This window comes from Microcaecilia unicolor, chromosome 5 (assembly GCF_901765095.1).
Source record: "Microcaecilia unicolor chromosome 5, aMicUni1.1, whole genome shotgun sequence".
Taxonomy (NCBI): Eukaryota; Metazoa; Chordata; class Amphibia; order Gymnophiona; family Siphonopidae; genus Microcaecilia; species Microcaecilia unicolor.
In genome coordinates this window covers 135,566,545-135,638,633 of record NC_044035.1, presented here as the reverse complement: position 1 = coordinate 135,638,633, position 72,089 = coordinate 135,566,545, and the positions used below count along the sequence as shown (strand labels likewise).

The following is a 72,089-nucleotide window of genomic DNA, read 5'->3' as shown; positions in this document are numbered from 1 at the left end:
ACTGACCCCCTCCCATTCCCAATATGAATAAAAATAGTACTCACCCGTCTCTTTGACAGTCTCAGATGTTATAGCCAGATCCATTAGAGCAGCATGCAGATCCATGGAGTAGTCTAGTGGTCGGTGTAGTGAACTGTAGACAGGTGGAGCCAGGCCTATACTTCCCCATACCTGTTACACTTGTGCTTAAAACTGTCAGCCCTCTAAAACTCACTAAAAACCCACTGTACCCATGTATATGTGCCCTCTTCACCCACAAGAGCTAATGTAGTAGTGTACAGTTTTTGGTAGTGGGATTTGGGTGGAAGACTCAGCAAATGAGTTAAGAAAGCAACATTGAGATTTGTACCTGGGAGCATTTATATAAAGTCTACCGCATTGCCCCTAGGGTGTTCCATTGCTCTCCTGGGATGTCTTGCGGACCAATCTGCTAAAACTGTTGTCCCCTCTTACATCCCAATGGCTTGATTTTGTGCATTTCTAACTTGTGCAGGTTTTTTTTTTTCAAAGATGGCCTAAAAAGAAAAAAAAATGCACAAATATGATAAGATTTGACTGTGTTCAGCTCATTTGCAATTTAATAGAAATTTTGCAAATCCTTTGAAAATGCTAAATTTTGTGTAGGACGTGCAATAGAGCACTACTGTTTAAAATGACCATTTTTAGTAAATATGTCTCTTGAACTAATGGGACCTGTGGTAAATAATATGTATTAAATCATTTTAGCTATGGTAATGCAGTAGCACCTTTTAGTATAACGTTAATACTGCACATTAACCCCCCCCCCCCCCCCCCCCGGTTACTAAGCCGTGCTAGTGGTTGCTGTGCGCTAATATTGAAACAGCTCATTCACATTGAATGAGCTGTGTCTGCATTGCTGTGCAGCATCTGCTAGCATGGCTTATTAAACAGGGGGATAAATTTGACAAAACACAACTGAACATGATAGTTGATACTTAAATGTATGTAAATGCATTTGAAAAGCCAACTTAGGGGCACTTTTACTAAACTGAACCAAAAGGTGGCCTGCAGTGTGACTAGTGCGTGGGTTTCCCCTCACACTGAAGCCACCTTTAGTGCAGCTTTTCATTTCCTTATATAATGATCAAGTGGTAATTTCTGAATTAGCGCATAGACATTAGCTCATTACTCCTTACCAACATCTATTAGCCAGTGGAAAGGTCTCACCCGCTAACCATGTGCAAATCAGTAGGCATACGGCAATGTACTTGCACAACCTGATTAGCGCTTGGCATGCCTACTCTCCGCCCCCAAATATGACTCTGTACTAAAAAATACAAGCATTTTTTGACATGTGGGAAGCGTGCACAGATGCCAGCACTAACGTGGAACACCTGAGCTTGCATTTTTCTGCATGGTAAGAACGTGTTCATGCTTAGTGCGGCTTAGTAAAAGGACCCCTCAATGTTTTCAAAGATTTAAAAGTGACAAAGGAGAGGAAGGAATATTAGATGGCATGAATGGGCAAACTGGATGTCATAGGGAGGGGTATTTTTGATATGATGTTTAAGTCCAACTTTGGACATTTTGCACAAAACATCCAAAATCTGAAAATGAAAAAGTAATTTTCGAAAATGAAAAACAGCTACCTTTTTTTCCTGAGAATACTATTTCAAACAAGGGTTTGTGCTTTGGATGTTTTGTTTTCTTGGTATAATTTTGAAAAAAAACCCCTAATAAATGGAAAATGTAGAAAATCAAGCCATAAGATGTAGGAGGAGCCAGCATTTTTAGAAATGTGGTCCCCCAGTAATCATAGGAGAGCAGTGGGGCACCCTAGGTGGCACTTCTCTGCACTTCATATAAATGTTCTCCCTGTTACAGATCTCACCTTTGCTCTCTTATCTTGTCCCCTGAGCCCTCTAAAAACCACCTAAAACACACTGTCCCCCACTGTACATCACTACAGTAGCTCCTATGGTTGAAGAGGGCACCGCTATGTGGATACAGTAGGGTTTTGGTGACTTTGGGAGGGGCCACAGTTTCCACTACAAGTGTGAGAGGTAAAGGGAGATAGGGACCCGAGTCCCTTGCTCCATAGTTCACTGCACTGACCACTACACTACTCCAGAGACCCTCATGCTTCTCTAATAGACCTGGTTGTAACATCTGAGGCTGTCATAGAGGTCGGTAAGTCATATTTTTATTCATATTTTCTGGGGGTGGGAGAGGGTAAGTGACCACTGGGGCAGCATTGGAGTCATCCTTGATTCCCTCCAGTGGTCATCTGGTCATTTAGTGCACCATTTTTTGCTTTATTCATTATAAGAACAGGTCTAGCTCAAAATGTTTTAGTTTAGTTTTGTTCCATTATGGCTGAAAATCGAGTTAAGAACAAATCAAATCATCAAGTCAAATCAATTCTTGTATACCGCTGATATCCTCTTTCCAAATCCCACCCTTAACCCGCCCCCGACTTGCCTCCTTGAGATTTGGACACACTGCAGACAAACAGCAAAGAAAAATGTCTGAAAAATAGGTTTCAGAAATATTGATTTGGATGAGGTTTTTTGTGAGAGAAATGTCAACATGCTGCTTTATGCCACTTTTTATATATTTTTCTCTTTCAAAAATGAACCCCATGGTCTATACCTGCCATTATTTTCTAAGTTTTTATGTTCCTATGTATGTCTTAAATATGCCACTTAAGTCATATTAATCAAAATAAGAAGACTACACTGAGAAATATGCACCTTACATTTGGGCCAAAAATTAAGATGTCATTGTTAAATGAGTAATTCAGAATTCCTATTTGCTCATCAAGTACTCCACCAAAGCATTCATGATGCTGATGTGGCACTGGGAGGAGCAATACTTGTGTATATAAATAGCACATTCACAAAGACAAGACCAAAGACTCACAGATTCATTCTTCTTATTCTGCTTTACTCTAGAAGAGACAGAGAATCATGTCTGCCAAGGGTGGTAGTGGTGCAGGACAGTGCAATCAGCAGACAACATGCCAACAGAATCAAGGCAACAACTCATGCCAAAATAAAGGACAAAGCTATGATCGTAAGTTCTATTTCATTATAACATAATGATTGTTGGCTCTGTGCTTGATACAGTTTGCAATTATCTTCCTAAGAAAAAGGAGTCATATTTCATTTTTAAGCATATCCCTAATGTCACGGTCCTGAATCAATGGTCCTGTAACAGGATGACACACTGCAAGGCACGCAACTTTTATACAGTTGGAAAGCTTGGATTCAGCTCCACAGGGTATCCACTATGGTCTCTGAGAGGAAGGATGATATAACTGTCTATGAAAGAGTAATACCTATTATCCAGATTCAAAGGTTGATAAACGACACTAGTTCCAGAAGGAGTTATAGCCTACATTTTATGTCCAAAGATAGAAGCAAGGATAGGTAGTCGGGATAGAAAAAGTAAAGTAAAGGATGGGTGATGGTAGGGGTAGGAGAGGTTGGGAAGGGGAGGGGGACTCCAGATAATTGTGAATGAAAGACCATTGTATGCATCTGCATCTCCATTCTGCCATTTCAGTCTTAGACAGTACAAAATGGATTACAATAAAATAAACCAGAAAACATAAATATAAGTAGCCAATGCTAAGGCTTTACAGACTCACAGTCTTTATTCTGTTTTATTCTATGTTATCAGAAGCATCTACAACTGGCCAGGGCAGTGCTTGTGGAGGACAGTGGAGTCAGAGCTCACAGAACAGTCAGATAGGAGTTAATTCCTGTCAACAGAAAAGCCAAGGCTCTGGACGTAAGTTTTTGCAATAATTTTTCCTTAGAACTAATTTTGAACTATTCAAAATTATTGTCGGATTTTTAAAGATGTTTGCATTCATAGAATTATAGCTCTTTTTTCTGATCTTTATCTGCAGAAATATCTACATCTAGCCAGGGCAGTGGCTGTGGAGGACAGAGTCAGAGCTCACAGAGCTCTCATGTTGGAGTTAATTCCTGCCAACAGAAAGGTCAAGTCTCTGGGCGTAAGTTTTAATTCATTGCAAAACTTTTTTTTCTTAGAAATAATTGTAAAAATATTGATTGATCTTTAGAGATGTTTGCATTCTTAGAATCATACTTCTTTTTCTTTTCTATATCTTCAGAAACATCTACATCTGGCCAGGGCAGTAGCTGTGGAGGACAGTGGAGCCAGAGCTCACAAAGCTCTCAGGTTGTAGATGGCTCCTGCCAACAAAAGAGTCAAGTGTCTGAACGTACGTTTTAATACATTAAAACAAATGTTCCATAGAAAATGTTAGCTATGCTATCTTTGTGGATGTCTGCATTCATAAACTCTGAAAACATTTTATGACAATTTAATTTAATTTTATTTCACTCAAGATTAATTGTTTCCAGTCTATTCTTAATGTCATACATGACAGAAGGTTGGCTAAAAATCAACTAACATGGCAAAGACATTGCTATATAAGAACATTAGGATTTAATTCTAGTTTCAGCTTCTCAGGTCAGCCTACAATTTGAATGTTGTTTTGTTAGAACTTATAATTCCTGGCATGAAGGGACACTGAATGATCACTTAACATTGGAACATAATGTTTAGTTTCAAGGTACATGTAAATTGAGTGGCATCCATAACTGTAATGTGTGGATTTTGGGCAAGAATTATAGTTATGAATACTTGACTATCCAATAGAAAGCTACAAATGAGGATCAAACTGCAGGAAATCTTGAAAACAAAAAAGGTTTGTCCATAGCTAGACTCTACAGCATCAAACATTTTCTGTTTTATTCTATTGTAACAGAAACATCCACAACTGGCCAGGGAAGTGGCTGTGGAGGACAATTGAGCCAGAGCTCACAGAGCTCTCAGGTTGGAGTTAATTCCTGCCAACAGAAAGGTCAAGTCTCTGGGCGTAAGTTTTAATTCATTGCAAAACTTTTTTTGTGTAGAAATTATTTTTACAATATTGATTGATCTGTAGAGATGCTTGCATTCATAGAATCATATGTCTTTTTTTTCTATATCTTTAGAAATATCTACATCTGGCCAGGGCAGTAGCTGTGGAGGACAGTGGAGCCAGAGCTCACAGAATTCTCAAGTTAAAGTAAATGACTCCAGCCAACAGAATAATCAAGTCTCTGGACGTAAGTTTCAATTTATTAGAATCATTATTTCCATAGACACTGTTTATAAACTGCTATGCTATATATAAGGCTGTCAGCATTCTTAAACATTAAAAATATTATAACATATGATAGATTTAATTTCATTCAAGGTTAAATGTTCATATTTTAAAATATAATATAACCTTAATATTTCTAATATGAAGTGTACCGCACCTGTTATATACACTTTATGTGAGATATAAAATATTAATTAATTTCATTCAAGGATTAAAGGTTCATAGTTTAAATGCATCCTTTACAATTCAGTTTTGGCCCAAAGTTAGTTTCAGTTCCTCTACAGAGAATGAATTTGGAATATGGCTTTGATAGTTTTTATAATTACTGGAAGAAAGAGAAATCCAGCAATCACAAAATAATGAAATCTATTACTCATGTTCATGAAGCGTGCAAATTGATAGGCCTAAAAAAAATGAGATTGGTGACTATTGGCCAAGGTTTGTAGTTAGGAGTACTTGGCTATCCTATAAAAAGTTACAAATGAGGAGTGAACTTCAGAAATTTATGAAAATAAGGTTCTGCCTTAGCAGGACTGTACAGAATCACACTTCTTATTCTGTTCCATTCTGTTCATAGAAACATCTACATCTGGCCAGGGCAGTAACTGTGGAGGACAATGGAGTCAGAGCTCACAAAGCTCTCAGGTTGTAGATGGCTCCTGCCAACAAAAGAGTCAAGTGTCTGGACGTACGTTTTAATGCATTAAAATAAATGTTCCATAGAAAATGTTTGCGGTGCTATCTTTGGGGATGTCTGCATTCATAAACTGAAAATGTTTCTTGACAATGTAATTATAATTAATTTCACTCAAGATTAATGGTTTATAGTCTATCCTTGATGTCATACTTTCAGGACAGAGGGCTGACCAAAAATCAACTAACATAGCAAGACATTGCTATATAGGAAATTGGGATTTAATTCTTAATTCTAGTTTCAGCCTAAAATTTGAATATTGCACTGTTAGAACTTATAATTTCTGGCATGAAGGGAAACCGAATTATCACTCAACAGTGGAACCTACTGTTTAGTTTCAGGGTACATGTAAATTGAGTGACATCCATAACTGTAATGTATGGCTTTGGTCAATAATTATAGTTATGAGTACTTGGCTATTCAATACAAAAGTTATAAATGAGGCCCAAACTTCAGGAAACATTGAAAAAACTGATTTGTTCATAGCATCAAACATTTTCTGTTTTATTCTATTGTAACAGAAACATCCACAACTGGCCAGGGCAGTGGCTGTGGAGGACAGATGAATCAGAGCCCCCAGAGCTCTCAGGTTGGAGTTGGCTCCTGTCAACAGAATAGTCAAATCTCTGGAAGTAAGTTTTGATTCATTATAACAATTTTTTTATTAAAAAATGTTTCCATAACTGACAATGTCATTTTATGTAATTTCACTCAAGATTAAAGTTAATACTTTATTCTTAATGAGATGCCCTCACGACACAAGGTTTGTCAATGATGAAATAAAATGGTAATACCGCTGTAATATTGGAAACTGGAGTTTGGCTCTTAATTCTTTTTTCAGCTTTTCTGTACAGGCTGCAATATTCTGGCCAGATGCATAGATAATCATTAAGGGGGCCTTTTACTAAAGTTTTGCACGTGCTGAATACTAAGAAACCCATAGGTATAAAATGGACTTCTTAGGGGGTATTTTATTAAAGCTTAGCTCGAGTTATGTGTAGCAGGGCCATAGCAACAAAATGGGCCTAGCTGCAGATAACTCAAGCTAAGCTTTAGTAAAAGACCACCTTTGCATTTAGCATGTGCTAATTGTTTAGTGTATGCCAAGCTTTAGAAAAAAAGCTCCTAATTTTCATCAGGTTACAGAATTTCTACTTTATTTACAACAATAGTTTATAGTTCAGCTTTGACCTCATGATTTAATGGTAGTGTAAAAACCTCTATGTGAAATACATTGGTTCAATTCCCTATGACAGTCAGAGGCAGAATATTGTGGAAACAGCATTTACTGCCCTGAAGAGAGAGAGTCCCAACAACTACTGAAACAGTGATACCTTCTGGAGGCATTTATTTTGCTTCAATTGCAGATTGTGAAGAGAATCATAGCGTCTGATATTCAAAAGGGTTTAACTGGTTAATAAAGACTTCTGTGCTTTTAAACCATGCTGAATGGGATGGGATGGGATGGGAGAGGATATTCAGAGGTACGTAAAATATAAAAAGTAAAAAACTGAGGGGCTCTTTTACTAAGCAACACATGCTAATCGTGCGCTAAAAAAATCTACATTTTTTTTTTTTTTAGTGTGAGGGTGTATTTGGGGCAGAAATTAGGCATGCCCTGTGCTAATAGGAAAATTGCCATATGCTGCTGATTAGCACGGGTTTAGCACAGGAGCCCTAACCACCTAGTAACTAGGTGGCGGTAAGGGCACCCACTCTACTGGCCATATGCTAATTGGGAAATTAGCATTTGGTCATTAATTGAAAAAAATAAAGTTGTGACCATTTTAACACCCTACTAAAAGTGTCCTCAGCAACTGGGAAATCCACATGCTAAAAATAAAAAAGGCCACTTTTTAATGTGACTTAATAAAAGGGATCCTCTCTAACTAACTAACTAAATAACCAGAATGTATTTGTAATTATTTCTTATATATTGAATGAAGTATTAGCAAGTATGCAGGGAGCCTGAGAAAGAGATTGATAGGGTATAGTTCCACTGATTTTCTGGTTCTTGTTCCAGGTGGATGTCAAAACACAGACCAGCAGAAACAATGCACAGGAGGAGCAAAGAAGTGAAAATGCAACACTGAAACTCCACTTTCCATAAATCAGCCTCAAGCATGTTACCCTCTTGATTTGATTTGGTGATCATTCTGATTTCAAAAGATATAATAAAGCAATCCTAATGACTGAAGCATATCATATTTGTCTGCACATCTCTTTATACAAACCTATTAATTTTTAAATCCCAAGCCTGGGCTCTGAGGGGGGGGGGGGGGGGGTTAACAGTTGTGATGAAACAGATGTTGCAATAAGCTTTTGAGGGTGTATCACCAACTGTGCAATGACTATCTTCAAAAACATATTTGGCATATACTTATCCAAACACACAGTATCTTGTTATTGTTTACAAGTTACATTCTAAGCATGAACGGGCAATATGTAGACCATAACAATTGTTTCATTCACAGCAGAGGAAAATTTAAAAGATTTAATTCATGGAAAATCTTATAGCAAATGGTTGTCCCATCAAACAATTTACGTAGTAGCAGAGGCAGTATACCCCTAATCATTTAGCAAGATATAGCTCTAGGTAAAGCACTGGTAGGTGGGAGACTTGGAATGGGGGTTTATACAAGTGCATTTGGGGGGGGGGGGGGATAGGGGTTCACACTGAATGCTCATAATAGTTCAGGTCCTTTAAGATGGTTCCCAGGTAGCAGAATAGAATAACGTAGTTTGTGAGGTTGTTTGCAATGTGCTTTATTCCTTCACTGCAGTACTATGGCACTCGCTTTTCTAAGATTAGTAACTGCTGTGTTAACTTCTATATTTTATCCCAGCTTAGTAACTAGTTTCCTTTAACCTCTTTTAACTGAATGGAGTAGTCCCTAGGGACAGGCTGTCTGAACAGAGATTTTCCCCAGTAGGTAAATGAAACCTAGAGAGTGCACCTTATCCAGTGGTGTGCTGGTAAATGTTTAACAACAGGCTCTTTCTTCCCTCCACCCCCCAAAAAGTGATATATATGTACATAATTTTATTGTACATTTTATTGGTACAAAGGTACAGTGTAGCAACCAATTTACAAATAATATAAAAATATACTACAAACTTTACTGTAAATTCCTTATGACCATGCATCCCTAAAAACCTTTGCCCTCCCGCACTGCCCTCCCTTCCTATAAGCCCACTCGACAGTTTCCACTCAACAAAATAACACAACAGATGTACAGATCAGTAGGATCAAAAGGAGTACAAAACAAGTAAAGTCATAAACAACACAGTTTATACTAAATTGCTTAACCACCCTTAGGTTTTGCCTTTGGGCTTAACAAGCAATACCACCGGCATATAAGTTCTAGATATATTAATTTAAACAATCTATGTTTTAAGGCATATGCCCTAATTATTTAATACTTGGTATCAATAATAAGAGTGATGGAATATTCACATAGCAGGTAGCCAACATATTTAATTTCCACTGAAAATAATTAACTTTGTAGGAACATAAATGTCAATCAGCTCCAACTGTTCTATTGCTGCTTTCCCTTAGCTATCATTATTCACAGGACTCATCTATATACAAACACACATCCAGGAGACAAAGAGTAAGCCCCCACCCCTCAAACAAACATGGCTTTTACAACCAAACAGACTTGAATAACAAATAAATATATACCACAGAACTGGAAAATTTTGGCACACTTAGACTGACTCTGGACTTCTGCATGAAGTTAGCTGTGCCCTAATTATTCAATCTCTCACTTTTCAATAGTAGTAATAAACAATATTACGTGCTTTTCTATAATAATATATCACTGCATTCAAAAAAACCCAAAGAAGCAAGCTCTCACAAACCATCTAGGCATAGGAAAAAAAGATTTTAAAATGCTCCCAGGTTTCAACCTAATTCATATTTTATGTGGGATATAAATGTCATAAATAAGTAACTAAATAAATAGATAGAAACTCTGAATGTTGAGCACCTTATTCTTATAATATTACATCTGTTTTAATGGCCCTTTACCAGGAGAAAAAAGATCTCTGCACAAATATAATATATGCTAGGATGTCCCTATAACCATCCCCTCTAAATGACACACAGATTATAATTTATAACAAATTATTACTCATCTATGAAAAGTTATTCCATTACTATACTTCCTCTGACATTTTTGTACATCTGTATGCTGCAAAAGCTGGAATGTTTGAGAATATAAGTGAGATTGAATTAAAATGCTACCAACAGTAAAGAACGACAATGTGGATGCAGCACCTGATTCTTATAACATGATATCTGTTTTAGTGGCCCTTTACCAAGAGAAAAAAATCTCTGCACAAATATAACACATGCAAGAGGGTGTCCCTATAATCAACCCCTCCAAATGATACTCTGAGTATGATTTATAACAAATTACTACTACCTCTATGTACATCTGTATGCTGCACAAGCTGGCATGTTTGAAAATATGTGAGATTAAATTAAAATGCTACCAACAATAAAGAATGACAACGTGGATGCAGTAGCTCATAAGTTTGCTTGATTTTGTTTTGGGTTTAACGGCAAAGACAGCTGCACAGGAAGGGGAAACAGACTAATCTAATTAGTTCAACATTTTTTTTTTACTTCATGCTGTCTCCTCTTCTCATCCAAACATAGCATCATCTCCATCCCGCTCCTCTGCGAGTCCTACCTCTGTCAGCTTCCATTCCCTCTCTGGCCATCCTTCAAACCTTACTCTTCCAGCAGCTCTAGCAGAACACGCTGCCTGGTTGACCCGGAGCCTTGTCTCTGCTGTGTACTGCCCCGCTGATGCAACTTCCTGCTTACGCATGGGTGGGATCTGGCAGAAAAGAAGGCTCTGGGTTGGTCAGGCAGTGTGTTACCACTAGCACTGCTGTAACAGTAATGTTTGACAGACGGTGGTGATGGGGGGATGATGAACCTGAGGGAGGATATGATGAGGTAGGAAGCTGAGGCATGCTGGTGTCTCACTGGCAGGTGGGGGCCAGGGGAGGAGGGAGAGAGAAGGAGAACCCCCCCCCCCCCAGATGTTTGTGTGCTCGCTGCCTGGCTCCATCAACAACTGGCTCGCATAATTCAGTAAAATTTAACAACCGGCTCGTGCGAGCCAGTGCGAGCCAGCTCCAGCACACCATTGACCTTATCTATATTCCTGGGTTCTGGTATAGAGACCTGTCTTCCAGGTGCATCCCGTGTACCCAGCCAGGAGGTTTCATTTTGGAATTTTTCCTAAAATGTATTATATTTGTTCTTTGTTGTGGTGAACATATATTTCCCTACATTTTTGTGTTCACTTCTTTGGGACATTTTGTTTGCAGTTGGATTGAGAAGGATTTCTTCTAACAATTCAGGGCATATGGACGTTGGCAGTCACTTGATCATGTGACACTTGAGCTTATGTCTGATGAGCAACTACGATACTTGAGTGTACTTCTGATGAGCAACTGTGACAGTTTTACATGTGCAATTCAGTGAGCGGTAGTTTTATATTTAACATGGATATGCAAGTTTTTCAGCCAACTGTGGCTGGGACCTCGCATCAGGCACTGAGCTAGAGCCTGTGCTTAAGGCCCAGTTCCATGCTAAATTTGGTTTTGCTGCTCTTTCAGGCTTGGGAAAAGGTAGAGTGCTGATGGCAGCAGGCCCAGCAAAGGGAAAGGAAGAACACTGCGAGACTAGACATGGGGTAGAATAGATTAAAGTAAGCTTTAAGGGTGCTGCCATTTGGACACCACTGTTTGGGTGCAGATCCTTGAGTACTTATTCAAACTGGTGCCCAACTTTTGGGCACTCAAATTGCAGTGTCCAAAAGTTCCTCTTGGACTTCTTGCCTCACTACTCTGCTTTCATCTCCATGAACACTGTCTTACATCTTGTGCTGCCGATGCACATGGCCCACCGTTGACACCTGTCCTGCATCCAGCTCTGCGGGCACACAGGGACCACAATGGAAAACTGCCTTACAACTGACTGCCAGTATACACCACCTTTGGCCATGGTGGAGACCTGTCCCGCACAAGGCCTATCATGGAGACTTGCCATGCAGCTCTGCCATTGCGAAAGACTGCTTCAAATCCTGTCCTGAGCGAGTCCTTTACATAGAAGAGAGAGCAGTCCCAGGTGGTGCCTGACAGACAGAACACCTAAATAACAGCCTTGAGGCATCCTCCCTGACAGGCACCACATTGGCAGCTCTTTTTATTCGTACGGGTGATGAAATGGCATCACTTTTTAACTGTCTCAGTTGCTAATTTGTCACTCACTAAACTGTCACACGTTACACTGTCGCAGTTGCTCATTTGACACATGCTAAACTGTCACACGCTTAACTAACACTGCTTAACTGTCATACAATCCACATGGAAATTGAAGCACTTGGTTAGAGGGCATATTGCACATATTTTGCAGATACAAGGTAAAAGAGAGAGAGGAATCCAAACTGGGAGCCAGTGCATTAAGGAGTGGAGGAGTAGACTAATGGCTTGTGCAGTGCCCTGAGACCAAGGGGAACTAGGTACAATTCCCACTTGTACTCTTGTAACTGTGGGTAAGTACCTTGACCCTCAATTGCCCCAGATACAAAATAAGTACCTGTATGAAATATATAAATAACTTTGATTGTAATCACAGAATGGGGGTATATCAAATTATATCCACCTAAAGAAGAGAAAAGAAAGAGACACAATGGCAGGTCTCAGGGCTCTGAGCAAATTAAGTTCCCAATGCTCAAAACTCCGGTGCTGTACAGAACAGCACTGGAAAATACCACTAGAACAGTTCTGAAAAAGAAATTCCCAATGCTCATCGCTAATGGCATGTAAATTTTATGTGCGCTGCTAGTGCTGAACATTGGGAAGATAAGGAGGTGGAACGGGCCTGGCACATATGCCCAAGAGCTGTGTGGTTAGCACATCTCTTGTGCGCATGCGTAGTCAAACTGCGGAGCAGGGATCATTGAAGAAAGACCATGATCAAGTATATAATATCACGTTCATTGTTGATTTAATCTAGAATTGATAATGATTGTGACTATTGGGCAGACTGGATGGATCATTCAGGTCTTTATCTGCCATCACTTACTATGTTTCTATGTTACTATGGTTAATATCAACTTATGAAATATTGAATTCATACTTTATTGAAATATTACGTATCTCACCTGAATCTCTTCTACCTATTTCTTATGTGCATTATATATAAATACCATTAAATAAGAGAGCTGGCAGATGTATTGAATATGTGTTTTTTAAAGATGCATTTTGACTATATTACAAAGTCATAAGATTAGAATATTTCCCGTTCTTTCTGCTGTTGCCCAGTTTATTCCTTTGCCCAGGGATGTCCCTTGCTCCTAACATTTTCAAGAAAGTGCACCACCAAGTTTAAAGGCAAATCATACATATTGGGCCCAATATTCATAAGCTGTATGCTCTTTACTTTGAAAGTTATGCTCAGAAATTGGCCTCTCTGAAAACTTAATAGGGCTCAGTGCATAAATGTTTACTCAAAACTTTGCTAAATTATAAAATTCAGGAACATACAAAGTGGGTTGGTAACAGTGACAGATTTAGGGAATGGAAAACAAGATAGGAACTTAGTACTGATTTTGAGCAGGAAGTTCATAAATTAGTCTCATAAATCTAGGCCAACAAAAGGCAGGTTTAAATTTAGGAGCATAACTTTTATTCCCCTAGTCTTAAAATGAGTTTTCAGCTGAAAATTTAGGGGCCCTTTTACTAAGCTGCGGTAAACATCAATGCATGCTAATTATAAGATAAAAGGCTCTACCGTGCTAAAAAATAGAAAATATTTTTAGCACTGGGGACGGGTAAAAGGCTGTCTCTTTTTTTGAAAAGAAATGACTGTTTGATAAGTGAACCAATTACTATACAGCCATTTCAGGTGGGAGCACTTACCGCCAATCATTGAGGTTGTGGTAAGGAACCCTGTGATAACCCAGCGGTAATCGGGTAGCATGTAGCACTGCCTGATTACCGCCAGGTAAACAACAATGCTATAAAAATAGAAAATATTTTTGTGGCACCGGAAATGGTACAAGCTGTATGTTGGAAGTACCGCAGTGCTGCTGTGTAGTCCGATGGTACACCCTGGTTGGCACGAATAAGCCTGCTGTGGGCTTACCACTGCTTAGTAAAAGGGCCCCATTGTATATTATTCATAATCTACTTATTCAGTTCACAACATTATTGTCAGGTGAGTAACATTGGACTGTATAGTTACTCACCTGGAAAGAGAGAAAATGACAACTACATAAAGAAATTAATATGCTCTTAAGAATGGGGGAGTAACATGATAATTGATGTAATTAGGGCTATTCAGCTTTTCCAACTCATCTGAATCCTTTTCAAATGTAAGCTACAAGTCTTTTTACTGACCTGACTGGATTTAATTATGCCTGCAGGAAATTTTAAAATTAGTTCAGAGTCCTTTGCTTGAAAACGGCAACAGTTTGTGAACTGGAAAAGTACTAGTACAGTTTACAGGAAGTTGTGATCAGGCCTCACTTTCAAACAATAAATTCCTCAATAGGAGAGATACAGGGGTCCTTTTACTAAGCTGTGTAAGCGTCTATGCGCACCCAACATGTGCCAAAATGGAGTTAAAGCACTGCTACCACGTGGCTCTTGTGGTAATTTCATTTTTAGCACTGGTCCGATATGAGCATCTGAAAAATAATAATTATTTTTGGTCGCATGTATCGGACGCGTGTCAAGTGGCATTTGGTGTGTAGGTCATTACTGTTGGAATGTAATTGTATTTTACATGCATTGCCTGTCACCTATTATTTCTCTGTGATTACTCTGTGACCTCTGATGTGAATTACTTAGAGAGGTCACACAGCTATGCAACTTCCTGTGGGGGTTAGACACAGCACATGCAGCACATGGAGCTCATGATCTCTCCTAACCTGAGAGGATCTATGGTGGTGTGAGCATCCATTACCATCTAAGCACATGGAAGGAGCTGATAATACAAATGTATAATAATATGTATATATAAGCCTGTCTGATTATAATCTAACTACAAACTGTGAGTAAACAGATGTTTTGTTACTTCAACTTTAAAGTGACTCAGCAGTGAATTATTCAGGGGTGAATGAGAGAGAGATGAAGAAAGAAATTAACATTTCTAAAGCTGAAGCTGTGTGTACTAAAATCTGCTAATTATTTACTACAAATAATCCAACAAAAGGGTTATGGGCCCAGGGCTCAGGAATTGAAAAAGAAGAGAAATATTACCAGGCAGAAAAAAAGGCCACATTTTTCTCTTAAGTTTTAAAGGAAAGATTCAGTCTGTCTCTCTCTCCCCCCACACAGCAGACAGAAGGCTAAGAAAATGGCTGAGGGAAGAAATTCACCATTTTTCTATTCTCTCAAGGTGCCTAAATTAACTGAGTTTAATTATCAGCAGTGGGAACTAAGATTCATATGTCTCCTTCGAGCAAAAAGATTAGATATATGCTTAGACCAAGACAGAACAGCTGAAAATATGGCTGAATGGGACAATGCAAACTATTATGTGAAGTGCATGCTTTTGGAAGCTCTCTCAGAGAAACAAGCCATATTAGTGGAGGGAAAAGATACACCAAAGGACATTTTATATAAACTGAGAACTATGTATGCAACTACATATGCAAAGCAGCAACCAATTTGGTTGGCAGAGTTGAATGAAACCAAATTAAGGGATAAAAGTAAATGTAATGATCACATTATGTATCTTATGTCTTCATTTCAAAAGCTAGAACTTTCTGGAATTCCCATGTGTGATGCATTGAAAAGAGCATTTCTTTTTACCTCACTATCAAAGAAGTTTGATGTTTTTAGGTCTGTAAATGAGGCCATTGAAGGGCAATCTTTTGAACAGGCAACATCAAAACTAAGGCAGGAATGCATAATAAATGATTCTGAGGAGATGTGTTCTCAAAGTCAGTCAGAGAGAAATGAAACAAATTTCTTGGCAAAGAACAGAGGAAGGCGGAGCTATGGGAAAACTCCACCCAAGGGCAAGCTGATTTGCTACTCATGTGGAAAGGAGGGACATGTATCTAAATGGTGTAAGGAAACACAAAACACTCCCTCTAGCTCACCTAAGCCAATGGAACTAAAGAATTTTCAAACCAGGAAATGTATGAAGGACAAAGATAAACACAAGGGCTTTCTAATGGCAGAAAAATCTTTGACTATGGTAAATAATAATTCAAATGAAAGTACTTGGATTTTGGATTCGGGGAGCACATGCCATTTAACCAATTGTAAGAATTTCTTTCAGGAAATGTGTCCAGAGGAAGGTATTCTTAAAACTGCAAACGCAGGGACTGCTAAGATCCAAGCAAAAGGTATTGGATTCTTAAAATGCAAAGTGTCTAATGAAGTTAAAGAAATTCCTGTAAGTGATGTCTTGTATATTCCCCAAGCAGTTTGCAATATGCTTAGTGTATCTACATTAGATAAGAAGGGATTTGTGATTCATTTTGAAAATAGTAAGTGCACAATCTCTAAAAATGATGAAGTGTATGCTGAAGCTTTTATGCATAATGATGTTTATAAGCTGAACATTTCAGGTGAAGCCTCACATATGGCGCAAGTAAGGAAGAATGATGGTAAATGTAGTCTGGAAATCTGGCATCGCCGCCTGGGACATCGTGATTCTAAGGTGATCCAGGATCTTTACAGTAAGCAACTGGCCACCGGCATTCAGATAAGTGCAGATGCTGGTAAAATGGAGAAATGCATAGACTGTGTTACTCAAAAAGGTGTGAGACCCTCATTTCCTGCATACACAGGAAATAGGAGTAATAAAGTACTGGACTTAATACACAGTGACTTATGTGGACCGTTTAATATCCCATCATTGGGAAATAACAGATTTGTGCTAATATTCTTGGATGATTTCTCTAGATATTGTGTGGCCTATTTGCTGAAAGAGAAAAGTCAAGTCACAGACATGCTGAAGAAATACGTAGCCATGGTGAGCAATAAATTTGAAAGAAAACCAAAGGTTCTTCAGACCGACAATGGTGGTGAGTTCACTTCACAAAGCATGCGCACATTTCTAGAACAAGAAGGCATTCAACATATCACAACAGTAGCTTACACACCAGAGCAAAATTCTGTTGCAGAGAGAAAATTTAGGTCACTTGTGGAAATGACCAGATGTATGCTGTCAGATAGCAATCTCCCTAAAAGACTATGGGGGGAAGCCATTCTCACAGCAGTGTACCTACAAAACAGAATGCCAACTAAAGGCGCTGAGCGCACACCACATGAGACATGGCATGGTAGGAAGCCAAACCTGTCACACATAAGAACATTTGGAAGTACAGCATATGCTCATGTACCAAAGCAAAGAAGGCATAAGCTGGATTCCACAACAGAAAGGGGCATTTTAGTTGGCTATGCTCCAGGACACAAAGGATATAGAATTTTGAATCTGAAAACTGGCATTGTTGGCATAAGACATGTTACATATTTTGATGAAAACAAAAGGGTTGATAAAGGCTGGATTATCCCAGATGAGCCTTATCATCCAGAATATGAAACTAGAACCATAATAGACATGCCAGTGTATATAAATGCCATACCAAGGCAGATGTCTGAAAGCAACTCATCTGTATCTAACGAGGAACAGGCAGAGGAAGCAGACACAGAAAGGATCATTGAAGAAGACAGTACAGTTGGAGAAGGGGAATCAATTGGAGAAGAACTCTCAGATTTAGAGGATGCGGAAAGGTCAGACCAACCTGTTGTCAGACGCTCATCCAGGGAAAACAAAGGTGTTCCACCCCCAAGACTGTCTTACCTAACAAAGTCAGCAGAAGCTCAAGAGCCCTTAACATGGGATGAGATTGAGAAAATGCCAGCAGAAGAAGCTGCTGAATGGCATAAAGCTGCACAAGAAGAAATTGATGCATTGGATAAAAATAATACTTGGATTCTTACAAAATTACCTCCTGGCAAGAAAGCTATAGGATGCAAATGGGTATTCAAGTTAAAAAGGAATGCACAAGGAAAAGTGGAAAGGTATAAAGCCAGATTAGTCGCAAAGGGATATCTTCAAAAATATGGAGAAGATTTTGATGAAGTGTTTGCACCTGTAGTGAAACACACGACAATCAGAACACTTCTGAGCATTGCAGTCTCAAAAGGCATGCAAGTCAACCACATTGATGTGAAAACAGCGTTTCTTCACGGAGATATAACTGAAGACTTGTACATGGAACAACCAACAGGTTTCATAAATACAAAACAAAGACAGCTAGTGTGTAAATTAAACAAAGGTCTTTATGGATTAAAGCAAAGTGCAAAATGTTGGAATGATAAATTGCATGAAATATGACAAATTTAGGATTTAAGCAAGGTGAAGCAGATAAATGCTTGTACACTAGGTGCAGAAATGGACAATATGCATACATTTTAGCTTTTGTTGATGATCTGCTCATTGCAAGCAAAAGTGAGCAAGAGTACAAGGACATTGTAAAGTGTTTAAACCAGAATGTTGAGATAAAAGAACTTGGAAATGTGTCATACTATCTTGGTATAGAAATTGAGAAACAAAATGATGGTTCTTATCTTCTAAGCCAGAAGCAGAAAATAAATGAGCTTATTGAAAGTTTAGGTATGCAAGATGCCCAAGTTGTAAGCACTCCCATGATCACTGATTTTCTGAAGGATGAAACAGTAAGAGAACCTTTACCAGATAACATCCAATATAGATCAGCCATAGGTAAGCTTTTATATCTAGCTACCACATACAGGGCTGATATAGCAAATGCAGTAGGAATTTTGAGCAGAAGGGTCAGCTCACCTACCAAATCAGATTGGACTGCAATTAAAAGGATGGTAAGGTATTTAAAGGGTACCATTGATTGTAAATTAAAGATTTCAGCCAATAGTAATCCAAAACTAATATGTTACTGTGATTCAGATTGGGCAGGGGATCATTCTGATTATAAATCCACAAGTGGATATGTGTTTATGTATGGAAATGTACACATTTCATGGGCCAGTCATAAACAAAGTATTGTGAGTTTGTCTTCTACAGAAGCTGAATATGTGGCAGTATCGGAAGCGTGCAGAGAACTGATGTGGATTGAAAAACTTTTGCTGGATTTCGGAATAGCTGAAAAGAGACCAATCCAGATAATGGAAGATAATCAGAGCTGCATCCGACTGTCACAGAATGACAAGGTTCAGTCACGCACCAAGCACATCGCAACGAAATACCACAACGTGCGAGAGTTGGTGAAAGAAGGGGTCATCAGTCTACACTATTGTCACACCAGTGAGATGACAGCTGACATCATGACCAAACCGTTACCCAGAGAACATTTTGTGAATCTGCGTATAAAGCTTGGACTTTGTATGAATAAATAATTGCATGACAGTTATGCATGAGAAGGGGTTTGTTGGAATGTAATTGTATTTTACATGCATTGCCTGTCACCTATTATTTCTCTGTGATTACTCTGTGACCTCTGATGTGAATTACTTAGAGAGGTCACACAGCTATGCAACTTCCTGTGGGGGTTAGACACAGCACATGCAGCACATGGAGCTCATGATCTCTCCTAACCTGAGAGGATCTATGGTGGTGTGAGCATCCATTACCATCTAAGCACATGGAAGGAGCTGATAATACAAATGTATAATAATATGTATATATAAGCCTGTCTGATTATAATCTAACTACAAACTGTGAGTAAACAGATGTTTTGTTACTTCAACTTTAAAGTGACTCAGCAGTGAATTATTCAGGGGTGAATGAGAGAGAGATGAAGAAAGAAATTAACATTTCTAAAGCTGAAGCTGTGTGTACTAAAATCTGCTAATTATTTACTACAAATAATCCAACAATTACCGCCCAGTTACTGGGCCAGTCTTTACCAATAGGTCAATGGCTGGTGACAAGATCTCAGACCCAAAATGAATGCACTGCAATTTTGATTTTTCCGCACATCCATTTTCGTCAAAAATAAAAGAAAGGCATTTTTTTGTAGGTGCGCTAAAAATAATTCTGCATGTGCCCAAAACAAGCGTCTACACTACTGCAGGCCATTTTTCAGCATACCTTAGTAATAGGACCCCACAATTAGCTTACTCTAATTCCGGGCAAAATAAATGCAGAAAATTTAGAAAGCATCATGAAGATAAGCCTTAAAATAGAGAATACCATTGACGATAACCCTATTACAATATAAACTTAACATCACTTTATATTACATGGGACTTATAGACTGCCAACTATCTGATTAGGATTTGAAGCAGGATATAAAAGAATAAAAACTGATACAATTATCAGGAATTACAATTTTAAAATATTGACACAGTGACTCCAAGTCTGATCGTGCTTCCGTCTCACAGGAAGAGGAATTGTCCCTCGCGGGATCTGCAGCCCCAGTGCTGGAGCGTCCCTGATGACATTAGACACAGAAGATGGGATTTAAACCAGCCTGCTCTCTGTCCTGATGCTCTCGTGTTGAAGCTGCCCTAGCTGCTACTGCCACCTGAGGGTTCCAAGACTTTGTTCCAGCTTTATTCTGGGGCATGCGTTACAACTTTGGTACCTTGTCTGTATTGTGTGTGTCAGTTCCAGTAGCCTTTTGCCTCTTGCCTGTATGGGTTCCAACCGCCTTGTGTGTCCTGTATGTGTGGGTTGCTGTGCAGCTGTCCACTGCTTGCATGACTGGGTTCGAGCCTTGATTTGCCTTGCTTGTATGTGTGGGTTCCTGTACAGCCCTCCACTGCTTGCATGAGTGGGTTCCAGCCTTGTTTTGCCTTGCTTGTATGTGTGGGTTCCTGTGCAGCATCTTGCTGCTTGTGTGTTTGTGTTCCTGTATTACACTTCACCTCATGTGTGTGAAGGTTCCAGTTCGTCCTTGCGACCTGTTCAGTGGGCTCCTATTCTGTTTGACTTTCTTAAGTCTTCGTATTCCAGTTCCAGCATTGCAACTTGTGGGATTGGATCCTATTGCCCTCTGTGTTTTGTCTTTACCTGGCTGTCTGCAGTCGCTTCCCTTGTTTGCTTAAGGGGATTCAGTCTCTCGTAGTTTCCTACTACAAACCAAGGTCTCACAAAATTGTCTAGGACAGTTTTCAACACAACTGTTGTACTAGGTTATGTGTTGTGGGGCTTTTTGTGAAGCAATAGTCCCATTTTGTTCTTTTTCTTTCATTTATAGTGGGGGCTGTTGTAATTGCCACTACTTGGAGAGACGTTTTCATTAATTTTTTTGAATTTTTCATTTTTCAAAATTTATTTTGATGTAGCAGACATTAGAGTAGACTCTTCTGAAATACTGCAGTTTGGTTTGGGTTTATTCGAAGATTTTGATACTGTATAGTGGACTCCCTAACTGTCCCATGTTTTGATTGAGAAAGAGGTTTTTTTTTAACTACCCGGTTTTCTCCTTAAGGTGGATTCTTTTTTCCTTTTTCCATGATCAACAAGAACCAATGATATTACCCTATTTCCTTTGAAAACTAGTGGATTTGCTAGTACTTGTGGTACTTTCCCTACTGGGAAGTTTGAGGCTCTGTTTGCTAAGTATTAATTCACTATTTCCATTGTAAAATTAGTGGGATGGCGATGGAACCTATTATACAGCATTATAGGCTTGTTTTTTTTTAGTGTTCTGTAAATAGCAGTTTGAAGTTCCCCTTTTTTCGATATTGAGATTAGAATTTAAAACGTACAGTATCATTACACTCAACATGCATCACAAAATTTGGACTGCTACAATGTAGTACCTAATCATAAATAGATACATAATTTTCTTCATACCACTGAAATTACAACTCAAGATATACCACTTCTGAGAAGGAAAGGCCTGAACAAAAAAAATTGTACTTTCAATGCTTTTTCTAAAATGCTGCAAAGTTGTACTGAAATGTAGATAACCAGGTCAGTGGTTCTCAATCCTGGTCCTGGAGGCATTCCAGTCAATCAGGTTTTCAGGATATCCACAATGAATATTCATTAGATAGATTTGCATGCAGTAGAGGCAGTGCATGCAAATCTCTCTTATGAATATTGATTCTGGGTATCTTGAAAACCTGAGAAGCTGGGGTGCCTCTAGAATCAGATTTGGGACCCACTGAACCGGGTAGTGTATTCTACAACACTGGCAACTTAATTGAAAATGAGGCATTTCTGGTCTCTGATAGTGAATGTTTACCAGTAATGACAGAACAAGTTGACATAATCCATCATTATACTAATGCCCTTGTTGGTCTATACAACTATATGGCCTGTGGTACAGCTGAGAAAATAGCTTTGTACACAAGTGTCAAAACTTTATAATCAATCTTATAGTCCACTGGCAACCAATGTAGTTATCTCAACCCAGGTGTAATATGCTCAAATTTTCCTCTACACAAGCTTAACTTTACTGCAGTGTTCTGTATAGCTTGCAAGGCCTTAGAGATTCCTAAGTGCAGTGCATTACAATAATCTAGTTTTGTCAAAAAACAACATTTGCACCACCATTCAAATTTCATATTTTGTCAACATAAGTTTCAACCTACTAAGTAATCTCATTTGAAAAAAAGATCCAAAATCCCATCTAAATATGTCACTTGTTGTTGAATGCTCAGCAGTTCCCCATATTTTCTAACACTGGAAAAAATTGTTCATCAATTATTGAATAGGCTTCAATTGCTATCGGTACAAGGAAGGTGTTGTGCTTTAAAATTTGAAGGTTGCCAATTTACAGAATGCAGGTTGGATGGTCTGAGTTATAAATGGAAAGGGGTTGAGGTGAGGAGAGAAGGATTTTAGGGTTAGTAGTAACAACAGATAGGGGCGTCAGCCTTCTCCACCCCCTTTTATATTTTGTGTGTACTTTATATTGAATTAGGGGTTGTAATAGTGTAACATGATAGAGAGTTTGAAGCTGTTGTAGTGGGAAAGCACCAGAATCTGATGATAAATATGTTTGACTATGTGTGGGCATGGGTCTTACTGCCGTTACTGCATAATGATGAAGGGATATCCAGGTGGTTCTCTCATCTTGAGGGGTTATGTGGCATAGTCATCAGAATGTTAGCCCATAGTTTCTCAGTCAATGATAGGGAGGTGCCAGGAAAAGTGCAGCATGGGTCTAATAGGGGGTTGAATGTTTGTAGTAGGTGTGAGGGTTCTGCTTAAATTTTATTTATTTATTTGTTACATTTGTACCCCACACTTTCCCACTCATGGCAGGCTCAATGCAGCAGGCAATGGAGGGTTAAGTGACTTGCCCAGAGTCACAAGGAGCTGCCTGTGCCAGGAATCGAACTCAGTTCCTCAGGACCAAAGTCCACCAACCTAACCACTAGGCCACTCCTCCACTTAAATGGCAGTATGGTGAGTAATTGTCTTCAGGCCACAGATTGCAGCTGATAATCATTTGTGAAAAAGGTATTGAGGCCCAGGTGAAGTTTTTTTTTAATTTATTTACTCTTTTATATTATTTATTTATCAAACTTTCAATAAAAACACCCAAGTATGTATATCTGTAAAGCAATAAAGAAGAAAGGTATGAAATATAATCTTTAAATCAGATTCAGATTAAAGGAAATTGAAACTAAGAATATTGCTCTACACCTAAAGTTCACAAATGGAGCAGAACAAGATTATTAAAGAGAATTAAAGAAAAATAAACATTCAGAATTAAGAAGTTAACACTACCCAGGCTATAATAGAATATTAGACAACAGTTTTAGATCCTGGAAGAGATGTCCTAATCCCTACTTCAGAAGAGGAAGAAATTGAACTTTTATCAAACAAAAAGAAAGTTAGCTGTGATGGTTCATAAGCAATATACTTCATATTGTTTTCCCATGATACACTTTCGCAAGGAAATTTTTAATAGTACCGATCCCTTATTTCAAGGGCTACATGTACAGGAGCAAAAATTGATGACATCATGATTGAACGAATCTAGCCACATCCAAAACTTTTTGTACCACAAAAACATATATCCAGACACACGCACACACACTTTGTGGAATAACAATGTATTAGTATTAATACATAAAATAACTTTATATAAACATGGATTGGACCCTACTAAATATTGCCCTGTATATTTACATGTTTCCACTGATTCTAAATACAAACCGAGCTAGCGATTCCTGACTCGGCAATGCTGACAAAGCCCACTAGCGTGGTTTGATAAAAGAGGACATAAATGCCTTGATTGAATGCTGAGTATTTATGTTTATATAATCACACTAGCAAGGTGTGAATAATAAAAGTATTATAGTACACAACAAACCTTTTCAAAAATCAGATTTAATCACTCATAATAATCCACTACAACAAATGAGTAAAGGTGTAAGCTATTATTCTCTGTCTTTAAATTCTTTGTTTCTGTCTCACTACCTGGTTCTTGACTTTATCATAGATGTAGTTTGTCAGATTCAGTTGGTTGGAGAAGGGGGGTAGGAAGACGGCAAAATAGAGATTTGTTTCATGGAAGAAGAGGTGTATTTTCTTTCCCCTTTCCCCAATTCAGATTCAAAGTTAATTACCAGGGGTGGGCACACTCCCCCCCTCCTACCCAGGCCTGATTATCACTCTTTGTTTCATTCTGTTCCCTCAGCTTTTTCACCCTTTCTGCTTCTCCAAAGTCCTTCTCTCTCTCCACAGAACTCCCTTCTTTCCCCAGTACTCCAGCAAAATGCCTGACCACATGTCATAGGTAGTTCCTGGACAATGTCTCCAAATAGGTTGTATATTTCATGACAGGAATGAAGCTCAGACTCTCAGATGTACTGTTAAGGTTATCTCAGCACTTGCACTGTGTCCAAGAGATCCTCCTTCTAAAGTTTATAAGGTCTAGTATCTACAAGTAAGTTATCATGTTGTGCTTGGAAATTTCTTGGTGGTAAGAGGTATTGGAAATACCTCTGTATCTTCCTGCTACATTTTCTTGGTTTCTGATTCCATTTTTTTCATTTTAGAAAAACACAACACAATGTTTGACTTTCCTGCATCAAGCTTATTATTGGTGGAAATGGGAATATCTCAGGTGATCAAAACATGTTTATTCTCAACAATTCTGTCATGGTAATAATCCTATTATTTTTCATTTCACACACTTATTTCATTTTATGCATTTTCCAGTTGATGAGATGTGGTACCTTAATTTCCCTTTATGTTTGGAACCTGCTTGTCTATAGACCACTATCCCTTGCTGCAATTACCAGTCTTTCTTCAATAGGTTTATGTACACCTCTCCTTAACCATCAGATTTTGATGTATTTATGGTTTCTGAAGACACTCACTATATTCTCCATAACATTGGCACTCACTCTTCCCCATTTTTCACAGCAATTATATTCCCCGTCAGTAAGAAATCATCACACAGATACAAATATTTACAAATTACTGTGAAAACGCATTGGCCACGACATTATTAAAGAAAAAACCAAAGGAACTCATGCAACATATAATTAGCATATCTGTATAGACATGTAACAAAAGATAAACTGCCCAAAGTGGTCTATTACACCCTCCCCCTCTCCCGATGGCTAGTTAAAAAGGAACTAGTTCCCAACTTAATCATAACAACAAAACAGTGATATTAGTTATAACATGACCCGTGGTGTCACCGAGTTACACCACATAATAGGATGACCTGCGGTGCTGCTAAGACACACTAACCCTCATGATGGGGTCACCCCTGAGAATTTGAACCCCAAGTACAATATGCATTTTTTTACATTTGTTTTATTTTCATGACCGCTTCTAGTGATTCAACCTACAACCCCACACCAAAGTTCAACTTCCCCTTTGCAGCAGTGTCCTCCCCCTTTTCCAGTGCCAAGTAAGTGCAACAGACAAAAAAGTCCCCTTCACAAGCTATTCCCCAATCCCTGCACCACATCACCCCCTACTGAAATTTCTCCCCCACACAAACACACAAGGAGGAGGGTGGGAGGGATTAAAATGTATAGCCAACACTTCCTACTAGACCCACCAACCAACCCCTTTCACATAACCCTAAATGTTCTCGTTGCCCACTAAAATTGCTTTCATTGTGCCTGTCTCACACTCCTTAACCCCTCCCTCATTAGACCAGCAATGCAGCATCTTAGCTAACGATTAACCACCGACTCTCTATTTCTGTTGCTACCCTCTTTGCCTGCCCTTATTTCTCAAATCTCGCTTTTTCACTCTGTACTTTGTTAATACACCTCCCCCTTCCTCCACAATACCCCCAGCTCCCCCATTCTTTTTACCCTCCTCAGAAGGTGTCTAGGCCTTGCATGATATTATCAGCCCTGCAACTTTAATTCTGAGGGCTCTCTTTTCATTGCATTTAGCCAATTCTTTCTCCTTTTTTGCTAGCCTGGTTCTGTGAAGGGTCTTTATTGTTGGTGCTCTAATAAAGTGATTTTATCTGCAACTCCCAGCCTGAGAGCTATGTGGCATCCTCTACTTCTTTGGTGTCTCCCTGCTTCTATACATTTTGAGTATTTAGGACAGTTGTAGCATTTAGTCTGCCTGTATGCCTACAATTGAAGCTCTATATATGTAATATTTTTCTATAGGGCCAATACTAGTGGGAGGAAAACCTGTTCCTGAGTACCTAGAGTAGAATGATTTTGATGGATGGCTTACTATCTGGTTGTACCTCTGTAACATCATTTTAATTAATGGAAGATCACTTTATAAGACTAGGTAAGCTGTAGTGTATGACTGTGTCAACAGCCCATCAATAAGACTATGTTAGTAGCCTCTTTTCTGGTCATCTCTGATTTGGATAAGGTATTGATATTTTTCATTAGGGAATAATTGATATCTTTCTTGGCCATAATGATTTATGTTTATCTGGAAGTTTCCGTATGACACAGGAAGTCAGGAAGGATGTTTTGCAAATGTGTCACAGAGTTTTAGCTCTGAGTACAACCTTTCAAAAATATATATCATAGGAATTGTTCTGTTCAGTTTTGAGGATGAGATTATGGGGCTCATTTTCGAAAGAGAAAAATGTCTAAAAGGTGTCATAAAGCAGCATTTTGATGAATTGCTTCTCAAAACATCTAAATCGGTATTTTCAAAACTTGTTTTGAAGTGTATTCAAATCATAAGGGCGTGTGTTGAGGGAGTTTTGAAGGTGCAATTAGGACATGCCTAGCACTTGCACATAATGGAACAAAACCAAAATGTGTAGGGCAAAAACTTCAACATTTTGGTCTATACCTGTTTTCCTAACGAATACAAAAAGATGCCCTAAATGGACAGATAATCAATGGAGGGATTCAGGGATGACCTCCCTCACTCCCCCAATGGTCACTGACCCCCCCCCCCCACCCACAATATGAATAAAAATAATACTCACCAGCCTTTATGACAGCCTCAGATGTTATAGCCAGATCCATTAGAGAAGCATGCAGCTCAGCTCCATGTAGTAGTCTTGTGATCGGTGTAGTGCACCGTAGACAGGTGAAGCCAAGCCTGTACTTCCCCATACCTGTTACACTTGAGGTGGAAGCTGTGAGCCCTCTAAAACTCACTAAAAACCCACTATATCCAGGTATGGGTGCCATCTTCACCCATAAGAGTTAATGTAGTAGTGTACAGTTGGGGGTAGTTTGATTTGAGTGGGTTTTGGAAGACTCCGCATACAAGATAGGGGAGCAACATTGAGATGTGTACCTGGGATCATTTATATAAAGTCTACAAAAACTGATGTCCTCTCCTACATCCGACTGGCTTGATTTTGTGCATTTCTTACTTGCGCAGTTTTTTTATTTTCAAAGATGGCCTAAAAAGATAAATGCACAAATAATAAATGCATTTTCATCGAACATGGTTACATTTGCTATTTGGATTTGGGATGTTCAGAACAAACCGTCCAAAGTCTAACTTAGACATAATATCAAAATTACCCCTCTTTCTATTCTTTGAACTTTTATATTTGAATGCTATTTGCCAGGGTAGTGATTCTGCCTCCTCAAAGGTGTCTTGCAGGAGTAGCATATTTGGGACATACTGAGGGGCAAAATGGAAAGATCGTCCAAGTACGAATTAGAGCGTTCTTACGATAACGTCCAAAAATAGACCTGTATAATGGAAAAATAGTGTGGGCGTTTTTCGACAATCGATTATCCCTGTAAGAAAACAATCAAATGACGAGCGCATAAGCGTGACTAAATTGGGCGCCCTAACACGGTCGACTATTGCAGGTGCAAACGACCAAATCACGTGGTGTGAAAAATAATGTACATAGGTGTATCGCAAGTACAATACATGTTGTTCATGCCATCTGGGTACGGAAATATATGAGGAACGCATATATGTGTCAACTACAGACATATCATGCTGCTCCACCCATACTTCCATCATATGTGCCCATCTGAATATCCGGATCTGCATGCACTGTACACCTACTGCTCCACCAAATCTTCCATCATATGTGCCCATCTGAATGTCCGGATCTGCATGCACTGTACACCTACTAAACATGCAGTAAATGCATATTGTGTATATGTGAAAAGGGTCGGGTGGGGTGCGTCATCTATATAAGGCACGTTTCACACTCCTGCAGGCATGTGCACGTCAAAGACGTCTATGCTTACGAGGGCGTCCACGTGCTGATAGGGGCCATATATGGAATGGTCATCCATATATGGAGCTGTGCATGAAACGACGTCCCTCACGCAAGGTCGTCTATATAAGGCACTTCTTTTCCAACACGTGGAAAAATGGCACAGCGGCGAGAGCCCAATTTTGGAGAAGAAGAAAGTTTGCTCCTCGTCAGGCTGTGCCTAAGGCACCGGCACCGACTATTTATACAACATCACCACCTGCCCCCCAGGCTGCAGGCCATGCGAGCCTGGTCCCGCATCCGGGAACGATTGGAAAGGTAAGGTTATGGCCCAACCCCCCTCCCCTCCTGTACCTACACATATAACAGCTCCGTCATCAATGTTACCAGCAGTAACTGGAGTGTCCATGCAAGGATCATGAGTAATATAGGAACATGCACAATCACTAATAATTTGTATGTTATTTAAACGACCACCATTCCCACATCCCTACAAGAATGTATTTCGTTAGGTTACTATCGTCACTATGCTATTAGTGTTATGTGAAAATTTCGTTAGTTATGTGAAGGCCACATTTTCCAACCCCTCTTTGCAGCCAGTGGGTTACAACGCCTCCAAATAGTGCAAGCATGAGACCAATGAAACCTATACCATACTTTATAACATGGTCATGATAACACATATAAAGTAGTTTAACAAGCATACATTAGAATGTATACAAACGGTACTGTCTGGCCTCATGCCCACCTCTCTGCCATCATCTGCATAGGAACCAACTCGGTGGCTGCTGTGGGTGCTTCACCACCCCACCCCCAATATCAAATATGTATGGAGGGAGGGGTCATCTCCACTGGGGGTTCCACCCCCCAAAATGTTAAAGAGGTGGCTCCTATGATTCACTACCAATGGAGGTGCCCCCCCCCCCCCCCCAACACTGTAGACCCTCTCTCTCTGGTATGTGAATAGCAAATTAATGTGTGCAGAGGACAAAAAGGACCAACACCCCTGACCCCTGCTCTACAAACTTATATCTTACAGACGCTTTGGAGTCCACCGGGACCTCGAGTCCTTAAGGAGGCGGTTCCGGCGGGTGAGGCGGGAGAGGCCTGACCTCATCCGGGCGGTGCGAAGGCACCTCAGGGCTCGCCGTAAGTATTCAAAAACAGGACACCTGTACACATTACTACATACATTTCATGAATAAAGCAAATGTGTTGTACAATATCACTTCCCATGTGCCTAATAGCCACCTAGTAAGTAATACCATATCTGTCCCAGATCAAGGATGCAGGTTGCAGGGGTTCTCCCATGAGCATGCTTGCAACGTCCGACCATCCTCCCGAGATGAATGAGATGATATGCCACACTTTACTATTCCCCTTATTGTGGTGGCTGATTACTGTGTCCTGGTACAGCTGCCTGAGGCCCTACTTTTACTGCATGTTATGGCCTAAATCACATAAAAGAATTGTGCTCAACACCCTTCCCACTGCCCCCCCCCCCCCCCCAACAACTGCCCATCAACCCCTCGTTGCATTTCACAATGCAAACATGCTGGTCAGCAATGAATTTGGTATGGCCACATGTCCTGCGTGGTGTGTGTCAGAGGAGGGTCCAGGGTTCTGTTTCATGTCATCTGATGCAGCTCATTCCCCATGGGCATAGGCTACGCCTTACCACACCCTGCCCCATGCCACCCAGCTACTGCACTATGCAAGCCATGGTGTATGCACTGATCTCAATCACACTCCTTTTACATACACAGGGCTCCACCAGCAGGAAAGTGAGCGCCAGGATGAGGAGGGCCACCACCCCCAGGAGGAGGAGGAGGAGGAGGAGGAGGAAGAGCAGGAGGAGGGGCACATGGAGGAAGAGGAGGAGCAGGAGCCAGGCCAGGAGGCGGGCCACCAGCAAGAAGAGGAGGAGGAGGACTCGGAGGAGGGAGTCCTCATTATAGACCTGCATGAGGACCCCTCCCCACCTGCAGCACCATCGCCTGGCCCACCTCCATCCCCTGGGCCAGCTTCTGTGTCCCCTGGCCCACCTCCATCCCCTGGGCCAGCTTCTGTGTCCCCTGGCCCACCTCTATCCCCTGGGCCAGCTTCTGTGTCCCCTGGCCCACCTCCATCCCCTGGGCCATCATCCATGTCCCCTGGCCCACCTCCAGCCTTTGGGCCAGCGACTGTAGTGCGCCTCCTGCAGCAGCTGGTAGATGGCCAGCAGCAGATTATAGTTGGCCAGCACCAGCTGCTGCAGGAGGTGACAGCCCTACGGCAGGGCAATGAGCAGCTCCAGGGCCCACTAAGGGTACTGCTGGGGCTGCTCATTGCCCTGCTACAGAGGGCCTTACTAAGAGGGCGTGGCCGCCCTTAATTTAAATAGGGGGGCCTGTTGGTGTTGTGTGTGTGGGGGGAGGGAGGGAGGGAATTGTTGGGGTTGTGTGTGTGGGGGAGGGAAATGTTGGGGGTTCTGTGGGGGGTGGGGGAGGGAATTGTTGGGGTGTGTGGGGAGTTGTGGGGGGGAGGAGGGCATTGTTGGGGTTATTTTGTAGGGGTGGGGGTGGGGATGGGGGCCAAATAAATTTTTGTTATAATATAACTATCAGGGTGTGTGTGTGTGTTTGTCTCCCTTGTGCATTACATATCACCAAATGGTGCTGTTGAGTTGAGAGGAAGGAGGCAGCAATATGCATAGCATTAAATGTGCTGTGTGAATGAGAAGGTGATGTATGTCTGAGAATGTTGGCCAGACAGAACGCCACCTGTTCATTCCAACCTGCATGGCCCATATGTGCAGGGGGGTTGGGCCGGGGAGGCTGGATGGATATTTGTGTTCATTAATAAAAATGGCCAGCCAGCATCTCTCTCTCCCTTCCTCCCTCCCTCCCCCCCCCTCCACCATACTGACCCACAATACAGAGTGCCATCAATAAGAGATTAATAGTGTACCACGTGTGATCTGCCAGGTACACACTTCCACATAACTCCAGGTACCACATACAAAGTGTTTGCTGTCTGATGGACACATATCCTTACCCACAAGCCACATTGGTGGGGTGGGGGGGGGGGGGCAAGAAGGACCTACAATACAAACAGCTGGCTCATATTTTCACATTGAATACATCAGCTATGGTATATAATGCTGAGGAGCAAAAGGGAAACAATGGGAAACCCAATAGATGGATGGTTACTTCATCACAGTTGCAATGTAATACTTGTGTTAGGGAAGGCCACAAATAAAAATGGTGCTCATTATTTGCAGGTGTGATCACACTTTCTTCAGTAGTCGATCAAGGTGTGTTACATTCAAGTATTCTGGGTTTGTGTCAAACTTTGTCGCTGAACTGACTTGCCTTAGGTGGGATTTGAACCAGCAACCTTATGATTATAAGGCTGGTGCTCTAACCACTAGGCCACAGCAGCCATCAGGCTTTATCCACCACCAGTTACTTTGGGTTGGTACCTGTACACACACCCCTTTCCCTCACCACCACGTCATAGGCCTCAGTGGCACTACCTGTAGCCACCTCGATCATTTTGTCCAGGCTACCGATTAAAAACAATGTAATGTGCATGTTCCCTACCCTACTACCTATGGAGCAATTTAGGAAGGTGGTCCATAATGTGCTATACACATCCATTGCATTAATCATTCTCCCCTCCCCCGCCTATGGACCTTGAGAATGGGTGGCCACTTCATAAATGGGGACTGGGGTACACCACATAAACAAGGAAGATGGAAGCTACCGGGAACCAATACAGCACCTCCAACCGCTGGACCACACCACTGAGGACCTGCCAACCCCACAGTACAGTGCACAGGAACCTGGTGAAAACAGAGCTACCTAACATCTGACTCCAGACTACATACATACAGTGAATGCACACTCCTTGACTATGAGCACAAAGAGAAGAGGTGGCAGACAAATGAGAGCTTACCATGAACGTCTGTTTCAAGACTGTGTAGTGCGCCTTTTATCTTCTGGAACATTAGCTGCACATCTCCCTGATTGAAATGACTCTTACCGAGGGGTGCTTGATTTGGGGTGAGTGTAGCAAATTCGTGGCCCCCACACACTGCCTGCTACAACCAGGCAGAGAGAATGGGAGAAAGGAAGGGAGCATCAGGCGATGTGGAAGACAGGAAACGGAAGGCGTGGTGGCTGAGGGCCAACAATAATTTCCCCCCCCCCTAAATACACAGGTGTACCCAAGCATGCTAAGTGAGGGTAAAACCCTGTAACTGATTATTACGAACATCGGGCAAGGTCTCAGTGCAGGAAATGGCAGGTAAAATGGCAATGAAGAAAGGGAAGGCAGGTGGAGACGCCCATACTTATCTACTCATAATCGAAACCATGTGTTCCTAATCGCTATCTGAGCTGGGCACGCTTAGGAATTATGTGTATAATTGAAAAAGTAGCGCCCAAATCAGAAACGCCTATTCCCCCGTCTCAATGGGCGTTCTTGGCGCCTATATAAACGCCCACTCCGTATTTTCGAAAACCCCATTGGTACAATGCCACCACGCATGCCGCCGACCCGGAAGGGTAATTTTCTCGAGGCAGAGGTGGAGCTCCTGGTACAAGAAATTGTACAGCGGCACCGGAGTCTGTTTGCTCCCACAGGGCAGAGGCTGGCAGCAACAGTAAAGCAGCGGGAATGGGAGGCAGTACGGGACAGCCTGAATGCTGTCTTCCATGCTGGGAGAGACGTGGAGGACTGCAAGAGGAAGTGGCGGAAGCTGAGGAGGGATGTTCGGAGGAAGGCAGGGGCCAATCCCCCAGGCAATGATACTGCCAACCTTACACCCATCGAGCTGATGGTGTACTCCCTCCTACCCCAGGAGGGCATCCACGGGATTGGCTCCATGGACACCTCGGGCCAGGCTGAGGACTCGGGTAGGTGTTTCATTATGCAGTTGGGGTATCTGTTGTGCTGCAGTACACTTGTGTTATAGAAGTTGGGGTCAGGGGGAGGGAGGTGAGGAGTGGGAGGCAGGAGGAGGGAGGTAGGTGGGGGTGGGGGTGGGGGGGAGTATCTCTGGCTGTCTTTCTGTATATTAACAGGCCACCTTTATGATGCTGTTGTGACCTGGTAACCCCTACTCACTAGCTCTCTACCCTTACTCCCTATCCCTACCATTGTCATTGGGTTTCCTCTTACTTGTCCTGTGTGCCCATATTTATAGAATTAATTGTAAGCTCTATTTGAGTAGTGGTAGTGGTCATGTGTGTTATAGGAGCAAGCAGACAGGGTGGGTGCTGTGTGTGTGTGTGAGCACCCCCAATATTGAGGAAAGATCATGTAGCTGTGCAGGGAGGAGTGTTGGTCACTGGGCTTAGCACCCCCAATACTACTTTCCAGTTGGCTCCTATGGGTGTGTGTAGGTTACTACTGTGGCAGAACTCTGGGGGCCGTCCTTCCCTACTACTCCCTCCTATTTTCCCATTTTACCAAACTGTGCCTAGTTCCTCCTGTGACCTCTGTGCTCTACTGAGTGTGGGCCACATGCATTCAACTGAAGGAGCCTGTAATGGGGGTCATAAAGCAGTTCTATGCAGTTTAGCAAGTCAGTAGTAACACAACACATGCTGCAATGTTGTTCAATTTAACAATTATACAACTAACAGCTTGTGCACAACGTTGTGAGTGGTGTCCTTCTCTTGGCTGCTCATCCACCACCTCTACCCAGCTGCCTGCGGGCCTCTCTCTTTTGTACCCGTGTCAATTCCATTTCTCCTCACCATCTCTTTGCTGGGTCATCAGGTTGGGGGACATACCAATGTATATGAATGCTGAAAGACAAAAGTGGGTTATTTGCACCAACACTATTCCTCACTCTTGTGCTATACAGGTGAAGACTCAGAGGAGGCTGGCCCTAGTGGCCTGCAAGGCCAACGCCCTACACCATCCGTCCAGCCTCAACCTCCACAGCCTGCAGCACCAGCAGTCCAGCCTCCACCACCTGCACCAGCTGTGCATCCTCCGCGTCCACCACCACCTGCACCAGCTGTCCAGCCTCTACCACCACCAGCTGTCCAGCCTCTGCCAGCACCACCACCACCACCTGCACCGGCTGTCCAGCCTCTGCCAGCACCACCACCACCACCACCTGCACCGGCTGTCCAGCCTCTGCCAGCACCACCACCACCACCTGCACCAGCTGTCCAGCCTCTGCCACCACCACCACCACCACCTGCACCAGCTGTCCAGGCTCTGCCACCACCACCACCACCTGCACCAGCAGAGGCCGCACCTCCAGCACCGGAGGACTTTGGTGAGGAGGAGGAGGGCCCAGCTCCCCGCCAGAGGCCATCCGCCCAAAGGAGGCAACTCCTGTGGCTGGCCACGGAACTACTCCGCCACAACGTGCGCTTGGAGGAGTACCGCCAGCAGAAACTGGAGCTGCAGCGCCAAGCACTGGAGGCACAGCAGCGAGCACACCAAGAACTCCTCCAGGCACAACGTGAAGGCCACCAGGAGGTGCTCCAGCAACTGAGACGGCTGGAGCAGAGCATCCAACACCTGCACCCTCAGGGCACCGCGCCTACTCCAGCCCCCGTGCTGCTGGAGCAGCCCCTGCCATCAACCTCCTCCTCCACTGACCACCAGCAACCACCAGCTAAGAGGTGGGCATTGCGCTCCTCAGCCTCCGCACCCACTCCTGCTTCTCCCATTCTGGGTCCTGTGGCCAGACCACTACAACCAAGAAGGTGGCCCGATTTCCACGGTGCAGCCGAAGCCGCAGGCTGCCGTGGGGATAGGGAGGAGGACACTGGGAGCAGCAGCTCCGAAGAGGGGGAAGAGACTTCCCGTGCAGCACCAGCTGCAAAGGAAGGGCGTGGGAGGGGTAGGAGGGGACGGGGGAAGGGAAGGGGAAAATGATGGGACATGCTGTAGGGTGAGGGTTGGTGGGAGGGGGGTGGGTGTGGGAGGGGGGGGTGGTGGTGGTGGTGGTGGGGTTGACCAAACACATATGCACTGTATGTAAAAAATAAATGCTCACTTACATTCACCTAAAACTTGTTTCAATGAGTCTTTGTCTTGCTCTTACGCCAAGCTAGTAGGCATTGAGCTCTGCTCTGTGGGCTGGGGGTGGAGGGGGCTCCTCTTCCAGCTCATCTGGGGCCTCTTCTGGTGGTGGCTGTGGCTCCTCTGGGAGAGGCTGTCCTCTGCGCTGGGCCAAATTGTGTAACATACAGCATGCCACAAAGATCTTGGCCACCTTTTCTGGACTGTAGAGCAGCTCTCCTCCAGACCGGTCCAGACAGCGGAAGCGGTTTTTCAATAAAACAAAGGTGCGCTCAATGATCCCCCGGGTGCTGCGATGTTTCCTGTTGTAGGTTTCTTCTGGCCCTGGTTGTGGGTGGATCAGGGGGGTCATGAGCCATGTCCTCTGCGGGTAGCCTCGGTCACCTTTGCAGAAAAGCAGAATGAGATAGATGAGTGTGTATCGCTTGGAGCAGGTACAGGGGGGGCGGGGGGATTTGGATAGTGGGTTGTGGTGGAGGAAGCCAGGGCGGAGGGTTGCCCAGTGGAGGAGGTCTAGTATGGGTGGTACATGCATGTTGCACTTACCTAGTAGCCATCCACCAATGAACTCCCCTTGCTCGAACCTGCGGAAGATGCCCGAGTGCTGTAGGATGTAGGCATCGTGGCTGGAGCCGGGGTACCTGGCACACACGTCTAATATCTCCCCCTGGGCATCACATACAACTTGCATGTTCATAGAATGAAATGCCTTCCTATTTCTGTAGGTGGCTTCGTGTGCCCGGGGGGGTCTGAGGGCTACGTGTGTGCAGTCTATCACACCGATGACCGAGGGGAATCTAGCAACAGCATAGAAGGCGGCCATGTTGTTGTGCAGAGCCTGGGGGGTGGTGGGGAAAGTGATGTAGTGTGAGGTGTGAGTTATGAAGGCATCCAGGAACTGGGTGAGACAGTGTGAAATAGAAGCCTGGGTGAGGCCTGTGTTAGCAGCTAATACGGATTGAAAACTGCCAGTGGCCAGGACAGAGAGAGCGGAAGTGATTTTGAGGTGGGCAGGGATGGGGTTATTCCTACGTGTCTGGGGCTGAAGGAGGGGTTTCAGCTGCTCACACAGCTGACGAATGGTGGCCCTATCAAACCTGAACCTTGTTAGACACTGCTGGTCAGTGAGTTGTAGGAAGGTGGTGCGGGGCCTAAACACTCGGGGCCGTGAATACCTCCTGCGGTGGGTGGCCTCTTCGTGTAGCATGAATGCCACAAGTGCATTAAGTGCATCCATATCCCCACCACCAGTGCAAGTATTAGGACTAGTAGTCAAACAGCAACACACACAGATCTGTCACTTCCAGCCACTACGCCCCTCTGGCCACTCACTCGCCAAACAGTACAGGCACACAGAGACAAACGGAGGTCAGGGAATACAGTATACACGTGGGAAGAGTGAATGGGGAGGGATAGGGGGAGGGGGAGGGGAAGGGGCGATAGAGCAAAGGAGTAGGAGTAAGGAACGGTGAAAGGGTAAGACACAAAAAGAGGCAGGGCACACAGACGACCGTCACAGGTACTCAACACGCTCGGCTTTCTCTCTGCAACCACCACTTCAGCTCTTCCACCAACAATATCGCCACTCTCCAACTACACACAATCGCTAATGAGTCTAAAGACGCTTTCCCCCTTGCTCTGGTCGCTTTTATTTCGGGTCCATCATATTACGCCCATCTTCCCGCTCAACCAGAGCCCTTTCGCTATTCGTTATACGTTGTACCCGTCCACGTCGTATCACCGCCCCTAACACGCCCCCGACACGCCTCTTATTTGGGCGTTTTTACGTCCACGTACGAGCGACACGGACGCACTGAAACATTGCTTTCGATTATATGGATTTACTCGTTTTTGTGAGATTAACGTCCATCTCCCGATTTAGGTCGGCTCTTGGGCGTTTTTCTCGTTCGATTATAAGCAGGACTGTATACTAAGGTCAGGAAATTTTGAAGTTGTTTTTTTTTTCTAGCATTTGCTTTTCTTATTTTCATTCTTCCTTTGCCTTATGAATTTATGCTGCTATTCAATTCACTTTATTTCAGTGTCCAAGACATTCAGGGGAACTACCTGGATAGTGCTGCTCAATATCCATGGATAGAGAAACTATCCATTTATTTAGGTAATGACAGCAGTTATCAAGATAAATACTTTTTAAAATTGCCCTGTATATTTGTGACATTTAATATACAAGTATACCACCTATTGCTGAATTCTTCTGATCTGATTTGACTGTGTTCAGCTCATTTGCAATTTAATAGAAATTTTGCAGATCCTTTGAAAATGCTAAATTTTGGGTAGGACGTACAAAAGAGCACTACTGTTTAAAATGACCATTTTTAGTAAATATGTCTCTTGAACTAATGGAACCTGTGGTAAATAATATGTATTAAATCATTTTAGCTATGGTAATGCAGTAGCACCTTTTAGTATTACGTGAATACTGCACATTAACCTCCCGGTTACTAAGCCATGCTAGTGGTTGCTGTGTGCTAATGCTGAAGCAGTCCATTCACCTTGAATGAGCTGTGTCTGCATTACTGCACAGCATCTGCTAGCCTGGCTTATTAAACAGGGGAATAAATTTGACAAAACACAACTGGACATGATAGTTGACACTTAAATGTAAATGCATTTGAAAAGCCAACTTAGGGGCACTTTTACTAAACTGAACCAAAAGGTGGCCTGCCGTGTGACTAGTGCATGGGTTTCCCCTCATACTGAAGCCACCGTTAGTGCAGCTATAAAATGGCTGATTTTTCATTTCCTCATATAATGACCAAGTGCTAATTTCTGAATTAGCGCATGGACATTAGCTCATGAGCCCTTACCAACATCTATTAGCCAGTGGAAGGGTCTCACCCGCTAACCATGTGCAAATCAGTAGGCATACAGCAATGTACTTGCGCGACCCGATTAGCTCTGGGTATGCCTACTCTCTGCCCCCAAATATGACCCCGTGCTAAAAAATACAAGCATTTTTTGACATGTGGGAAGCGTGCACAGATGCCAACACTACCGTGGAACACCTGAGCTTGCATTTTCCTGCATGGTAAGCAGATGTTCATGCTTAGTGCGACTTAGTAAAAGGATCCCTCAATGTTTTCAAAGACTTAAAAGAGACAAAGGACAGGAAGGAATATTAGATGGTATGAATGGGCAAACTGGACGTTTTGCACAAGACATCCAAATTCTGAAAATGAAAAAGTAACATCTACCTTTTTTTTAAAATCTGAAAATACCATGTGCTTTGGATGTTTTGTTTCTTGGTATAATTTTGAAAAAAAAAAATACAAAATGTAGAAAATCAAGCCATGGGATGTAGGAGGAGCCAGTATTTTTAGGAGTCTGGTTCCCCAGACTTCACAGGAGAACAGTGGGGCACCCTAGGTGGCACTTCTGTGCACTTTATGTAGATGCTCCCAGTTACAGATCTCACCTTTGCTCTCATATCTTGTCCTCTGAGCCCTTCAAAACCCACCCAAAACACACTGTCCCCCACTGTACACCACTACAATAGCCCTTATGGGTGAAGGGGGCACCTATATGTGGATACAGTAGGGATTTGGTGACTTTGGGAGGGGTCACTGTTTCCCCAACAAATGTGAGAGGTAGAGGGAGATAGGGACCTGAGTCCCCCACTCCATTTTGCACTGTACTGACCACTGCACTACTCCAGGGACCTGCATGCTGCTCTAATATACCTGGCCATAACATCTGAGGCTGTCATAGAGGTTGGCAAGTCATATTTTTATTCACATTTTCTGGGGGTGGGAGGGGGTGCTTTATTCGTTATAAAAACAAATCTAGCTTAAAATTTTTAGTTTTTGTTTTGTTTTGTTCCATTATGGCTGAAAAATGACTTAGGAACAAATCAAAATAAAATAATCAAATCAAATCAGTTCTTGTATACCGCTGATATCCTCTTTCCAAATCCCACCCTTAACCAGCCCCCGACTTGCCCCCTTCAGTTTTGGACGCACTGCAGACAAACAGCATAGAAAAATGTCTGAAAAATAGCTTTCAAAAATACTGTTTTTTTTTCCTGAGAAAAATGTCAACATGCTGCTTTATGCCACTTTTTAGACATTTTTCTTTTTTGAAAATGAACCCCAAGGTCTATACCAGCCATTATTTTCTATGTATATCTTAAATATGCCACTTACGTCATATTAAATAATCAAAATTAGAAGATTACACTGAGAAATTTGCACCTTATATTTGGGCCAAAAATTAAGCTGTCATTATTAAATGAGTAATTCAGAATTCCTATTTGCTCATCAAGGACTCCACCAAAGCATTCGTGATGCTGATGTGGCACTGGGAGGATCAATGCTTGTGTATATAAATGGCACATTCACACAGAAAAGACCAAAGACTCACAGATTCAATCTCCTTATTCTGCCTCTAGAGAGAGAGAGAAAGACAGAGACAAACATGTCTGCCAAGGGTGGTAATGGTGCAGGACAGTGCAATCAGCAGACAACATGCCAACAGAATCAAGGCAACAACTCATGCCAAAATAAAGGACAAAGTTATGGTCGTAAGTTCTATTTTATTATAAGATAATGATTGTTGCTTCGACTCTTGATACAGTTTGCAAATTTTTCCTAAGATAAAGAGACCTTATTTCATTTTTAAGCATATCCTTAATCAATGGCCCTGTAACAGAATGAGACACTGCTAGGCAGGAAACCAGGATTCAATTTGCAAGCTTGGATTTAGTTCCTCGGGGTATCCTCTATGGTCTCTGAGACGAAGGATGATATAGCTATCTCTGAAACAGTAACACATCCAGATTAAAAGGTGCATAAATGATACTAGGTTCTAAAAGGAGTTATTTTAAGTCCAGAAATAGTAGCTAGGATAGCTTGTCTAGGTAGAAAAGGTAAAGTAAAGGAGGGAGAGGGGAGGGGAGGGGAGGGGAGGTTGGGAAGTGGGGGTGAGAGTGAAGGGGGACTCCAGATAATTGTGCATGAAATACCATTGTATGCATCTGCATCTGCATCTGCATTTTGCCCTTTCAGTCTTAGATAGTACAAGATGGATTACAATAAAATAAGCCAGAAAATAAAAATATAAGTAGATAATGCTAAGAATTCACAGACTTCACAATCTATATTCTGTTGTATTCTATGTTATCAGAAACATCTACAACTGGCCAGAGCAGTGCCTGTGGAGGACAGTGGAGCCAGAGCTCACAGAGCAGTCAGGTTGGAATTAATTCCTGTCAACAGAAAAGCCAAGGCTCTGGACGTAAGTTTTAATTAACTGCAATAATTTCCCCTTAGAACTGTTTAAAAATTATTGTGTGATTTTTAAAGATGTTTGCATTCATAGAATTATAGTTCTTTTTTTCTGATCTTTGTTTTCAGAAACATCTATATCTAACCAGGGCAGTGGTTGTGGAGGACAGAGTCAGAGCTCACAGAACTCTCAGGTTGGAGTTAATTCCTGCCAACAGAAAGATCAATTCTCTGGGCGTATGTATTAATTCATTGCAATAACTTTTTTCGTTAGAAATTATATAAAACTATTGATTGATCTTTAGATATATTTGCATTCATAGAATCATACTTCTTTTTCTTTTCTATATCTTCAGAAACATCTACTACATCTGGCCAGGGCAGTAGCTGTGGAGGACAGTGGAGCCAGAGCTCACAGAATTCTCAAGTTAAAGTAAATGACTCCTGCCAACAGAAAAGTCAAGTCTCTGGACGTATGTTTCAATTTATTAGAATCATTATTTCCATAGAGACTATTTATAAACTGCTATGCTATCTTTGAGGATGTCTGCATTCTTAAACAATAAAAATGTTATAACATATGAATAGATGATTTTATTACTGACGATGCCATTTTATTTAATTTCATTCAAGGTTAAATGTTCATATTTTAAATTATAATATAACCTCAATATTTTTAATGTGATGTTGTCATTTTTTATGATTTACACTGACGTGTACCCCATCTGTTATATACACTTTATGTAGGATATATACGTTTAATTAATTTCATTCAAGATTAAAGTTTCATAATTTAAATGTATCCTTTACAATTCAGTGTTGGCCCAAAGCTAGTTTCAGTTCCTCTATAGAGAATGAATTTGGAATATGGCATTGGTAATTTTTATAATTACTGGAAGAAAGAGAAATCCAGCAATCACAAAATAATGAAATCTATTACTCATGTTCATGAAGCATGCAAATTGATAGGCCTAAAAAAAATGAGATTGGTGACTATTGGCCAAGGTTTGTAGTTAGGAGTACTTGGCTATCCTATAAAAAGTTACAAAAAGAGGAGTGAACTTTAGGAATTTATGAAAATAAGGTTCTTCCATAGCAGGACTGTAAAGAATCACACTTCTTATTCTATTTTATAGAAACATCTTCATCTGGCCAGGGCAGTAGCTGTGGGGGACAGTGGAGTCAGAGCTCACAGAGCTCTCAGGTTGTAGGTGGCTCCTGCCAACAAAAGAGTCAAGTGTCTGGACGTAAGTTTTAATGCAATATAACAAATGTTCCATAGAAAATGTTTACTGTGCTATCTTTGGGGATGTCTACATTCATAAACTCTGAAATTTTTCTATAACAATTTAATTTTATTTAATTTCACTCAAAATTAAAGGTTCATAGTCTATTCTTAATGTCATACTTTCATGACAGAAGGTTGGCTAAAAATCAACTAGCATGGCAAGACATTGCTATATAAGAAAATTGGGATTTAATTCTTAATTCTAGTTTCAGCTTCTCTTGACAGCCTACAATTTGAATGTTGTTTTGTTAGAACTTATAATTCCTGGCATGAAGGGACACTGAATTATCACTCAACAGTGGAACATACTGTTTAGTTTCAGGGTACATGTAAATTGAGTGGCATCCGTAACTGTAATGTGTGGTGTAATATGTGGATTTTAGCCAAGAATTATAGTACTTGACTATCCAATAGAAAGTTACAAATTAGGAACAAACTTCAGGAAATCTTATAAACAAAAAAGGTTTGTCCATAGCAAGACTCTACAGCATCAAACATTTTCTGTTTTATTCTATTGTAACAGAAACATCCACAACTGGCCAGGGAATTGGCTGTGGAGGACAACTGAATCAGAGCTCCCAGAGCTCCCAGAACTCTCAGGTTGGAGTTGGCTCCTGTCAACAGAATAATCAAGTCTCTGGTCGTAAGTTTTGATTCATTATATCAATTTTTCATTAGAAAATGTTTCCATAAATGACAAATGTCATTTTATGTAATTTCATTCAGATTAAAGTTAATACTTTATTCTTAACGAGATACTCTCATGACACAAGGTTGGCCAATGATGAAATAACATGGTAATACCACTGTAATGTTGGAAACTGAGGTTTGGCTCTTAATTCTTTTTTCAGCTTTTCTGGACAGGCTGCAATTTTCTAGCCAGATGCATAGATAATCATTAAGGGGGCCTTTTACCAAAGCACTGCGTGTGTACTAGGATAGCCATAGGTATAAAATGGTCTTCTTAGGATGTCAGGTTCTCAGGTTCAGAGCCCACGGGGCCAGGCTCTGGAGCAAACGTGAGCCTTTGGGCTGCTGCCGAGGAGCGACAGCAGCAGGCAAAACCCACCAACCAACACTGGGCAAGCACACCGGCAGAAACTGCAGGCACTGCCCAGCGAACCGGAACACATGGACTGGAATCCCCCGGAATGGAGGACACAGGACTAGAACACTGGACTGCAATCCCCCGGACTGGAGGACATAGGACTGGAACACACACCGGACTGGAACACACTGGACTGGAGCACACCAGACTGGAACACACACCGGACCAGAACACACTGGACTGGAGCACACTGGACTGGTCCGTACAGCTTCACCTCCGCTTGGCCACTACCCCCCCACAAGGGTTGAGCCCTTGGGTTCGAGTGGCCGGCAGGACTTACCAGATACCGGATGACACAGGGACCAGGACTGGAAACAGAAGAGACAGCAGTGCTCCAAGGAACTGGACTACCCAGGGCACTCCTAGGCCTACACTAACAAAAGGACTTCCTAAGCCCTATACTAACAAGCTAAACACAAAACTAACAAGCTTCCTAAGCACTACCCTAGCAAGCTAGACACAAAACTATCAAGGTGCTTCCTAAACCAAGAGGGAAAAGCAGGGGAACCACAAGGGAAAAGCAGGAAAGCTAAACACACAGACACCAGTGCCCACTGCACTAACACTAACCTGGACCTTAGCAAAAGCAAGAAGGGAAACTAGACACAAAGTCAGAAGTGCACACTGCACCACCCTACCTAAAGCAAACACAACCGTTGCAAAGGGTCTGAAGGAAAGAACACCACTTCCTTATTAAGGCCCTCCCTGATGATGTCACACTCCCTAGACCCAGGCAGCACACTGAAACACAGAGAGCACACTGAAACCCATAGAGGCCCAACCCACACCAATGCAGCACCGTGAAGCACTTGAAGCCAGTACACCCAAAGAGAGGTAGAGCTAACTCAGTCCTCACACACAGCTGTAGTAAAGTGAGACAATTAGAGTCATGCTGCTGGAAGCTGCCAGCACAGAGAGAGCCAGCTCAGAAAGGACAGGCAAAAGAAACAGAAGCCAGCTAAGCTGACCAGCAGGAAAAAGTTAAGTTTGAGAGGGGTTATGACCACAATCATAACAGCGGGGATCTTTTACTGGAGAAGGACCGCGATGGACTGGAAATAATACAATTGAGAATGAAGTGGATACAGCACCGTTCACGGAAGAAAGTGTGTATCAACAACTTGAAAAGCTAAAGGTGGACAAAGCCATGGGACCAGACGGGATCCACCCCAGGATATTGAGGGAGCTCAGAGAGGTTTTGGCAGGTCCTCTTAAAGATTTGTTTAATGTATCCTTGCAGACGGGAAAGGTTCCGAGGGATTGGAGAACGGCGGAGGTGGTCCTTCTTCACAAAAGTGGTGATAGGGAAGAAGCTGGAAACTACAGGCCGGTAAGCCTCACTTCAGTTATTGGAAAAGTAATGGAAGCGATGCTGAAGGAAAGGATAGTGAATTTTCTGGAAGCCAATAAGTTGCAAGATCCGAGACAACATGGTTTTACCAAAGGGAAATCGTGCCAAACGAATCTCATTGAGCTCTTTGATTGGGTGACAGGAGAATTGAATCAGGGACGAGCTATGGACGTAATCTACTTAGATTTCAGCAAAGCTTTTGACACGGTTCCCCACAGGAGGCTCTTAAATAAACTGGAGGGGCTGAAGATAGGACCTGAAGTGGTGAACTGGATTAGGAACTGGTTGACGGACAGACGCCAGAGGGTGGTGGTGAATGGAATTCGCTCGGAGGAGGGAAAGGTGGGTAGTGGAGTGCCTCAGGGATCGGTTCTGGGGCTGATTTTGTTCAATATATTTGTGAGTGACATTGCCGAAGGGTTAGAAGGTAAAGTTTGCCTATTTGCGGATGATACTAAGATCTGTAACAGAGTGGACACCACAGAGGGAGTGGAAAACATGAAAAAAGATCTGAGGAAGCTAGAAGAATGGTCTAAGGTTTGGCAATTAAAATTCAATGCAAAGAAATGCAAAGTGATGCACTTAGGGAATAGAATCCACGGGAGACGTATGTGTTAGGCGGGGAGAGTCTGATAGGTGAGGCCCCACCTGGAGTATTGTGTTCAGTTTTGGAGGCCGTATCTTGTTAAGGATGTAAAAAGAATTCAAGCAGTGCGAAGAAAAGCTACAAGAATGGTATGGGATTTGCGTTACAAGACGTATGAGGAGAGACTTGCTGAACTAAACATGTATACTCTGGAGGAAAGGAGAAACAGGGGTGATATGATACAGACGTCCAAATATTTGAAAGGTATTAATCCGCAAACGAACCTTTTCTGGAGATGGGAAGGTGGTAGAATGAGAGGACATGAAATGAGATTGAAGGGGGGCAGACTCAAGAAAAATGTCAGGAAGTATTTTTTCACGGAGAGAGTAGTGGATGCTTGGAATGCCCTCCCGCGGGAGGTGGTGGAAATGAAAACGGTAACGGAATTCAAACATGCGTGGGATAAGCATAAAGGAATCCTGTGCCGAAGGAATGGATCCTCAGGAGCTTAGTCAAGATCAGGAGGCGGGGCTGGTGGTTGGGAGGCAAGGATAGTGCTGGACAGACTTGTACGGTCTGTGCCAGAGCCGGTGGTGGGCAGCAGGACTGGTGGGTGGGAGGCGGGGATAGTGCTGGACAGACTTGTACGGTCTGTGCCAGAGCCGGTGGTTGGGAGGAGGGGCAGGTGGTTGGGAGGTGAGGATAGTGCTGGGCAGACTTATACAGTCTGTGCCCTGAAGAGCACAGGTACAAATCAAAGTAGGGTATACACAAAAAGCAGCAAATATGAGTTATCTTGTTGGGCAGACTGGATGGACCGTACAGGTCTTTTTCTGCCGTCATCTACTATGTTACTATGTTACTATCAGGCTCATTTTCAAAGCACTTAGCCTCCCAAAGTTCCATAGAAACCTATGGAACTTAGCCTCCCAAAGTGCTTCGAAAATATGCCTCTATGTTACTAAAGCTTAGCTTGAGTTATGTGTAGCATGGCCCGTAGCAATAAAAGGGGCTCCTAATTTTCTTCAGATTACAGAATTTCTACTTTATTTGTAATAATATTTTATAGTTCAGCATTGGCCTCATGATTTAATGGTAGTGTAAAAATCTCTATGTGAAATACATTGGTTCAATTCTTGATGACAATCAAAGGCAGAATATTCTGGAAACAGCATTTATTGTCCTGGAGAGAGAGTCCCAACAACTACTGAAACAGTGATACCTTCTGGAGTTATTTATTTTGCTTCAGTCGCAGATTGTGGTCAGAATCATAGGGTCTGATATTCAAAAGGGTTTAACTGGTTAATAAAGACTTCTGTGCTTTTAAACCATGCTGAATGGGATGGGACGGGATATTCAGAGGTACTTAACTGGGCAGCATTGCTGAGTATCTCCTCTAACCCCCATAGCACTGTTTGGGTAGCAGTTGGGCAGTGCAAGACAGAGCTGAGGAATAGCTTGGATTTACTTAGTGGCAATATTCAGTCTACTAAAAAGATTATTAAGTGGCTAAAGCTAGGATTGTAAAAAGACTTTCCTAACCTTATCTGCTGAGCTACATAGACAGTGGTCTGAATATTGACCAATGCCTGGTTAACTTCTGTGTGCTACGCAAACACAATGCCAGTGCGCAGATATGACTCAGCATTGAATATCTGGCCTTAATTCTGCATGTGGCTGTAAGCTGCTTAAAAGCTCTGACCTTAGCAGGTTGAATATCAGCCCCATACCATATCTCTTCTGGTCAATATTTTTATTGAGATGGCTGTACTACACGGAAGGAGGTTCAACATGGAGGAAAACTCCAGGTAGTTCTGAATTAAGGTAAATGAGATGGTGATGAAAACAAGCTAAAGTGTCTTAAAATCATAATTCCTACTGTTGTGCTTTGTGTGTCTAGAATCAAACTCATCTTCCAAGGGTGGAAATGGTGGAGGACAATGTGGTCAAACAACACAGTGCTCACAAGGTGGAACTTCTGATTCTTTCCAAAATAAAAGTCAAGGTAATGATCTCAAGTTTCATTTCATATATACAAATGACATATTTCTTATACTGAAACATGACCCCTAGAGGCCATTTTGAACCAGATACTCGGAAGATATAGGAAGGTAGGATGAGGGCCTTAGGGAGGATGGGATAACTTCAGAGGCCCTTCAGGTTGGGGGGGGGGGAGAACACAAAGATAACTGTACCTCACCCCTTTAAGAAGCAGCCCAGGAGCATTGGGCTGCGACTTTGAAGCACGATGCTTCCGGTACGGAAAATAACACCGGCTTTTTCCAACTATAATGTTGGTTAAGGCATTCAGCGCAAACCACATTATAGAATTTCCATAGTAATTTGGTGTTTTGCATATATTGAATGCTTTGCCTCTTGTTACTTGTTACATCGAGTATTATCTGGGCGTCTAAATGGCAGATGATGTTTAATGTGAGCAAGTGTAAAGTGATGCATGTGGGAAAGAGGAACCCAAATTATTGCTACATAATGCAAGGTTCCATGTTAGGAGTCACCGACCAAGAAAGGGATCTAGGTCTCGTCATTGATGATACGTTGAAACCTTCTGTTTAGTGTGCTGCGGCAGCTAAGAAAGCAAATAAAATGTTAGGTATTATTAGGAAAGGAATGGAAAACAAAAATGAGGACATTATAATGCCTTTGGATAACTGCATGGTATAACTGCACCTTGAATGGTCACAGCATCTCAAAAAAGATATAGTGGAATTAGAAAATGTGCAGAGAAGTACAACGAAAATGATAAAGGGGGTGGGATGACTTCCCTATGAGCAAAGGTTAAAGTGGCTAGGGCTCCTCAGCTTGGAGAAAAGACGGCTAAGGGGAGATATGATAGAGGTCTATAAAATAATGAGTGGAGTGGAATGGGTAGGCGTGAAGTGTCTGTTTACTCGTTCCAAAAATACTAGGACTAGGGGGCATGCAATGAAACTACATTTAAAACGAATTGGAGAAAATATTTCTTCATTCAACATGTAATTAAACTTTGGAATTCGTTGCCAGAGAATGTGGTAAAGGCGGTTTAAAAAAGGTTTGGGTGGCTTCTTAAAGGAAAGGTCCATATACCATTATTAAAATGGACTTAGGGAAAATCCAGTGCTTATTTCTGGGATAAGCAGCATAAAATGTTTTGTACTTTTTTGTGACCTGGATTGGCCGCTGTTGGAAACAGGATGCTGGGCTTGATGGACCAGTATGGCAATACTTATGTACATATTTACTATTTCCTCTGCAGTGACTTCACTAACCCAGAGTTATATTAATCTAAGTTATGTTAGCACAAATCATGCTCATTAAAGCCTGATAAGGGTTGAATTTACAAGTTTACATTGATTTCCCAGTAGGTTACAACTTCAAATAAAGACAGCTTTTGCATTCATAATTGTTTTTCATTCCTTAATTTTGAGCAGGTGATTCTGTGGTCATCTCTCAAGCCCAGGGTTCTTGCTATAGTTATGGTAGATGAAATTTATTATCTAAAAAGTAAAAACCTAGGGGGCCCTTTTACTAAGCGGCATGTGCCAATCGTGTGCTAAAAAAATCTAAAATATATTTTTAGTGTGGGAGCAGAAATTAGACATGCCCTGTGCTAATAGGAAAATTGCCACATGCTGCTGATTAGCACAGGTTTAGCACAGGAGCTCTAACCACCTAGTAACTAGTTGGCGGTAAGGTACACCAACACTACTGGCCATATGCTAATTGGGAAATCAGCATTTGGCCATAAATTTAAAAAAAGGTTGCGACAATTTTAACACCCCACTAAAAGTGGCCTTAGCAAGTGGGAAATCCACATACTAAAAATAACAAAGGCCACTTCTTTGTGCGGCCTAGTAAAAGGACTCATGTATAACTAACTAACTAACTAACTAACTAACCAGAATTTATTTGTAATTGTATCTTATATATTGAATGAAGTATTAGTAAGTATACAGGGAGCTTGAGAAAGAGTTTGATAGGGCATAATTCCACTGATTTTCTGGTTCTTGTTCCAGGTGGATGTCAAAACACAGACCAGCAGAAACAATGCACAGGAGGAGCAAAGAAGTGAAAATGCAACACTGAAACTCCACTTTCCATAACTCAGCATCAAGCATGTTACCCTCTTTCTTTAATTTGGCGATCATTCTGATTTCAAAAGATCAATCTTTAATGCTAATTCCAAACAATGTCTTGTAATCAAAAATCATCTGTTCATTCCATATGGTTTCTCTGATATAATAAAGCAATTCTGATGACTGAAGCATATCATATTTGTCTGCACATTTCTTTATACAAACCTATGAAGTTTTAAAGCTCAAGCCTGGGTTCTGAGGGTTTCTTTAACAGTCGTGGTAAAATAGATGTTGTAGTAAGCTTTTGGGAATGAATCACCAACTGTGCAATGACTATCTTCAAAAACATATTTGGCATATACTTGTCCAAACACACAGTATCTTGTTATTGTTTACAAGTTACATTCTAAGCATGAAAGAGCAATATTTAGACCATAACGATTGGTTCATTCATAGCAGAGGGATATTTAAAAGATTTAATTGTTGGAAAATCTTATAGCAAATGCTTGTCCCTTCAAACAATTTACACAGTAGCAGATGCGGTATACCCCTAACCTTTTAGCAAGATATAGCTCTGGGTTAAGCACTGCAAATTTATAGTCAATTCAATGATAGATAGAGTTGTAGCTTTGAGTTGGCATTATTTTTCCATTTTGGGAATATTGTGCCACTAAATTGTGGCTGGATGTTCCAGGGTACCATCTTAAAGGGACCAGAACATAATTAACATTCAGTGCACATCCTTCTCCTCCTTTTTCCCCATCAAATACTCCTACCTGAAGATACCCTCTCCATAGACCCCCACCCCACCAAAAGCACTTTTAACAACTTTATATGGCAGATTGACTCTTAATGATAGTATGATGAGACTAGTGCTAGGGGGCAAAAAGTACCATTTTCAAGCTAGAACCACATAGGGTAGGAGTGACTGGGAATTATTTTTTCAAGTAACCATTAGACCAGCAGAGATTGGAGAAGTAGGTCTGGGGAGGGAAGGTTTTGTGTGTATGGAAAGTCTTCAGAGGGTCATTGATTGGGTATCTGGTAGGTGGGAGGCTTGGAATGGGGTTTATGAAAGTGCATTTGGAGGGTGATGGGGGCTCATACTGAATGTTCATAATAGTCCAGGTCCTTTAAGATGGTTCCCAGGTAGCAGAATAGAATAACATAGTTTGTGAGGTTGTTTGCAATGCGCTCTGTTCCTTCACTGCAGTACTATGGTACTTGCTTTTCTAAGATTAGTAACTCCTTTGTTAAATTCTATATTTTATCACGGCTTAGTTTCCTTAACCCTCCTTTAACTGAAGGGAGTAGTCCCTAGGGACAGGCTTTCTTAACAGAGATTTTCCTCTGTAGGTGAATGAAACCTAGAGACTGCATCATATCTACACTCCTGGTGCATCCTCTGTACCCGGCCAGGAGGTTTGATTTTGGAATTTTTCCTAAAATGTATTATATTTGTTGTTTGTTCCTACATTTTTGTGTTCAGTTCCTTGGGACATTTTTTGCAGCTGGATTGAGAAGGATTTATACTATCAATTCAGTGCACATGGACATTGAAGGTCACTTGAGCATGTGACACTTGAGTTTGCGTCTGATGAGCAACTGCGACACTTGAGTGTACTTCAGATGAGCAACTGTGACAGTTTTACATGTGGCAATTCAGTGAGCGGTAGTTTTATATTTAACAGGGATATGCAAGTTTTTCAGCCAACTGCGACTTGGGTTCTCCCATCAGGAATTGAGCGAGAGCCTGTGCTTAGGGCCTGGTTCCATGCTAAATTTCATTTTGCTGCTCTCTCAGGCTTGGGAAAAGGTAGAGGGTGGATGGCAGCAGGCCAAGCAAAGGGAAAGGAAGAACAGTGTGATAGTAGACTTGAGATAGAATAGATTAAAGCAGGAGTTTTGGGTGCTGCCATTTGGACACCACTGTTTGGGTGCAGATGCTTGAGTGCTTATTCAAACTGGTGCCCACCTTTGGGCACACAAGTTGCAGTGTCAAAAAGTCCCTTTGGACTTCATGCCTCGCTGCTCTGCTCTCATCTCCATGAACACTGTCTTGCATCTTGTGCTGTCGATGCACAAGACCCACCATTGACACCTGTCCTACATCCGGCTCTGCGGGCGCACAGGGACCACAATGGAAAACTGCCCCACATCTGGCTGCCAGCATACACCACCTGCGGCCATGGTGGAGACCTGTCCTGTACAAGGCCTATCATGGAGACTTTCCATACAGCTCTGCCATTGCAGAAGGCTGATTCAAATCCTGCCCTGGGCAAGTCCTTGACGTAGAAGAGAGAGAGCTGCCCTAGGTGGTGCCTGTCAGAGAGAACCCCTGAATAACAGCTTTGAGGCATCCTCCCTCACAGGCACCACAATGGCAGCTCCTCCTATCCGTACAGGTGATGAAATGACGTCACTTTTAACTGTCTCAGTTGCTAATCTGTCACTCACTAAACTGTCGCACATTAAACTGTTGCAGTTGCTCATTTGATGGACGCTAAACTGTCACATGCTCAGTAGGGAGAAATATTAGACTGGGAAGGACTGATGGGAATTGAGACGGAGAGACACTCATCCCAGAGTAGAGGATGGGGGTGAAATGGAAGAGAAAAGATAGAGTCACAGATACAGAGAAGAGATACTGGGCATGGAGGGAACATGTGGACAGTGACAAAGGGTCACTGCTCGACAGAGAGAAGATAGGAATACTCAGGGATAATGCTGGCCATGGGAGGATATGGTCACAGGGGCAATGCTGATCACATGGAGAGAGAGAGATGGACATAGGGAAAATGCAGGACAGGTCAAGGTAGGCACACAATGACACAGAAGGAAGATGCTGAACATAGGAGAAGATAGGGACACTGAGAGGGCATATTCTAAACATGGCGAAAGAGATAGGGACAGGGATAAAGAAGGAAGATGTTGGACAGGGCAGATAAGGACACATAGGAGAAAATAATGATGGACATGGAGAGAGAGAGGAAATGTCAAATGGACAGGAGACCCTGCAAAGACAGGAAAAAACAGAGAGGCACTAAGGTGGTATTTTCAGTGTCAGTGCAGAGAGAACAGGCCTCTCATTCAGTGCTGCAGGCAGCATTTAGTAGAGGAAGGTAACAACTAGCTTGTATCATACTAACACACATCTTCTAGAGCAAAGAATGTGTATGCAGTAACCTTCAACACAGTGTGGCCACAACCTCCGCAAACATTACAATGTATTGCATACAACACAAAAACATTGCTAGCACTGAACACATCATATATCTCATAGCAGCTGCTATGGAGGGCAAAATCACCTCACTAGAGTCACAAAGAGATGCAGAGGAAACTACTACTACTACTACTTATCATTTCTCCTAGGCCACACCTCACAAATATCTTACAAGGTGACATTCATAAAGGACACAACATGGACTAGAAAAGGTCTTCAGAGCACCCAGTACCATGCAAGGATCAGGCCTTTCAGGGCCCTGATTCCACTCAGAATGTGCAGGCCATTGCAAAGTCAAAAGGTAACCATGTTATCTATTAAAATAGCTATTCATCACACCCTGCATTGTGCAGAGCAGTAGCCATTAAACCTCGAAATAGACAGGTTTGTCCCCCACTATAGCTAAAGCAGAGGTTTGGAGCCTCTCATACCCACTTAAATCATTTTTAAAATTGACAGGGTGGCTTTATATTAGGATCACAAGTTACCAACCTTCTCTCTGAGTTCAGTGCCTGTCCTTGAGACTACCAATAGGTTATGGTTATGGCTTGAGGGGTCCTTTTGCTAAGTTGCATAGGTACCTACGCACTCCCAATGCATGCAAAATTAGAGTTATTGCCCGGTTACCGCATGGCCCTTGCAGTAATTTCAATTTTAGCATGCGTCTGCTACGTGTGTCTGAAGAATAGTTTTTATTTTCTGGCACATGGCATTACCATTACAACCCAGTAACCGTGTGAGACCTTACTGCTAGGTCAATGGCTTGTGGTAAGGTCTCAGACCCAAAATGGACGCCATGCAATTTTTATTTTGTCGCATGTCTGTTTTCAGAAAAAAAGGAGTTTTTTGGAGGAGCACTAAAAAATAATTCTACGCGTGCCAAAAACATGCGTCTACACTACTGCAGGCCATTTTTCAGCGCACCTTAGTAAAAGGACCCCTGAGTACCTTGGACAGAATACTGATCTCAGGTGGGGCCAGACAAAAATTCTAACCTCGCTTAACCCATTCAAAACTGGTTAAGGGAAGTATTAAACTAATGTGATGTTTACAAAGATGTTATTTTATTTTGTTTCTAAATAGTTGATTATACAATCAACTTAGACATGAATGAATCTGGAATGGTTAAAGTGCAGATGTTAATGATTTCACAAATCTCAATAAATAAGGTACAATCAATAAAAAAAAACAATTCAGAGAAAATATATATATTTTTCCACTCAATTCATAGTTAAGCTCTGGAACTTAAGTTCTGTTGAGGTAAAAACAGTTAGCATAGCTGGGTTTAAAAAAGGTTTGGATACATTCTTGGAGATAAAATCTATGAATCATTATTAGGGTAGATCCAAGGAAAGCCTCAGCTTAACCATGGGGGTAGGTAGCATGGAATCTTGGTACCTGTTAGGATTCTGCCAGGTACTTTTTATCTGGCTTGGCCATTGTTGGAAGCAGGGTACCAGGCTAGATGGACCTTTGGCCTGACCCTTGAAGAGTTATGCTAGCCCTTGCTCTCAGTAAATTTCCTAATCTTTAATCTAATAGCTTAAGTATTATTCTTCAAATAGTACAGTCCCTGTATGGCAACTTATGTTAAACCCTTACACTGAGGAGCTCTAGAAGAAACAAAGAGACCTTAGAAAGAAAGTCAAGGATAGGCAAGCAGGACCTTCTAGCCAGGTTGCTCTATCCCTGATAGTGAGCCTAGTAGGACTAATTACACAATCTCTGGGGCCTATGTTTTACTCTTCTAGGTAGGTCCTCCTGCCTTGCCTTGATATTTTCTAGCAAGCCCAACGACCTGTGTCTTTATGCAGTTTTCCCTTCCCATGGCAGTTAGAAAGGTATAATGTTCTTCCAGCATACAAGCATACTGGTTGACTTAGCTTAGAGTCTTATGGCTTCACTGACACTTGATTGCAAAGGTACAGCATCATACCTATTAATTTAATTTCTTATACAATGCCTGTAAGACTATAAGCTGTCAAAATGTTCCAAGAAAGCTAACAATTTGAGTTTGAGTTTATTCCTGAGGCAGTGGAGGATTAAATGACTCATTTAAAATCATGAGTAGTTGCAGTGGGATTTCTACTAGGTTCCTCTGTTTCTTAACCTGCTGCTCTATTAGGCTACTCTTCCAAGACCTGTTGTATTTTAAAAAGAAAAATGTCAAGCTGAGGTTCTGGGGTTTTCATAGTTGTATAGTTATGCATAATGGCCTATACAAACACATATTACCATTCTTTATAAAGGAGTACAAAACTCATAATCTGAAATATAAGCATGTATATGCCACTCTACATGTGCACTTGGTACATAGACTTTATAAAATGATTCTCTTATTGTGGTGATTGAAGTTTGGAGAAACAGTTTTTACTTCTTGCTCGTAGGGGTCTTTTTACCAAACTGCGGGAAAAAGGGCCCAGTGCTATCGGCGGGGGGGGGGGGCATTTTGCCCACACACCAGGGTCCTTTTTACTGCAGAAGGTAAAAAGACCCCAGGCACATATGGCCATGCGATAAGAGAACTCTTACGGGCGACGGGGAGCCCTTTCCATCACCCATTGAGGTTTTCTTTTTCCCACAGAAAAGGCGTATGCTCAGGGCGGGACTACCACCATTTGCTGCATTGGGTTGGCAGTAGTCCCAGAAGAGTGAGTGGTAAGCCCAATGCTCTGTAAAAGAGCCCCTTAGCTTGTCCTAAAATTGGGGCCCTTTTACTAAGGCATGCCTAAAAGTGGCCTGTGTTGGGATACGCACGTGATTTGGACATGCACTGGTCCATTTCTTCAGTGAGCCTGGAGAAATGACTTTTTTGTGCCGGAAAATGGATGTGCATCAAAATTAAAACCAGTACACATCCATTTTCATCCTGAGACCTTACCATCACTCATTGACTTAGCGGTGAGATCTCACACGCTAACTGGGCGGTAAGCGCCACGTGTTTTGGGTGTGTGCCAAAAATGGAATTACCGCCCGGGGCATGCAGTAGCCGGGCAGTAGTGCCAATTTGACATGCATTAGATGCACAAAAGCATCTATGCACCTTAGTAAAAGGGCCTCGTGTCTTATTTATAATGCACATCTTTCTTCTACCCTGTTCACAACATTATTGTCAGGTGAGTAACACTGGCCATGCATAGTTACTCACCTGGAAAGAGAAAAAAATAACTACTACATAATGAAATGAATGTGCCCTGAAGAATGAAGGAGTAACCTAAAAATGGATGTAATTGAGGTTATTCAGCTTCTCCAAATCATTTGAATCCTTTCTGCTGCCATTTTTGTCTTTAACCTGACCTGACTTGGCATTAATTACTCCTGTAGGAAATCCTTAAAACTAGTTCAGAGTCCTTTGCTTCAAAAAGGCACCAGTTTCTGAACTGGAAAATTACTTTCATAGTTACAGGAAGTTGCCATCAGGCCTCACTCTCAAACAAATACCTCAATAGGAGAGAGATCATTTCTACTATGAAAAAGAGCTTCCTCTAATTCCTGGAAATCTTCATACAGAAAAAAAAAACAGGATAAATCCTAAAATAGAGAATATTATTGATGATAACCCTATTGCAATATAAATGTAAGACATGCAGAAACTTGGGGGTTGGTTGATGTAGTGATCTATTGCTAGAAAATGTTATTGCAATAACATGGCTTATAGACCTTATTAAAGGAACTGAATATATATCATCAAGGGCAATGTCAAAGCAATACAACAACATAATTAAATGTATTTACAAGAGTAGCCTAATGGTGAAAACAGAAGGATGAGAACTAGAAGAACATTGATAAAATCCCACTGCTGCACCTTGTGATTGTAAACTGGTCACTTAACCCTCCATTACTCCAGGTACAAAATCTTAGTTTGTGAGCCCACTAAGGGCAGAGAAAGTACCTATATATAATATATAAGCCACTTTGGCTGTACATAGAAAAATTTTATATCAAATACATGACCCAATTCGTTGCCTTCAGAGACAGAAATATACCTACTGTACCTGAATGTACAAAGCTTCAGTGGCTTGCAAGAGGTTTATAAGAAATTGATACTGAAAACAATTTAACACGCTGTAATGGTCGCCAATTGGTTAAATCGCTTGTTTGCAGCTATCCGTTTATTTTCAGTGGCTCTTAACTGGTTCACCTCTGCTAAAAATGACTGGTTTGCACCAAATTCAGAAGCTGCTAACTGATGGGAATTTCATGGGCAGAGTTGGGTTAAATGCCAATATTCAGTCCCTCACTGCATAAACTGCTTAAATCGGGCCACATTAAGATGAGTCCTATCTTTAAGCGGTTTGCTTTGAGTGACGAGGTGCTGAATATTGTAACCAGCTAGGTGTTAGCTGTCTCAGAAAAAGGGATGTATGATGCCAAAGGTCAGGCAGGGCCCAGCATTTAACATCTGTGAATAATGCCGGAGGCAGTCTGCAAAATGCACACTGCTACTGGCTGAATATCAGCCTATAAATAAGATTAGTCCTTAAAAAAAACTTCCCATGTCCAGCTAAAAGTGCAGATAGTACATTTTGAAATGTATAGTTCTAGTCAGACTGTGAGATGTTGTCAGAGGCATTTTGTAGATGGTTGAGCAAAAGCATATATGTGCATGTTATTTCGAAACTATGTTGTGACTTTGCTGAAGTGTGGTAAGATTTTGCAAAGCCAAGTACATGGAAATCATCTGTTGTTTTTTTTTTACCACATAGATAGATAGATTCTTACTATATGGCAAATTTGCTAAAAGATAATATGGGGTTTATTGGTGCTCTCTGCTAATTCATGCACCATGACCCCATAGATAACAGGATACCTCATCCAATACCTCCTGCATCAATTGGCTCTTCCCCCTATCCCTGAAGTACATTCTGAAGTGCTTTCAAAAGACCATCTTCAAGCTCCCCTTCTTCCTCTTCAATACAAGTGGGTTCCCTGATGTCTACAAGTTCAGAGCAAGAGAGATCGCCAGTCACTCTTGCCCTTCCGGCACCAGGTTCAAAATGGTCAATAAGGTCCCTAGCAGTAAACTTGCAGTAGCTGTCAGGGTGGGTGATGATCTCTCTCTCTCTCTGCCTATGACCCATCTGGATTCTTCTCCTATGCAGCTAGTATAGGATTGTTACCATGCTGGATGGTTAGTGTCTGATAAACATTAGAGTGGGGCCATGCTAATGGCTACCATATGCCATACTCAATCTAACTGTTTAGCGTGGTTTAGGAAGGATCCTCCTCTGTGCATTAGTTTGTCTTCTTTGATATTCTGCACAAAATTTCAGGTGCAAATTACTGTGACTTCTCTGAAAACACATGTGTTATTTTTATCTATGCATCTGTCATTTATTAATTTTTTAAAATGGCAATACTAAAACTTGTAGTACTTCACGAGATGTTGTACCTAGTTAAATTATTACTGTTCAAAATGACTTACAAAGTGAGGTCACTTTATGAAGTATTTTTTAGTGAGTTACACATATTAGGTATGGAATTAGTGAGGCAGCAGGGTATATTGTCACTGCCAGTGCTAATGGAGTACTGGTGTGGCCCTCCAGGTCTGCATGGTACATCTGAGTGAGACTCATGGAGTGGAAGTGGGGGTATTATCAGTTGCAGGTTGGTCCTTAATTGCTATTGGTTAAGGTGTTGTGCTTTAAAATTTGAAGGTTGCCAATTTGCAGCATGCAGATTGGATGGCCTGAGTAAACAAATGGAAGTGCATGAGCTGAAAGGAGCAGGTTTAAAGAGGTAGGGATAGTAGTACCAACAACTAGGAGTCTCAATATGTGTTCCTTTCAGGCAGATTTTGAAGCTGCTGTAGTGGACAGTCATCCAAACCTGCTAATTGATTAAAAATTTGGTTATGTGTGGGCTTGGGTCTTGCAGCCATAACAGCACAGTGATAAAGGGAGGTCAGGGTGGTTCCCTCTTCTTGTGGGGCCATGTGGCATGATGAACACCATGTCAGCCCATAGGTTCACAGTCATCAATATGGTGGTGCCAGAAAAAAAGGCAGCATGGGTCTACTAGGAGAGGGTGTGTGTGAATGTTTGCAGTGGTTGTGATGGGTTGCCCAGCTGGTACTATGATGGGTAGTTGTCCTCAGGCCACTGAGTTTCTGCCTACTTATGTTCCAACATGTTTTAATGAATCTGTAGCCAATTTTTGGTCAACAAATAGCTCCATGATTTCTACGCAGATGTGATCTCAATTTTTTGGGTAATTGAGGTTACGGGGTTGGGGGCAGGCCCATGTTCTGCCATTAAATGGCTCTTATACAATTGTGTGGGTGTATATGTGAGTAAAATGATACATGTATTAAGTGGCTAAGTAATTTTATGCAACATGCATACAGGCATCCCTAGAGGCAGTATTTTGGCAGACCTCAGGCATAAGATAGCATGTTAAATCATGTTTTGTTGGTACATTATAGCTCCATTATATCCTGTGAATTTTGAGCAACTTCAAAACAATGTAATTGAATAAGACAATTATAAAACTGCTAACACATTCCACTTTTATTTCCGAATATTTTGTTTGATATTTTAAATTGTTTATAGACACACTGTAATAACATTACCTTCTACATGTTTGAGCAAAAGGATATTGAATGGCCCACTCAAGGTCTCAGGAGTGAAATGTGCTATGTTGATCTAGGTCAGGTCCCTGGATTTGCAGGCTGTCTGTTCCAAGACCTAAGTAAAAATTACCTGAGAACCCATTAAATACCATAAAGTACAAATGATGATACATTTATAGATCTATTTATAGATCTATTTATATTTTTTCAATGTTTCTTAATACTGTCTCCAAGGAAAACAACCTGCCAAGATTTGCAACCACTAAACATGGTGTTGTTACCTGACTTATTATGACCCTTTAGGAAATCATCCACATGAAGTGGATAAATCTGCACACATTGTAAAACCATTGATACAATTTTAGATGGGGTTATGGTGCAATTTTTCAAACTGCTAGTTTACCATGTTGGCAATAACCATCTGCTTCAGGCCCATTTAATATCATCCAATCACGGCCTCATATTATACGGTAGTTTCAGGCTGTCCAGTTGCATTTTCATCCCACTTCTATCTGTGTGTGTATATATATATATATATATATATATATATATATATATATATATATATATATATATATATATAAAGGGGTCCTTTACTATGCCATGGCAAAAAGTGGCTTGTGGTATTGTAGGCACATGTTTTTGGCTCACGCCAGGCCAGTTTTTAACACGTTTGGGAAAAAGGCCTTTTTTAAAATTGACCAGAAACAATGCCTGCAGTAAAATTGAAACCAGTACATGTCTCTTTATGGCCTGAGCCCTTAATGCTACCCATTGATCTAGCGATAAGGGCTCAAGCGCTACTCGCGTGTGAGTGGTCACCATGTGCCAAGTGCCGATTAACGCCGGAAATGCTACGTACAGTAGGAAATAAAAAAATAATTTCTCCAGCATTTTAAATGTGCAACAAATTCAAAATTACCACTAGGGGGAGTGCTAGCCTGGTGGTAGTCTCATTTTGGTGCACACTGCACACACCTAGAGCTTACCACACCTTTGAAAAAGGGTCCCATAGTGAATTGAAAAATTATAACTTTGTTTAATTATTGGCCCTTGTGTTTTTAATGTAAGATTGTTCAGAAGTCTGTTTTGCCCTATATAGTATTTAACAGATTTGTTTTGTGCATCGTATAGGATAGTTTAGATTACTTTTGTCCAATAGCAATGTTTTAGTACTAATAAATAAAATAAATAACATTATTTAGCGAAATTGACTGAAAATCCATGTTTAGAAATGTGGATTTGACCCTACTAAATATTGTCTTGTATATTTATATCTTTCCACAGTGTCTAAGTATGCATCAATACTTTAATTCTCATTAAGGGCTTGATTTACAAAGCCGCACTCCTGATTCTCGGTGTGGCAAATGAAAAGAAGTCCATTCAATTCCTATGGACTTCCTCTCATTTGCCACATGGGAATTGGTAGCGCGGTTTTGTAAATGAAGTCCACACTGCATTGAATGAATACTGAGAGGCTCCTTTACTAAGTCATGGTAGGCACTAGCATTTGCCTTCCTGTGCCAAAAAGCACTGCCACAAGATGATCTGTGCACGTTAATCCCGCACTAAACAATAAAAATAAATTGTAGCGAAGGAGGGATGTGTATGAGTGGAGAGTAGGTGTGCTCTGCACTGATCGGGTAGCATGGGCACATTGCCGAATGCTGCCCAATTAGTGTGGACTTAGCGTGAGAACCCTTAATGCCTACAACAGCGCAGTCATCTTTTTAGTGCAGCTTAGTAAAAGGGCCCCTCAGTATTTAAGTTTATATAATCACAACAGTAAAGTGTGAGTCATAAGAGTATTACAGTACACAACAAACCTTTTCACAAATTAGATTTAATCACTCATAATAATCCAGTACAACAAATGAGTAAAGCTGTCAACTAGATTCTCTGTCCTTAAATTCTTTGTTTCTGTCTCATTTCCTGGTCCCTAGTTTTGTCATAGATGTAGTTTGACTTCAGTTGGGGGGGGGGGGGGGAGGAAAAGGGCAAAGATGAGATTTGTTTTTGTGGGTGGAGGGGTGAATTTTCTTTCCTCTCCCCCAACTCAAAGTTAATTACCAGGGATGGGCATGCTTTCCCTCCCTTTCTTCTCTTGGTTGAATGAAATCACTCTTCTTTTCCCTCTTTTCCCTCAGCTTTTTCACCCTTTCTGCCTCTCCAAAGTCCTTCTTTTCCATTCTCCCTTACGCCCACTATCACCTTTGAAGTCCCTTCTTTCCCCAGTATTCCAGCAAAATGACTGACAGTCTTATTTTCGAAAGAGAAGGACACCCATCTTTCGACACAAATCGGGAGATGGGCGTCCTTCTTACAGGGTCGCCCAAATCGGCATAATTGAAAGCCAATTTTGGGCGTCCTCAATTTCTTTTCCTCGCGGGGACGACCAAAGTTCATGGGGTGCGTCAGAAGCGTAGTGAAGGCGGGACTGGGGTGTACCTAACACATGGGCGTCCTCGACTGATAATAGAAAAAAGAAGGGCGTCCCTGACGAGCACTTGGGTGACTTTACTAGGTCCATTTGTTTTACAAACAAGACTCAAAAAGGTGCCCGAACTGACCAGATGACTACTGGAGGGAATCGGGAATTACCTCCCCTTACTCCCCCAGTGGTCACCAACCCCCTCCCACCCTAAAAAATTTTTAAATATTTTTTTCCAGCCTCTATGCCAACCTCAAATGCCATACCCAGCTCCATGACAGCAGTATGCAGATCCCTGGAGCAGTTTTAGTGGGTGCATTGCACTTCAGGCAGGAGGACCCAGGACCACCCCCCTACCTCTTACACTTGTGGTGGTAAATGTGAGCCCTTCAAAACCCACCAGAAACTCACTGTACCCACATGTAGGTGCCCCCCTTCACCCCTTAGGTCTGCTATGGTAGTTGTGTACAGTTGTGGAGAGTGTGTTTTGAGGGGGGGTTAGGGGGCTCAGCACACAGGGTAAGGGAGTTATGCACCTGGGAGCAATTTGTGAAGTTCACTGCAGTACCCCCTAGGGTGCCTGGTTGGTGTCCTGCTATGTCAGGGGAACCAGTGCACGACAAATGCTGGCTTCTCCCATGACCAAATGGCTTGGATTTGGTCGTTTCTGAGCTGGGCGTCCTCAGTTTCCATTATGGCTGAAAATTGGGGACGACCATCTCTAAGGTCGACCTAAATTTCCAGATTTGGGTGTCCCCGATCGTATTATCAAAATGAAAGATGGACACCCATCTTGTTTTGAAAATATGGGTTCCCCGCCCCTTCACCAGGACGTTCTGCGAAGACGTCCTCAGGAAAACTTGGGTGCCCCTTTTTATTATGCCCCTCTAAGTCATATTAAATAATCAAATAAGATTACACTGGGAGATATGCACCTTACCTTTGGGCCAAAAATTAAGAGAAAAGTCGTAATTAAATAGGTGATGCTGAATTCCTATTTACTCATCAAGGACTCCACCAAAGTATTCATGAAATTGATGTGGCACAGGGAGGAGCATTACTTGTGTATATAAATGGCACATTCACACAGACAAGACGAAAGACTCACAGATCCAATTTCCTTATTCTGCAATACTCTAGAGTGAAAGAGAGAGAGAAAATCATGTCTGCCAAGGGTGGTAATGGTGCAGGACAGTGCAATCAGCAGACAGCATGCCAACAGAATCAAGGCAACAACTCATGCCAAAATAATGGACAAAACTATGATCGTAAGTTCTATTTCATTATAACATAATGATTGTTGCTTCTTCTCTTGATACAGTTTGCAATTTTCTTTCTAAGACAAAGGGGTCATATTTCATTGTTAAGCATATCCTTAATGACATGGTCCTGAATCAATCGACCTGTAGCAGGATGCCACACTTCTAGGTAGAAAACCGGGATTCAGTTTGCAAGCTTGAATTCAGCTCCTCACGGTAGCCTTTATGGTCCCTGAGAGGAAGGATGATATAGCTGTCTCTGAAACACTAACACATGATATCTAGATTCATGGTGTATTAATGACACTAGGATTCAAAAGGATAGTCTGCATTTTCTGTCCAAAGATAGTAGCTAGGGTAGCTTGTCTAGACAGAATAGTTAAAATTACGGAGGGGAGGAGGGGAAGTGTGTGTGTGTGTGTGTGTGGGGGGGGGGGGGGGGGGGTGAAGACTCCAGATAATTGTGAATGAAAGACCATTCTATGCATCTGAATCTCAATTCTTACCTTTCAGTCTAAGACAGTACGAGGTGGATTAAAACAAACTAAGCCAGAAAACAAAAACTATAAGTACATAATGCTAAGGCTTCACATACCCACAGTCTGTATTCACTTTTATTTTTATTTGATCAGAAACATCTACAACTAGCCAGGGCAGTAGCTGCGGAGGACAATGGAGTCAGAGCTCACAGAGCTCTCAGGTTGGAGTTAATTCTTGCCAACAGAAAGGTCAAGTCTCTGGACGTAAGTTTTAATTCATTGCAATACTTTTACCTCAGAAACTATTATAAAAGTTTGTATTCATAGAATCATACTTCTTTTTCTGTTCTATATCTTCAGAAACATCTACATCAGGCCAGGGCACTGGCTGTGGAGGACAATTGAGTCAGAGTTCACAGACTTCTCAAGTTGGAGTTAATTCCTGCCAACAGAATAGTCAAGTCTCAGGACGTGAGTTTGAATTTATTAGAATCATTTGTTCCACAGAAACTGCTGTGCTATCTTTGTGGATGTTTGCATGCATAAAATGTTTTACTACATGGATTGATGATTCTATTACTGATAATTGTAAATAATCATGTTTATTAAAGATCAATAACCTGTACATATACCAATATAGAAAATTGTAACATATCATCATAGCAAATTGCCCTTCTCTTCATGTACAGAGGTCATCAACTTAAGTCAACAAATTTTAACATAATTCTCCCTTACTAACACCCCTTCCCTCCCTCCCTCCTCTGTAATTCCCCCCTCCCCACCCACCACCCTTTATTATCATGCATAAAACAAGACACCACTAAAAATTCAACAATTTGCTCCTGGCAGCCGGGGTCAGGGTATTTAAGAGTGGGCTCCAGGTATTCTGGAAGGTCCGTCCAGTTTTGGATTTAAAGTCTATCACTCCCATTCTTTCAGTTCGCATGAGCGTTATCATACGAATCCGCCACTGAGCGTAAGATGGATAGTGATGTGATATCTACTCCGATAAAATCACTTGCTTAGTTACTATGATTGTCTTTTGTACAAATGCTGTAAATCCAGATGGTATGGGGTGGACAAATTTTGGATGGCCTAACAACAATCCCGAATTATATTTCCACCTGGTCTGCCAAATGTCAGAGACGTATTGTATTATCTGTTTCCAGTATCGTACTATTCCTCTACATTTCCAAAGCATGTGTCCCAGGGTGGCCCCAGGTTCTCTACACTTGGGGCATTCTCCCCATGATGAAAGTCCTATGTAAAAGGCTCTTCTTGGTGAGATATATAGCCGAAGCGCCACTTTGTACTGCATCTCCCAATGTGAAATCATAACTGATTGTTTCCTCAAAGTTAATACGTGTGCTGTAAATTGAGGCAATGTAAGATCTATCGATATGTCTTGCTTCAATTGGGACAGTAATTTAACATAGTCCAACTCCTGAGCAGTATCTCTGATGTGTCTGTGGTGAAATTTAAGCAGCACCTGTTGTTGTGCCGTTAAAGAATACGCCAAGGCCAATTCTTCTTGGACGTCTTCAGCCAAATCTTCCCAAGATAAGGATTGTATATAATGCCTGAGCTGACAGTAATGGAATTCATCTGAGGGGGATAGTCCATACTCTCCTTGGAGTTCCGGAAAGGCTTTATCCGTCCCTCGAGAGTGACTGCTTGTAATAAGTACACCATTCCTTTTCGCTTCCATCTATTACTGATAATAAAGTAGAGGAGTGTGGTAGCCGTGTTAGTCCACTCTTAAGGTTATCAATAGAAATCAAGCAAAATAAAACATGGAAAAGAAAATAAGATTATACCTTTTTTATTGGACATAACTTATTACTGATAATGTAATTTTATTTTATTTCATTCAAGCTTAAAGGTTTATATTTCAAAATTTAGAACACGCTCAATATTTTTAATGTGATGATGGCATTTTTCATGATTTACACTGACGTGTACCGCATCTGTTACTTACAAATAGTGTAAGATATGTAATTTTATTTCAATTTAATTTAGGGTTAAAGGTTCATATTTTAAATGTATTCTTTACAATTCAGTGTGAGCCCAAAGCTAGTTTCAGTTCCTCTATAAAGCATGAATTTGGAATAATTCATTGGTAGATTTTATAATTCCTGGAAAAAAAGGGATACCCAGCTAATAATAAACAAGGAAATATACTATTTGGATTCAGGAGGTATTCAAATTGTTTGACCTAAAAAATTGGGATTGATGCTTTTGGCAAATCATGGTACTTAGAAGTACTTGGCTATCCTAAAAAAGTTACAAATGAGGAATTAACTTCAGGAACTTGTGAAAATAATGTCCTTACAAAGCAAGACTCCACAGAATCATATTTCTTATTTTGTTCCATTCTATTTTATCAGAAATATCTACATCTGGCCAGGGCAATAGCTGTGGAGGACAATGGAGTCAGAGCTCACAGAGCTCTCAGGCTGTAGGTGGCTCTTGCCAACAGAAAGGTCAAGTCTCTGGACGTAAGTTTTAATGCATTATAATAAATATTCCATAGAAAATGTTTGTTGTGCTATCTTTGGTGATATCTGCACTCATAAATTCTGAATATGTTTCATTCTTAAAAAATGTTTCTATACATGAGAATGTAATGTAATTTCATTTCACTTAATAGTTCATAATCTATTCTTAATGACATACTTGAGAGAGGGTTGGCCAACAATCAACTAACACGGCAAGACATTGCTATGTAGGAAATTGGGTTTTAATTCTTAATTCTAGTTCAGCTTCTGAGGATATCTGAAATAGGAATATTTTATTGGTAGAAATTATAATTCCTGGCACCAAGGGAGACACAACAGTGAAACATATTGCTTAGTTTCAGGGTACATATAAATTGAGTGGCCTACATAATTGTAATTTGCAGCTGTTGGCCAAGGATTTAATATGGAGTTCTTGGCTAGCCTATAAAAATTTACAAATGAGAAGCAAACAAAGAAATTTTGAGAAAAAGGTTTCTCCATAGCAAGAGTCCATAGCATCAAACGTCTTCTGTTTTATTCTATTTTAACAGAAACATCTACATCTGACCAGGGCAGTAGCTGTGGGGGACAGTGGAATCAGAGCTCACAGAGCTCTCAGGTTGTAGGTGGCTCCTGCCAAAAGAATAGTCAACTCTCTGGACGTAAGTTTTAATGCACATATAAATGTTTGCTGTGTTATCTTTGGGGATATCTGCTTTCATAAGCTCTGATAATTTTCAAGTACAAGAAAATGTTTTTATTAATGACAATGAAATTGTATTTAATTTCACTCAAGATTAATGGTTCATAGTCTATTCTTAATGACATAGTTTGATGACAGAGGATTGGACAACAATCACATAGCATGTTAATGACATTGCTATATAGGAAATTGGGGATTAACACTTTATTCAAGTTTCAGCTTCCACTGACAGCCTGAAATTGGAATGTTGCATTGGTAGAACATATAATTTCCAACTATCACTCAACAGTGAGACCTACTGTTTAGATTCAGGGTGTTTGTAAATTGAGTGACCTGGCCAAGGATTGTAGTTATGAATACTTGGCTATCCTTTAAAAAGTTACAATGAAGGATCAAACTTTAGCACAAGTTTCTCCATAGCAAGTATCCACAGCATCAAACTTTTTTCTTTTTTTGACTATTTTAACAGAAACATCCACAACTGGCCAGGGCAGTGGCTGTGGAGGACAACTGAGTCAGAGCTCCCAGAGCTCTCAGGTTGGAGTTGGCTCCTGTCAACAAAATAGTCAAGTCTCTGGACGTAAGTTTTGATTTATTATAACAGTTTATCCATAGGAAATGTTTCTGTAAATGACAATGAGGGGCATAATCGAAAGGGACGTCCAAGTTTTTCTGAGGATGTCCTCGCAGGACATCCCCGTGAAGAGGTGGGGAAACCTGTATTATCAAAACAAGATGGACGTCCATCTTTTGTTTCGATAATACCGTTGGGGACGCCCAAATCTGGAAATATATGTCGACCTAAGAGATGGTCATCCTTAGACTTGATCGTTTCTGATTTTCTGAGATAATGGAAACTGAGGGTGCCCATCTCAGAAACAACCAAATCCAAGACCTTTGGTCATGGGAGGAGCCAGAATTCATAGTGCACTGGTCCCCCTGACATGCCAGGACACCAACCTGGCACCCTAGGGGGCACTGCAGTGGACTTCAGAAATTTCTCCCAGGTGCATAACTCCCTTACCATGTGTGCTGAGCCCCCCCAAATACCCACTACCCACAACTGTACACCACTACCATAGCCTTTATGGTGAAGGGGGGCACCTAAATATGGGTTTGTGGTGGGTTTTGGAGGGCTCACATTTACCACCACAAATGTCGAAAGATGGGTGTCCTTCTCTTTCAAAAAATAAGCCTGAATGTTATATTATATAATTTCACTCAAGATTAAAGTTTATAGTGCATTCTTAATGACATACCTTCATGACACAAGATTGGCCAATGATCAAATAACATGTAGGAAATTGAGGTTTAGCTCTTAATTCTAGTTTCAGGTTTTCTGGACAGGCTGAAATTGGAATGTTGCATTTGTAGGGTTTATAACTTTTTGTAGTAAGAGAGACCCAAGTATCATTCAAATTGTGAAATTTTCTGGCCAGATTCAAGGTTAATTACTAAGGCACACTTTTACTGAAGCATAGCATGCGTTAAATGCTAAGAAGCCCATAAGTATAAAATGGGCTTCTTTCCATTTAGCATATGCTAATTCTGTTAGTGCACACTAAGCTTTAGAAAAAGGGCCTCTAATTTTCTTCAGGTTACGAGATTTATATTTTACTTATAATAATATCTTCTAGTTCAGCATCAGCCTGAAGTTTTAATAGCAGTGTGAAAATCTCAATTTGAAATACATTGATTGAATCCTTGATGCCAATCAGAGCTAGAATACTGTGGAAACAGCATTTACTGGCCTTGAAAGAAAGAAAGAAAGAGAGAGAGAGAGAGAGAGAGAGAGAGAGAGAGAGAGAGAGAGAGAGAGAGAGAGAGAGAGATTACCAACAATTACTAAAACGGTGACACCTACTAGAGTTATTTATTTTGCTTCTATCACAGACTGTGAACAGAATCATAGGGCTCAATATTGAAAAGGGTTTAACTGGGTAAGAAAGTCTTCTGTGCTGTTAAACCATGCAGAGTGGGATGGGAGGAGATATTTAAAGGTATTTAAATGGATAGCTCCGCTGAATATCTCTTCTAACATTCACAGTACACAGATGTAGCAATCCAGGATGAAAGTGAGGCATAGCTTGGATTTACTTGGTTAGTCTGCTAACCAGGTGAATAAGTGGATAAAGTTAGGATTGCAAAAAGACTTTCTTAACTGGGCATTTGTCTGAGTATGGCTAATTTCCGTGTGCTGCACTAAAACAATGCCAGTGGCCAAATATGACTCAGCATTGAATATGTTGCCTTAATTCAGCCTGTGGCTCTTTGTGACTTAAAAGCTCTTAACACAACAGGTTGAATATCTGCCCCATAGCATACCTCTTCTGGTCAATAATTTTATTGTGATGGCTGTACTATATGGCAGGAGGTTCAACATGGAGGAAAACTCTAGATAGTTCTGAATAAAGGTATGTGAGATGTTGATGAAAGCAAGACTAAAGTATCTTAAAATCACACTTCCTGCTGTTCTTTTTGTGTCTAGAGTCAAACTCATCTTCCAGTGGTGGAGGTCAATGTGGCCAAACATCACAAGGTGGAGCTTATGATTCATTCCAAAATAAAAGCCAAGGTAATGAAAAGAAATATGCAAAACATTTGTTATATGGAAACTTAATCCCTAGTGGCCATTTTGAACTCGGTGACGACTAGACACCAGGGACATAGGAAGGTAGGCCTGGGGTCGATTGGGATCATGGGGATTTAAACTTTATAGGTCCTTCAAGTTTTAGGGGGGGACCTCAATATAACTATTCCTAAGCCCTATAAAAAGCGGCCCAGGAGCATTTGCCTGTGACTTCCAGGAAGATAACCCTGGCTTTTTCCAGCTATAATGTAGCTTAAGGCATTGCCCAATTACTGTATAATGTAGCTTAAGGCACTGCCTAATTACAGTCAGGTTACCACTGCAACCCTTAACGCCTCCTAAATAGGAGACGTTATTGGCTCTGAAAGTAAATGCCTCACAACTAATTTTATGTATTGCACTGCCATTTACTGCCTTTGTTAGAAAAATGACCTTTTACCCGCTAAGGTAAAAGGTGGCCAATGGAATCAGCAATTTTATATGCTAATGCCATGTGGGCAAACTTTTACAGCTGCTTGGTAAAAGGGTTCCCAAAGAACCAGAATGTTTTCATAATTATACCTTATATATGGAATGAATTATTAGGAATTATGCATGGAGCCTCAGAAAGTTTGATAGGGTGTACTTTCACTGATTTCCCACTTCTTTTTCCAGGTGGATGTCAAAACACAGACCAGCAGAAACAATGCACAGGAGGAGCAAAGAAGTAAAAATTCAACACTGAAACTCCACTTTCCACAAATCAGCAATAAGCATATTATCCTTTTTATTTAAATTGGCAATCATTCTGATTTCAAATCTTTAATGTTAATTCCAAACATTGTCTTGTCATCACAGATCATCTGTTCATTTCACACAATTTCTCTGATTTAATAAAGTAATCCTAATGACTGAAGCATATCATATTTGTCTGCACATTCCTTTATACAAAACTATGATTTTTTTAAAAACCACGCCTGGGTTCTGAGGGTTTTTTTTTTATATTCGTGGAGGGCCATTTTCAATATGGCGTCTAAGTCTGACTTTGGACGTTTTGCAAAAAAATGTCCAAAAATCTGAATAGGAAAGAAGGTCATTTTCAAGAAAGAAAAATACTGTTTTGATCAAGGTTTTGTGAGTTGGCTGTTTTATTTTTTTGGTCCAATTTTGAAAAAAAAAGTTCAAGTACAAAACGCACATCAAGCCATTGGGATGTAGGAGGAGGAGGCAGCATTTTTAGTAGACTGGTCCCCCAGACTTACCAGGAAAGCAAAAGAGCACCCTAGGGAGCACTGCAGTGGACTTCATAAAATGCTCCCAGTTGCAAGTCTCTCCATTGCTCCCTTATCTTGTCTGCTGAGCCCCCCAAAACTCACTACCCCCAACTGTACACCACTACCATAGCCCTTACGGGTGAAGGGAGCACCTATATGTGGGTACATTGGGTTTCTGGTGAGCTTTGGAGGGCTCAGTTTCCTCCACAAGTGTAACAGGTAGGGGGAAGTATGGGCCTCTGTCTACCTGTCTTCAGTGCACTGCACCCACAACTAGACTACTCCAGGGACCTGCATGCTATTCTAATGGACTTGAGTATAACATCTGAGGCTGGCATAGAGGCTGGCAAGTAATGTTTTAAATCACAATTTTTGGGGGGTGGGAGAGGGTTATTGACCACTTGTGGAGTAAGGAGAGGTCATCCTTGATTCCCTCCAGTGGTCATCTGGTCATTTAGGGCACCTTTTTGTGCCTTATTCAATATAAAAACAGGTCTAGCTCAAAACACCTTAGTTTTAATCCTATATAGTTTGGTTTTGTTCTATTATGGCTGAAAAACATCCAAGTATTGGGAACGCCCAGATCTCACCCTTAACATACCCCTGACACGCATTTCTGACAGTCTAAAAATTAATTTTGAAAATACCAATTTGGATGTTTTTATGAGAAAAACGTCCAAATGCAGATGTATTCCAGTTTTTTTGACGTGTCTCTCTTTTGAAAATGAGCTCCATAGTATACCGGATGTTGCAGTAATCTTTTGGGGGTGAAGCACCAACTAGGCAAGGCTGGCCAGCTCCCTCAGTAGAAGGTATTAATGACTAATTTGGAGAAGTAAGTCTGGGGAGCAAGGTCTTTGTGTGGGTGGAAAATCTTCAGAGGGTTATTTATTGGGTATCTGGTAAGTTTGAGGTTTGGACTGGGGTTTATAAAAGTGTCGTTGGGGGGATGGAGTTCCAAGCAGAACATTAATATTACTCCAGCTCCTTTAAGACGGTTCCCAGGGAACAGCAAAGAATAACATAGTTTTGTGAAGTTGTTTGCAATGTGGGTTGGGAATGGGACTTGATATACCACCTTTCTGTGGTTACAATCAAAGCGGTTTACAGGTACTTATTTTGTACCTGGGACAATAGAGGGTTAAGTGAATTGCTCAGAGTCACAAAGAGCTGCATTGGAAAGTGATCCCAGTTCATCCTGATCAAAGTCTGGTGCACTAACAACTAGACTGCTCCATGTATATTATTCCTTTACTGCAGTACTATGGTACTCACTTTTCTAAAGTTAGTAGCTCATACAGAGGGGCATAATCGAACGTCGCCGGCCAAATAGATCGCCGGCAATCTATGTTGGCGGCGGCGCTACAGCTGGATGGAACCGTATTATCTAAAAAGATGGCCGGCCATCTTTTTTTTCGATAATACGGTTTAGCCCGGCCAAATACCTTGGAGTTCGCCGGGTTTGAGATGGTCGGGTTTGTTTTTCAGCGATAATGGAAAAAAATGCCGGCCATCTCCAACCCAGCAAAATCCAAGGCATTTGGTCTTGGGAGGAGCCAGCATTTGTAGCGCACTGGTCCCCCTGACATGCCAGGACACCAGCTGGGCACCCTAGGGGTCAGTGCGGTGGACTTCAGAAAAACCTCCTACATGCATATCTCCCTTACTTTGGGTGCTGAGCCCACCAACCCCCCCCCCTCCAAAACCCAATACCCACAAATGTACAACACTACCAAAGCTCTTAGGCGTGAAGGGGGCACCTACATGTGGGTACAGTGGGTTTTGGAGGGCTTCCATTACCAGCATAAGTGTTACAGGCAGTGCTTTTTTTGTGCCAGTATGCAACGGTACGGCGTACTGGCACCTTTTTTTGCCCCCCCCCCCATCTGCTTTCCTGCCCTCCCCCTCCAGGCATCCATCCCCACCCCACGATTCCCTTTGCTCCTCTGCCCGGCATCCATGCCCACTC

At 41.6% G+C, this 72,089-nt stretch overlaps 2 protein-coding genes and 1 long non-coding RNA gene across 3 annotated transcripts; all 3 read left to right on the top strand.

Moving 5' to 3' along the window:
* The first annotated feature begins 2,888 nt into the window (after positions 1–2,888).
* On the top strand, positions 2,889–8,015 carry LOC115470296 (loricrin-like). Its single transcript, XM_030203339.1, has 9 exons — positions 2,889–3,036; positions 3,646–3,756; positions 3,878–3,985; positions 4,106–4,216; positions 4,766–4,876; positions 4,995–5,108; positions 5,724–5,834; positions 6,362–6,472; positions 7,864–8,015. Exons 1-9 carry the CDS (start codon positions 2,931–2,933, stop codon positions 7,917–7,919), a joined length of 939 nt encoding a protein of 312 aa, XP_030059199.1. The 5' UTR covers positions 2,889–2,930; the 3' UTR covers positions 7,920–8,015.
* Positions 8,016–39,849: 31,834 nt separating this feature from the next.
* On the top strand, positions 39,850–69,756 carry LOC115470298 (loricrin-like). Its single transcript, XM_030203340.1, has 9 exons — positions 39,850–40,004; positions 40,607–40,717; positions 40,837–40,944; positions 41,064–41,180; positions 65,464–65,574; positions 66,126–66,236; positions 66,747–66,857; positions 68,766–68,852; positions 69,522–69,756. Exons 1-9 carry the CDS (start codon positions 39,899–39,901, stop codon positions 69,575–69,577), a joined length of 918 nt encoding a protein of 305 aa, XP_030059200.1. The 5' UTR covers positions 39,850–39,898; the 3' UTR covers positions 69,578–69,756.
* On the top strand, positions 41,850–49,292 carry LOC115470302. The gene is made up of 4 exons (XR_003942173.1): positions 41,850–41,954; positions 42,519–42,638; positions 46,941–47,045; positions 49,054–49,292. It is a non-coding gene; the product is annotated as an uncharacterized LOC115470302 (long non-coding RNA).
* Positions 69,757–72,089: the final 2,333 nt, after the last annotated feature.

Coding starts and splice junctions, on each gene's coding strand:
- LOC115470296 (XM_030203339.1), top strand. CDS start 2,931: ATGTCTGCCAAGGGTGGTAGTGGTGCAGGACAGTGCAATCAGCAGACA. Junction 3,037..3,645: donor TAAAGGACAAAGCTATGATC/GTAAGTTCTATT, acceptor CTATGTTATCAG/AAGCATCTACAACTGGCCAG. Junction 4,877..4,994: donor GAAAGGTCAAGTCTCTGGGC/GTAAGTTTTAAT, acceptor CTATATCTTTAG/AAATATCTACATCTGGCCAG.
- LOC115470298 (XM_030203340.1), top strand. CDS start 39,899: ATGTCTGCCAAGGGTGGTAATGGTGCAGGACAGTGCAATCAGCAGACA. Junction 40,005..40,606: donor TAAAGGACAAAGTTATGGTC/GTAAGTTCTATT, acceptor CTATGTTATCAG/AAACATCTACAACTGGCCAG. Junction 66,237..66,746: donor GAATAGTCAACTCTCTGGAC/GTAAGTTTTAAT, acceptor CTATTTTAACAG/AAACATCCACAACTGGCCAG.